Source organism: Abrus precatorius, unplaced genomic scaffold (genome assembly GCF_003935025.1).
Source record: "Abrus precatorius isolate BTA unplaced genomic scaffold, Abrus_2018 Scaffold10, whole genome shotgun sequence".
Taxonomy (NCBI): Eukaryota; Viridiplantae; Streptophyta; class Magnoliopsida; order Fabales; family Fabaceae; genus Abrus; species Abrus precatorius.
Window position 1 is genome coordinate 2,759,471 of NW_020874292.1, and position 63,668 is coordinate 2,823,138.

Below are 63,668 nucleotides of genomic sequence, written 5' to 3' on the forward strand. Positions count from 1 at the left end.
TCTTTGATATTTCACTTGTTTATAACAATAATATGTATTATGAACCCAATTTATGCATATTCTGTCAAATGGATAATGTCAATGATTTGACATATGTGTATATAGAGATTCTAATTTATTGTCATGTGTAGAAGTCATTGTTGTTTCTTTACTTTACAAATCAAATTGAAATTTATAATTGGTATTATAGTCTTAGGTTTTCCTTATGAATTGCCAAAAAGATGAGAGCAATTTAAATTCTCATAATTATATGCAAGCAAAGGTTCAATTTTAACTAGTTTCTTTCCATTTCAATTCACTTTCTTTGTTTTCAGTTCTTGCTGATTTTTCTATCTAATGTGGTACATGGTTATTACTATTTATTACTTTTATATAAAAGTAATGGAAAGTAAGGTAAAAAGCCCAAGACATTACAAAAGAAAGAGAAGAAGCAACCGTTGATTAATTGGATTAGCAAAGAAAATAATTTTAATCCTTTGGAGAGGGGATTAATATCCAAAGTTCCTTTGCAATGTTATGGTGAGCATCATGATTACGAAGATATGGTATCTCCTTTCTTTAAAATTAGATATTTAAGTATATGCTATTTTATAGATGTAGTTAAATTTAATCATTTGTGGAGCATAAAAGAAATGATACTTTTTTTATTATTATTGGTGTCACTAGTCATTTGCACCTGTTTTCTAAACTATTTTTATTAAACTATTTTATGCTAAATGAAAGATTTTATTTTGGTGTAAGATTTGAAATTTTGAATTATTGTGTATGTATAAAATAAAAATGTGAACATGAATCTATAAGAAATTTTCTCAAGTTGAAGGCTTGGTAAAACATTTACAGTGTGTTGGAATAGATGCTACAATTCTTTACTCAAAGAAGTATGAACCAAGGTTATATATATATATATATATAGAGAGAGAGAGAGAGAGAGAGAGAGAAGAGTATTGTTGACACATAATGCAAAATTGTTAAAACACAATTATCTAACAAAAAAATCAAATATATAAAGTGAAGAGTCTTTTGAAAGAAAAAGGAGAAAATAAAAAAAAGTTTCTTCCATCTTAGTTCAAATTTTGCATGGATAGAAAAATGGTCTAGATTTAAAATTTCTTATTGTATAAGAATAAACAACCGTGGCCTCCTTATTGTTTGAGACCTTAACCCAATTTGCATTGAGTGACCTTACCGTGGCCTTACCCAAGTCGACCTTAAGTAGTTTGGATTGAAAACTTCATTTCATTTTTAGAATAAAATAATTTACAAAATTAATATATAACTAACAAAATTTTTCTTGAAGTTAAATTTATATAAAAACCAATAATTGCATTCATAAACTTAGCTCGAACTTAAATATAATAATGAATTTGAGTTATTTATACAGTTAATACGTTTTATTTATGAAGTGTAACAATTAAACAATAGAAAAAGAAAATGCTTGAGTTGCATGACCAAGATAAGATATTCTATAAATGTGCGTAAATGAACTCTTTTAATTTTGTCGTTCGCAGTTATTATACGTACTTTTACTTCTTAAACTGTAACTTTGGTTTTAGGTAATCTAAGTTTTAATATAGTTATACAAAATTTATTTATATAACGGGTTCCGATGATGCAACATTGTTTGGTATAGCATTTTAGTTTCTTGCGAGCAGATAACTATTAATAGCATTTAACATTTTGTCTTGTCACTCACCTAAAAATACTTAATATTTAGTAGAGAATATTAAAGGAAAAAGACCCTGAAGATATTGGTTAATATTTTCTAATATTAAAGTTAAAAATATAATACAATAAATACGAATATAAATATGTCAAATGTGCATTATTATTGGATACGTATCCATGAAAGTATTATTTCATATTTTAACATGGAAAATAATAAAATAAGATAGAAATAATTATCATTTAAAAATATTAATAACACAAATTACTATCCCAAAATAGAAATAAATATTATAGTAAGTTGTGTATAGTAACGAACAAGGTTGAGTAACCATAGGACTTCAAGAGCGAGCTGGTCCTAACAATAAACCGTATACGCCTCGGAAAGTGAAGTAAGCAGCACAGTGGAACGTGGTGTGCCCACAAACTGCAGACCCCGACCGTAGTCTCAGCTTTATTTGGTCAACTAAAATAACAGAAACTTTTCTTTAAAATTATGTTATCCCTCTGTTTTTTTAATTTATAAAAATAAATAATTTTTAATTTTAATTTATCGTAAAATTATATAATTTTTTGTTAAAAAAGATTAAAATAAAGTAGAACCGAATATGCATGCAGAGTAAAGTTACTATAAAGCCCCACCTTTAAAACCTTTGATTCTGAAAACAGGCTCGCGGGTCGAGACTAGTCTCACCAACCTGTCACAGACACTCTGCCTCATGTTCCCTCTTCTGAAGCGCGAGCACACGTTGGCTCCTATCACAAGCCATGGCCCCTCGCATTTATTACATTTACTGTTTTGCCACTTGCTCTTCTATATCTCACTCACCCGCATTCAACACCGTCACTCAAGTTTTTCAACGACCCCTTTTCTACGCCACTCTGCCCATTTTCTTTTTTCCTTGAAGAATGTATGCTTCTATTTTCTATTAGCAGGTTCGCCTCCCTGTAACCGTTTTTTTTCTCCTTCAAACTTTGTCGTTTCGCTTTGTTTGTTTTCTCTCTGTAATATTTTATGTCATGGAAATTTGAACTCTAGATTCTCTCCTTCCCTTCCCTCCCCTACGTTTCTTTTCTTTTCTAGTTTTACTTTTTTTTTCTCTTATAAATTATAATAATGCTGAGGGAATGGGAATGCTACCACATTGGTCTGTGCTCTTCTCTTGTTGAAGGTACTGCATTTTTCTTCTCTTGTTTATGTGAGAAACGAATATCCTTTTTATAGTCATTAAATTAAATGATTCATGTTCATGTAATTTGTTTCCAGAGTGAGTAGAAATTTGCAGGTCAAATACATTATACACTTGTTGACTATATGCTACACATATTTTTTTTTTCCTGAAAAATTTCTATCATTGTGACCCCATTCATTGCCTTTGTTTTCTTTTCTTGAAATGGTGTATAGGAAGTGTAAAGAACAGCGATTTTTGTGGCTTGCTTTGTTGGTTTGTTTTATGCTCCCACCGCTTTATGTTGTGCAAACTGTGTTTGTCTCTCTCTGTGTGTTATGGCATTTCCTTTCTGTGTGTTGATGTTATCTTTGTCTTGTTGGTAGGTGGTTGTACTGTTGCTTGCGGATTCTGACTTTGTAAGTGAGGTAATGATGGATGGGCGGCGGCATTCAGTTGATATTCCAATTTCTAAAACACTTGTGGCATTGAGGAGAGTCAGGTCATTGAGGGATCCATCAACTAATTCTATGAGTAAACTTTCTCATTTGATTGATAATGTGCACTGGGAAAACGGTTCCGGTAATGGGATTTCCTTGCGGTTTTCAGATGCTACTCGTGCGTGTGATTCTGATGATAATGTTACTTTCAGATCAAGGAATTTAGGTTTTAAGGAACAAAGGGAGCAGGGTGATGCTGATTTTGTATTGAATTGTGGTCATTTGAACTCAAGGCTGAAGCCTAGTGGGGTACCATGTCAGGATGGCCAACATGATGATGAACTAGTTTACTGTAATCCTAATCAGCAAAGCATTTCTGGAAATAAGTCCCCTAGTGAAAGCTGTGGTAGCAACCATGGGGGTAAAGGGTTGGATTTGCCTTGTACCATGCCTCCCAGTAATCATTTCAGGGATGGGCATTCATGCTATGTTGCTACTGCTAGATCATCTCAATTAGGGAGAATAGATTACTCTAAGTCAGCCAAAAAATCTCTACGCAAGAATCAAGTAAAACCATCAGAGGTAGTGGGTGGAATTGCCAGCCATTTAGGCAGTCCATGCCTTTCTGTTCGCGATGCTTTCTCGCCCCATAGTGCCTTAGTAGGTATTAATCAAGATGTTTTTGAAAATATTGATAGTGGATGTGGAATAAGCTGTTGTTGGTCAAAATCACCAAGGTTTAGAGAGTCAAATCTTAATTGTGAGATTGAAGACCGTCCCTTGATATTGCACGGTGTTGATGAGACAGATATTCATGGACATAGAAGCATGAGACACAATGGTGGTGGAATTAGTCCAAATTTGGAAACTCCTAGAAGTTTATCTATGAAATTCAGACCTAAATCATTTAGTGATTTGGTGGGGCAAAATGTGGTTGTAAGGTCCCTTTTGGGTGCCATCTCCAGAGGAAGGATAACGTCATTTTATCTCTTCCATGGTCCACGTGGTACTGGCAAGACATCTGCCTCCAGGATATTTGCTGCTGCACTAAATTGCCTCTCTTTTGAGGAGCGAAGGCCATGTGGCCTATGTAGAGAATGCGTTTTATTCTTTTCTGGAAGAAGTAAAGATGTTAAAGAAGTGGATTCTGTGAGAATCAATCGTACAGACCAGGTTAAATCCCTTGTTAAGAATGCATGTATCCCTCCAGTTTCCTCACGTTTTAAGGTCTTTATTATTGATGAGTGCCAGTTATTGAATGGGGAGACATGGGCAAGCCTTTCAAATAGTCTACAGAACCTTTCTCAACATGTGGTTTTTGTGATGATTACTCCTGATTTGGACAAGCTTCCTAGAAGTGCAGTTTCTCGGGCTCAGAGGTATCACTTTCCAAAGATTAAAGACGCTGACATTGTGTGCAGATTAGAAAAAATTTGTGCCGAAGAAGGTCTTGATTTTGAACAGGCTGCTTTGGACTTCATTGCTGCAAAATCTTGTGGTTCTGTTAGGGATGCAGAAATGATGCTAGATCAGCTCAGTTTGCTTGGAAAAAAGATCGATATTTCCTTAGTGTACGAGCTTGTAAGTGTAATGCTTTTGTTCCATTATTGTATTTCCTCAAAACTTCATTTTTTTAACTTGGTTTTTAAGTCTTGCCCTTTGTTGTTCTGCAGACCGGGATTGTTTCTGATGATGAGTTGCTCGACTTGCTGGATCTAGCATTGTCATCTGACACTTCAAATACAGTTATAAGAGCTCGGCAGCTTATGAGATCAAGGATAGATCCTTTGCAGCTTATATCACAGCTGGCAAATCTTGTTATGGACATCCTTGCAGGGAAATGTGAAAATGGTGGTTCTGAAGTCAGAAATAGATTTTCTGGTAGATATACCTGTAAGCGCTTAGAGCATAATTCGTCACACTCTATTTAGCTTTAGGCAAATACATTCTGTTTAATATTTTTGCACTTCATACTTGTGTTTCACTGTCTAAACTCTGTTCTGCTCATATCCTATTTCTGTATGACTGTATCTGACTGATTATTTTCTCTATCACAGCGGAAGCAGACCTGCAGAAACTCAACAATGCATTGAGAATACTTTCTGAAACTGAGAAGCAGTTAAGAATCTCAAAGAATCAAACAACGTGGTTCACTGTAGCCCTCTTACAGCTAAGCTCTGTAGATTATCCATCTGTGGATGCCAACGATACCAAATTAAGTTTGAGAGTTCCATGCAATGGAGGTGAGCATGATTTTGTTTTCCTTGCTTATTACATTTGTTTTAATTTCTCTTCTGTCTTCTCTCTTGGTGGGTGGGGTTGGCGGAATGGAGTGGTTTTGTCATATAGAAATGTATATTATAAACTTTTCCTTATTCCTTGAATTGATACAGAATTTGATATCCGCAATATATCATCTACAGGGCAGAGCTTGGAGCATCTTGCTACTGGTCAGTGTGATAACAAGTCATACAGATTACGAGTGCAGGAGGATCGCCGGGGAACATTGAATTCCATTTGGTATAAAGCTACAGAATTGTGTCAATCTAGTCGGCTCAAGACTTTTCTCAGGAAGAAGGGGAAGTTGTCTTCACTTCATGTTGATCGCAATACAGCTTGTAATTACTTTGTTTTTCGTCCTGCTACTCATTTTCCATTCATTTAAGAATTTCATGCATCATAGTATATCTGCTATTATGTTTGGTGTTTTTGTTACACTCAGAAATTTGCCTGGTATTTGGTAATTATCAAAATTGATAATTATCTAAATTATCTAGAGGATATGTAATTTGCCGAATGGAATTTTCTCATCTTAATTTTCTACCCCAAGAAAAGTTTTAATAGCAATAATATTTATATTTATGATTGAGCAAGTATGTGATATCAAATTCTGCTGCTTTTCCATAATCTTGGTCGGCTATTTATATCTTTGACCTAGTGTATTATGTGAATATTCTGCACTCTTTATTTAGTTCTTAATCCTGCGTTTGGGAAAGAAACGTTTATTGTCATATTTCATAAATATCGGTAGATACTGAATAATACTCTAATTTTCAGGCCTTGCTATTGCCGAGTTGGAGTTCCACCATCGCCACCATGTATCTAAAGCTGAGAAGTCATGGAAATTGATCGCAAGATCCTTGCAGTTCATATTGGGCTGTAACATTGAGTTGAGGATCACTTACATACCATGTGCTTCTGATTCTAAGTATGCCAAACTGAAGAGGGCATCTTTCAGCATCTTCAGTTGTTCACGCAAAATTCGACGACGGAAATCATCATCTTTTAATGAACAAGGAAGTGAATCAGATTATGCTGATTGCACCTCTCAAAATCCCATGATGAAGGATAAAACAACTTCCTCTGATTGTGGAGTGGATGTTGTAACGACTTTGCGAAGTTGTGAAGGGAATTTGCTTAGCTCAGGAGAAAGGTTTTTAAATAGGTCATTTCAAGAGCCTCTGGAGACATCATGTGCTATAGTCGATTCCTCTAAGGAAGAGGAATGCAATTGTGCTCATCTAGATTCATCAATCCCCAGTTCAGATAATCACTCTTACTGTTTTCCTCAAACTATTTGGCTTCAAAAGAAGTTTCGTTCATCAAATTCATTCAAGATGACTTTTCAGGGTATTCAACAACAGAAAGATTTTGTTTTATCTACCCCTAAGTGTACATGATCTGGGACATCTAACAAACCTTGCATTTTTACCAGTAGCTCTAAGAACTGCACCAAAGCCTCTGAGAAAAAGTAGGTTGACATGTTATGCATTTTGGTGTTACTGTTTGCATTATTAAAATTGTTGAGACTGCAGTTATACAGTAATAACCTAAGCATAGTTGGATAGAATGAACTAAATTTTACATTGATATGTGGAGATTTATTATTCCAAATGTTGAAAATTCGTCAAGCTATTGATGTGCATTTTATTTTGACATGTTCACTATAAATAATTGTCAAGGACTTGTCGATAAATGCTCGGCTTTGCATGTGAATGCCAACAATATCATATGTATACGGATGACCTGCTCGTATTTTATGGGAAACAAGAATTCTCTAACAGGGATGATACCCTCCATAATTTGTGGTCAATCTTCATCGCATGATAATCAATAATCGGCACCCTTGTGATCATATACCCATTTTCTGACTGAAAGTTATGTATCTATCAAATTTTGAAGTCTTCCTTTGTCTTCGGATGCAATAAAAACTGAGGAAAAGAAAAATAAGTAACAAAAAAAAATGGTAAATAAAAAATAGATGAGAAAGAAATGAGATGGAAAGTATTGTTTGAATGGATAGATATAAGAGAAACAATAAATTTTTTTTACTCGTTTCGATGAATGAAAAAGAGAGTAAAAAACAGTTTATTATAAAAAAAATTAATTTTAACAAAAATTTAAATTTTAAGATTATATTTTTCCATATGTAATTTTTAAAAATTTTATGTTATTTTAAAAATTATTTTTAATAAAATATTAACAAAATTAAATAATCAATGTTACCCTTCTACTCAAATCTCATCATTTTATGAGAAAAAAAATATTAAATTATGTATACCACATAATGAACTATTCTTTATTCATGTAAGACAAAAGATCTACTATACAAATGCAATACTGTGTTTTAGCAAAATTTGGAGGCTTTTGGATTTTGAAAGAATAGGTTCATCATCAAAGAGTAAAGAATGACGCTATGCTAGGGTTTGCAATGAGGGTCATTTTACACTCTTAAGTAGCACTGTGCCAATACAAGAACATTGATACGAAGATCTTTTGCTAGGAAATTGGTACATTGAGAGCTAACAGAAGAAGGAGAGAAAGAAAGAGTTAAATGATGTTCCATTGAAGAAGGTCTTGTGATGTAAAGCATAAAAAAGGTTAAGTGGCATAATAAGATGGAGGGGGACACTACAAACAACTTTAAGAAGTTTGAAGTACTCTCAAAAGATGACAATAACAAATTTTGATAAAGATTGAGGAAAAAAAATCAAGTGATACGTAACCTTGCTAGAAGAAATTCTATTTTATATAGTGATAAAATAATAGAATCATAAGATTTAGATCTAATATTAAATACTGACCACATAAATACAATTACAGAGGACTTCAAATTTTTTTTATTAAGAAGGCAATTTTCAAGATCTTTTTGAACCTAGTATTCACCCTAAACTTAAGGTTTACTTAAAGGACTATGAAAATAGATGTGCTCAACTCCTTGAGTGTCAATCTTGATTAAGAAATTATTGGATAAAAGTGTGAGTTTAAAATATATGGATGATAAATTAAAAAAAAAGGATAAAATTGAGAATTTAAAGGTTTTGAACCTAAACAAAATTTCTTTTTAGTTAAACTTAAGAATATGCAAGATTATAAGATTGCTATGTTGAAGGTTCCTTGTTAGTTTTAGATCATTACTTAATAATTCACTGTTAGAGATCACTCTTTAAGCTCAATTATCATAATTTTAAGAAATTTGCAGTTTGGGTTATAATTCTAACCATCCACTAAAACTATACAATAGGAAATTTCTTTGAAAAATAGGTTGTTGCTTAAGGTCAATATTAAAAATTAATAACAATACTTCAATTTTATCTAGAGAAAAATTTGCTAGAAGAATTTAAGGTGTAAGTTGTTTCCTACATTTAAAGTTCTAGGTTAAGAATTTAAGATTGAGTATGATGAGTTATAACTAATTTATTTCTTTTATGAAAAATATGGACATAGAGAAGAAAAATGCTTAAACCCTAATAAACAAACCCAAAATTTTCAAAAAATTTATATTTTAATATAAATGAGAAATTGGTAGATTGGTCTCTTAACTCTTGTTTTTGTTTCAATTTGATTCTCTATTTTTTTTTCATTTTAGTCTCTAAACTTACAAAAGTATTATAATATATATTTTTTATATAAAAAAGGTTAATTCTATTAAAAAAATTATTGTTCATCATTTTCTTCTTTATGAACTCAAGTGAAAATACAATGTCCTATGAAGAATATCTTGGTTGCTTCTTTTTTTTCCTCTTCCTCCTCTTACCTTTCATCTATGTCTTTTTCACAACCCATTTTTGTTCTTCATAATACCACTTCTTTAGTCAACTAATAAATGTACCCTTTTTTGACACAAGAGATAGAAAAACATTGCTAAAATCTCAAATTTAGGTCAGAATATCAATATTGTTAGCTTGAATTCCTATAAGACATCTTAATAAATGATAAACAAAAAGTATTGATTCAGCTTGTAAAAGGCCATACCTTCTTTTTTGATTTCAACAAGAAAATTGATGGTAAATTTGCAAAGAGATGCAAGAAATGAGTTTAAAGGTTCTATAGGTTAAAGGATCCCATATGCCTTTGAAATCATTTAATCCATACATCATTTTAAGTTCAAAGTTAATTCCAAAAGTTATGCAAACAAAAAAAAATTGGGAAGGAGAGTTGAAGGCCAAAACTAAGTTATCTGAGTGAATATTTGATATCCCTTTAATATTTTCAACACAATGGTCTCTCCTTGTGACTTTCAAATTTATCACAATTTGTAGGAGGAAAATGAATTGTGGAGAGGTGGATGAGGGGTTAGAAGAGGAAGAAAATGAAGAAGAGGAAAGACATGAAAATGAGGTAGTCAAAAAATTGGTAAAAAATTATTGTATTTTTATCAAAGTTCACAAGGAGGAGGAAGATAAATATTAATATTTTAATGAGGTTGACATATTTGACAAGAAAAGGTTAAATGACTAATATACTAATTTTTCCTAATATAAATCAAGAAAGTGCTAACAAAAAGGAAGAGAACAATAATATTATAAGTACTTACCTTAATTAATGACTGTTATCCAACAATTTATTCTTTGTTTGTTGGTTGGATACAAATTATTGCATAATGTTATAAATAGTGTAAAAGACAGTCAAAGTGTGATTATAGATCATTATTTTTTGTCCTTCAAGGCATGCATTGATAGTTTTGTATTTTGTAAACTAATTGTTTAAGTTGATGACACATTTTTAATTGAAAAATATCAATGCATTCTATTAATGCTAGTGCTAGTGCATAAGATAGGAATCAAAATATCTTTCTACATACTTGTGGAAGGGAAAACAAAAGAAGCATAACTTGGTTTTTATATAATTTACTGAAGCATATAACATCACAACCTAATATTTGTATAATCTCTTGTAGAGGAAATGGTATTCTAACTATATTGAAGAAGGAACAAGTCGGATGATTAGAACGCCATGCACACTTTGTGTTTTTCATTAAACATATAGCTAGCAATTTTAATCAAAAATTTAGAAATAGAGTTCAAAAAATATACATGGGTGAGTTGTTATTATCTTTAAATTGTGGATTTTAGTTTCATATATTTTTGTATATTAATTTGAATCAGATATAAATTTATTATATTATTTTTAATTCAATAAATAGCATATGAGAATAGGCAATTATAGATGGAGGCAAAGTTTCTCACCTTACATGTATCAATTTCTCCAAGTTGTAGAATGGCAAGAAAAAAGAAATTTGAAGGATAAGTGGATGCAAGCATTTGATAGAAGAATGTGATATGGTCATATGACCTTTAATTTTGCTTAGTGTTAAATTCAGTTTTGAAGGGGACAAACATTGCCAATAGCTATTTTAGTTCTAAAAACATTTTATAGAACAAACATTTTAGTTATGGAGCAGAGAAAGAGAGCGATAAACATGATAAGTGCAAGACATGTATATTGTGAAGCATTGACAACTATTATGATAGAAAATCGTGGCCTTTCAATCTACAATTATGTTCATTGCTATGCAAGAAAGACACAGGAATTTTGTAATCAAATAGACATAGTAATATAAAGAAAAATTCACGTAAAAGGAATTAAGAGGAAGAGAATTAAAACTTTCTCTCAATATTTCATTGACCTTGATTGCATAATACATGGTATAGGAAGAGACCTTTTTTTAGGCTTTATAAACTAATATAATATTATATTTAAGAAACCCATATATGAAGCAAGAGAAAGTGGCCTAACAATTTGTTCCTTTGTGAATGTGCAGCCTTTTCCTTTTGACCATTACAATTTGTGGACTATAATTATCAATCCTTGCAACTTCAATTTCCAATATTTTCAAGTTTGTAGAATTATGCGCAACAATGCAGCTTTGTAGGCATCTATAATTATAATGTTGTTGACTTTAAGAAACTCCAATAAGAATTCATTGCTTTATCATGAAGTAAAATTTGGTCCAATTAAAAATTTGCGGTGTACTTGATTTATTTCTGACATTGTCTCCCTTAAATCAAGTGTGCATATTAATCATTCCAGGTATTTTTTTCAAATTGTAAAATAACTCAGCTTTCAATGGCTTTGTAAAAATATCTGCAACTTGTTCTTTAGTAGGACATTACTCAATCACCACTTCTTTTTTAATTACTAGCTCCTGGATTTTGTCAAAACCGAATGTCTATGTGCTTGGACTGCCTATGAAAATTTGGATTTTTAGAAAATGCAATTGCAGACTTGTTATCACAAAAAATCACTGTGGGAGTGTCTTGTTTCTGATGCATTACTTCAAGCATCCTTCTCATCCACACTCCTTGTGTTGCTTCAGCTGTTGAGAGTGAAATTGTTGCTTGTTTCTTTGAGGACCATGATACTACACCTGTTCCAAGATGAAATGCATATCTTGATGTGCTTTTCCTTGTCTCAATATCTTCTGCCCAGTCACTGTATATGTATCCAATATGTATCCAACTAGCTTTACAGAATTATTAACATAAAAAATTCCTTCAGTTAGAGTACCTTTGATGTATTTGAGAATTCTTTTTGCTCCTTGCAAGTGGCAAACTTGTAGCTAGCAATCCAACTCCAAACACAATGCCTGGTCTAGTGGCAGTCAAATATCTTAGATTTCCAATCAAGCTCTTGTAGTATATTGAATCAATTTATCTTTCATCACTGCCCTTTTTTAGCTTCAATTTTTCTTCAACATGTGTTGAGATTGGCTTTGAATTCTCCATTTTAAATTTCTTCAAAATGTCTGCAACATACTTTTTTTGAGAGATGAAAATTCTATCATCCTACTGAACAACCTCAATGCCAAGAAAATATGATATTAGGCTCAAATTTGTCATCTCAAAACATCTAATCATGGCGTCCCTGAATTCTGGAATCATCTTTGGATTGTTGCTAGTAAATATTAGATCATCAATATAAAGGCACATAATAAGAATATCATTAGGTTCAATAAATTTGATATACAGAGTATGCTCAAACGAGCATCTCTAAAAACTGTTCTGCACAAAGTAAGAATCAATTGTTTTGTATTATGTCCTGGGTGTTTGTTTTAAACCATACAATGCTTTCTTCAACCTGTAGACTTTATCTTCTTTACCTTCAATCTCATATCTTGCAAGTTACTTAACATACACTTCTTCTTCCAAAGTATCATTTAAGAAAGCAGACTTAACATCCATTTAATAGATTTTCTAATTATTTTGAGCTGATAGAGAGATAAGCATATGAATTGTATCTAATCTCGTTACAGGAGCAAATACCTTAAAATAATCAATACCTGACTTCTGCTTATATCATGTTGCCACTATCCTCGCTTTGAAGCGATCAATTTCTACACTAAGTTTGTACTTATTTTTGTACATCCACTTCACTCCAATTGGCCTTTTATCTGCTGACAAATCTGTTAGTTCCCATGTTTGATTCTTTTCAATGGTATGAATTTCTTCATTCATTACTTTTCTCCAATTCTGATTATCAATAGCTTCTTCAAAAGTCACTGGTTCACAATATGCAAATAAAGCAAAGTTGATAATTTCTTCATCAGATGGGTCATTATCATTACCCACAACATAATCCTCCAATTTGGTTGGTAGTCTTTGTTGCCTTTGTGGTTTGCCTGATGTTTCTGGCTCATTAGGTGTTCGATCTACATGTCCATCCTCCTTTTCATAGTTTCCTAGAATTATGACAGGCTCCCTTTGGGCTTTGGAAGACCAATCTCACATTCCTTCATCATTAAAGGTTACATCTCTACTGATAATTACCTTATTTGTCATTGGGTTATAAAACTTGTAAGCCTTTGAGTTGGTGCTGTAACCAATGAAGATGCACTTCTCTCCTTTGTCGTCAAGCTTCTTTCTAAGTTGATTTGGTACATAGGCATATGTTATATACCCAAAAACTCTAAGATGTCGGATTGAGGGCTTCTTTCCACTCCAAGCTTCTTCTGGTGTTTTATCACAAACACTTTTTGTTGAACACCTATTCAAAATATACACAGCAGTAGAAACTGCTTTTACCCAAAATTCTCTAGACAATTGTTTAGCCATTACCATGCATCTTACCATGTCCATGACGTCCTGTTCTTCCTTTCTGCTACTCTATTTTGCCAAGGAGTATATCTTATTGTCAGTTGATGCTGAATTCCATGTTGGTCTAGGAAATTTGCACAAGCAAAGTACTCTTGGCCTCTGTCAGTCCTTAGGGCTTTAATCCTGCATCCACTTTGCTTTACTACAAATGCCTTAAAGACATCACAAGCTTCTGATTTCTATTTCAAAAAATACACGCAAGCTTTTTTGTTAAGGTTATCAATAAAAATGATAAAATATCTGCTATCGCCATGTGTTGGAATCTTAACCATGCATAAATCTGGATGGATAATTCCAATAACTTCCTTGCTCTCCAAGAGTTTCCAATTGGAAAAGATTCTCTGTGCTTCTTTCCAATTTCAAAAGTCTCACATACACCTTCAAAAATGTTTATAATGGGCAAACCAGATACATACTCTTTTCTAGATAAATAATTCAATCCAGAAAAGTAATAATGCCCAAAACGCATATGCCACAACCAATCATCTTTTTGTATAATGGAACTCAAGCAGGGAATTTTATCATGTTTCACTTTCAAAGGAAATAGGTGATTAGGAGTCATTTTTACCTTATCAATGAATCTCCCATTTTTGTCAATCAATTTACAGTAGCCATCACGAATCTGCATGTTGTAGCCTTTCTTTGATAATTGTCCAATGCTCAACAGATTGTGATGAAGACCAGGAGCATATAAAGCATCAGAAATGAAATTTTAAGAACCATCCTTCAACCTAATAGAAACTTTGCTTTTCCCCCAAAATCAGAATATTAAATTATTTTTGAATTTCACGGTAGATTTTACCGATTCATCTAGTGAGGAAAATAATTCCTTTTTCCCACACGTGTGGTTGCTGCAACCAATATCTAAGTACCAAATATCTCTATTGCTTGTAAAATTATTTGCTGCTAGAAGTAAAGTTTGTGGATTATCAGAACTCTCACCAGTATATTGATATTGGTTTTTTGCTATATTTGCCTGTATTTTGAATATACATTCTGTAGCTCTATGCTCAAACTTTCTATAGTGATAGCAATTGAAATTTGTCCTTTCTTGGTATTTGTTGCCTATTCCTCTTTCAAGGTTAGTAGATTTGAAATTATATTCACCTCTTCCTTAATTATGTGGCCTGAAATTGTTGTCTCTCCATTATTGATTGAAATTATAACAACCTCTTCCTCTGAAGCTGCCATGACCTCTACCTCTAAAATTTATACTTCCACCTTCATAACCTTTACTGTTTTCACTTCGGCTGGATATTGCTACGTTGGTAAAAGTTACTTGGCTTTTCAATGCTTTTTCATTTACTTTTTCATTTTGCTCCAAGATTATGCTCACATGTTTCAATGCTACCTTGTAACTCTGCAACTGTCTGGTTTTTGTGTCATGGGACTCAATTATTGTAGTCACCACATGATCAAACTTCATCAGCATGTTGCATGGAATTTTCTCCACCACCTTACTTTCAAGAATATCTTCTCTATATACCCTCATCTTGTTGACAAGATTTGTTACCCGTGAAAAATATTGTTACATGATTTCTAAACTGGATATTTCGTATCTTTCATATTCTCGACACATGCATTGCAGTTTGGATTTCTAAGATTTTTCTACTCTTTTGTATGATAGCTTCAAAATGTCTCACACTTTTTTGGCTGTTTTGGCAATTGCTATTTTGCCAAAATTTGAATAGTCTACATCTTAGTGAATTTGTGATAGTACCAATTGGTCCTTTCTTTGAGCAGCATCATTAGCTCCTTGTTGTAAGCCTAGTTCAATAAAGCTCCAAATATTGTGATCTTTCAAATGGGTGAACATCAACAATACTCAATAATTATAATCTAGTTTTCCATATAATTTGGGACCAGACCAAACAATATTATAGTTTGTGGCTATTTCTCTCTCTCAAATAAACTCAATTTTTTTTTTTATAAAAGTGAGAACTCTCTTACTTCTCACACACTCAATAGTTTTTAATACTGACTCTCTCACAAACTCACAAAACTAGTGTTAGATCTAACGAGCTCTGATACCAATTTGTAATCAAATAGACATAGTAATACAAAGAAAAATTCACGTAGAAAAAACTAAGATGAAGAGAATTAAAACTTTCTCTCAATATTTCATTGACCTTAATTGCATTATACATGGTACAAGAAGAGACCTTTTTATAGGCTTTATAAACTAATATAATATTATATTTAAGAAACCTATATATAAAGGAAGAGAAAGTGACCTAGCAATTTGGTGCTACGTGAACATGCAGTATTTTCCTTTTGACCATTACAATTTGTGGACTATAATTATCAGTCCCTGAAACTTCAATTTCCAATACTTTCAGGTTTGTAAAATTATATGCAACATTGCGACTTTGTAGGCGCCTATAATTATAATGTTGTTGCCTTCAAGAAACTCCAATAAGAATTCATTACTTTATCATTAAGTAAAATTTGGTCCAATTAAAAATTTGCGATGTACTTAATTTATTTATGACAATTTTGAAGTTGAAAAAGAGCTAGTAATGCTTAAATTATCAAAAATGGGATGATTTGCATTATTAAATTGAACGGAATGTGTTGTAATTGTGAACGCTTTTAAGTTTATAAGTATTCGTATTCTCATGTGATTACATGTTGTCTATTTAATTGTTTGTATATTTCACAATTGTTTATTTAATTGTTTGTATATTTCACAATATATAAGTCCTGATTATAAATTAAAAAATATATTCAAAGTTTATCAAATGGAGTTTCATTCACTAAAAAATAAAAAATATTGGCTTAAACATTAAAGACTTATTTATGTACTAAATTCTTCTAAAAAATAAGATTCATGTTAACAATTATATTTATAAGAAAATAGATATAATAGGAGCAATGATCCATTAAAACAACATCATGAAAGTTAAATTATTATTATATAAATTTAATTTATATAATCCTTTTTTTTTCTCTTTTAATTTATATAATCTTTACTTGAAGGATAATTTGTCCCTTTATATAATCTTATATATTATTTGAAAAAAATATTTATTTTATTAAAAAGTATGAACTATAAAAAAATAATTTGTTAAAATATAATTCAGTAATTATAATAATTAAATTATATTTTAAAACAAAAAAATTAATCATAATAAAAGTATATAACATACGACTTCTATAATCATGCGATAGAAGTCGTTCGTATATTGTATATATAATTTTTATTTAAAAAATTAAAATTAAATATACATATATAATATATGATTATAAATTTTTAAAAATAAAAAAAATTAAATATTATATATATATATACATATATATTAAGAGTATTAATTGTAATATGATTTATAAAATATATATGTTATATATAACTTACTCTAATAACATAAAATTTTTATAAGTTACACTATTTTCATAATTTAACCGTTAAATTGCACTATTTTAGTAAATTATCATTAAAAATTAATATAACACACTAATATTAAAAATTGACATATTATTAAAATAAAATTTTATTTTCAATTAAAAACCACGGTGCAACATGTGCCTAATTTTTATCCTGTTAAGAACATAGGGTAAATTTTAAGTGAGCAACATTGTTCTCTTGTTCGGGTACGAAGACCCTCGATGCCATTTTTTCAAACGAAGAAAACTGAAACCGATTCCCCTTGATTCCATTATTATTCGTTGAACTGAACTGTGAGAAAAACGAAGAGAGCAAGTTCAATGGCGGGTGATAGCAATCGTAGCTTGAGACTGCTATGCCGTTCAAAGCAACTGAACAAAGGATCCGACCCGGGAATCCAATACTGGCTAATCGGATCCCCATTCTTCCCCCCACTCACCGTTGCTTCCTTCCTCCGATGCATTCATACCCTCTCCTCCTCCTCTTCCCCAGAATTACAAAAGGAATCGGAGGACCTTCGGACACTCATCTTGAAAGGCTTTGAAGTTATTGGAGCCGTAGCTTCCGGAGACGATACCAATGCTCGTGCGGCCGTAGAAGCTGCACGTGCATTGAGGAAGTTTCTTTACGGCGAAGGAACAGATCCTCCGGTCATCGGAGCTGTTGCCGGTGAAAATTCTGGTGAGCTTCGTTTTTTTGTGTCCGAGAGTAGAAACGCGACGAGCCTTGAATCTGTTGCGTCGATCGTACAGGAAGAACATCCGGAGAAGTATGTGTGGGAGAATGGTTGCTTACTTCATTGTGAGCTTCCGTTAAAGTTGCCACTGTATTACCCACTAAAAAATCCAACTGGTGCGTTTCCCTTTAATCTCTCTCTCTCTTTTCGGTTCGATAAATTTTTTGCTATTTCATTTTCCAGGAACATAACCTTTGCTGCAATTGAGAAATCCATTTGGATTTAACTTTTGCTATTTTATAGTTGTCAAATATTAATCCAAATTGTCACATTATACTTTGTAGGTTAGACATCACTTTTGGTTTGCATTTGGAAATTTGAGTGTGTTTAGGTGAAAACCTTGATTTAGGGTTTATTCAATAAGCTTATTTTGATAAACTTTACTGGGAAACATAAATTGAATAGATCTTATAAGAAGGCCATAATCCTAAATTCAATAAGCTTTTTATAGGTTAAGGTTTATTTTTGGCAAACTTTTAGAGAAGTCCTTATAAGAGATGCAAATCAGTATAAAAAATGAATATAGTTTCTTTCATAAATTAAAAGCAACTTATCTCCTCAAATTTCAGAGAAGTTAAATAAGAGAACTTCTAAAAAAAATAGAGAAACATAAGTTGATTTTAACTTATGAAAAGGTTTTGTTCATTTAACTACTTAATTTTTAACTTTTATTAGTACTTATTGAAAAGTTTATCCCTCCCCTCACCAGATGGTTTTATGTTTTGCCATTATTTCTCGTTGCCCTTTAATTAAACAAAGTAGGGACTGGGCTTTATGAGAAACATGAAGGCAATACATAGAGGTGCAAATTAGTGACTGAGTTGGGTACTAAATTCAAGTTCACCTCTGTTTTGCATTAATTGAGTAGTGCCTTTGTTGATGCAAGTTGCTGAGCAAAGGACTCAAGTTTTGAGTTACATTGAGAGTTCTAGTTGAAAGTACTTTAATTTGAGTTCAAGATGCTATACGATAACAATATTTATTTATTATGTATGAGAGATACTAAAAAATTTTTACAAAGGATAGTGGACAGTAAACTAAGATAACCTCAGCAAATTTTAAATTCAACATAAACATTGATAGTCAATTGGTGAAATTCATTAACTCGATTTCAATGTAAACAAAGTTTAGTTCATTATAGTATACAGATGTACAGGATAATATCTGGACATTGGTGAATTATCTAAGATGCATTTTTCACTATCACTATGATCTAAATGCGGCAAATTTGGGGCATGTTTGTTCAGCAGATGTTGAGAAAGCATATACACAGGCAACTGAAGCTGTTATTGCCAAGTTAAGAGATCCTCAGGCTGTGTACATGTTAGAAACTTCAAACAAATTCTCTCAGGATATACCTTCACCTGTCATAATTAGAGGTCTACAATTAGACTTCCAGACAGACCTCTACAAGATCAAGCCTTTGGCTGAGGGTGATGATGGCTTTGATGCAAGCTCACTATCATGTTCATATTTTTCCATCAGCAGTAAAGCAGGCCCACCAGTTTTTTCTGCAGAGGTAACATAAAAGATTATGATATTCTTAGTGATCTTTCACCCCTCTTATTTTCTACGGTTTGATCCTTTTCTTATATTATCTGATAGTATTTATGATTTGTTTTTGTCATGTCTTTGTTTTTTCCTTTCTGCTAACTATTTCATGAACAGTCAAATGACTACCATCCTCCATTTTGTGAATTTTCTTCTTCTTAGAATGCAGATACTATCCAAGTTAGTGTTCTCTTTAATAGCTTAGGATCATCATCAGCTTCTATCGTGCCTTTTGCAGAATATATTCCAGGTCAGGATTTGAGGGTCACAATTGATGTCCAATGTTTGCATATTGAAAAATATGGTTTACTTCAGTTTTTGTGGTTTTAGCATTTCTTAATTGAAGTTCAATTATTGCTTTCAGTCCAGGAAGAAACTAAACTACTTGTTGTGGATATTAAGCTAGATGTACTCTGCTATTCTTCCAGGGCACTTCCACTGAAATATGCAGTTTCAAATTTAATCATCCTCGGCTTAGTTGATCAGTTAAATATATTGGAGAACTTGATGTTACCTAACCTTTTGGCACAACATGCTCGGGTGAGGCAATGCATTGATCTGTGTAGTGACATAAGCTTTCCATGGTTCTACTTTTCCACCATGATTCTAATTCACAAGAAAACCGTACTTCCATAGTTAATCGATGTTATTGTCATTCCACTATCTATCATTGCAATTTGAAATTGCTTTTGGGAACTTGTCCTGTCAACAGAACACTCTCAAATGTGTAAATTATTTCGTTGTTTAACGTATCCCACAGATGAAAGTGACAATTTCAATTTAATATGAGCTTTACTGCACCAGGATAACTACATAGAATGGTGTTCATCTAAACTTTCAAATATATGAAGATCTATTTAATAATTTACGAGTATCTCTATATTAAATAGTTAAAAGAACCAGACCTATTTCAGCCTTCTTTGATAGGTACTAAGAAATTATGAGCATGGGGATGACAAAATAGGTAATTAATATATATGATGTGAGATACTAATGTTAACAATTTGGATGAACTTATCTGGCTACATAGTCTCTTGTAATGAAATTATGGTATGGAAAATATGTATTGTGTTTTACAAATTACCCTAATGATTATTATTAGTGATCAACTGGGTGAAATTCATGAAAGATATTGATTTTATTTCTGTGAATAATATATCATTGTAATTTTCTGTTTTTATTTTTACTCTTTTATTATTTAATTTCTTTATATTGTTCTTTCAGGGTAAAATTTGCTTTTCATGTGTATTTAATACTTATTGTTCTTTTGGTTGACTGGCAATTTATTTGTTTGTCAGCTAAAATCTTATCACTTTAGTCCTCCTGGGATTCTGCATCCAATAACTGTTTTCTATGAACTGAGTTTTGGGGAGACAGAAATGAAGCAAGGTATGCCATTTATCTTTGGCATGGATAGAATTTTCCTTTTACATTGTAGTTGTTATTAGAAAATATAGAATAAAGCTATACTGTGTTCTGTTGTTAAATTTCAGAGAGGAACATATCTGTTGAATCTTTTGGCTTTTTCAATAAACTTAATCAATTAAGAGAATGCTAAAGTGTAACATTTAATGTCACCAATGCACCCCCACTGTGAATTCCAATAAAATCCTATTTTTGAATTCCTTAATAATACCTTTAGGGCACTTGTTAGTAAGATCATCATTTATGATCTCAGCATGTGTCAGTATTTGGATTTATGAATTGTACATGCTTTCTGCAGTTGAAGTTAGAAGATCCTTGCACTCAAGGTTGGGACTACCTTATGATCGTCCCCTTCTAAGAATATCTAATGCCTTGGATTTTTCAAAATTGATGAACAATAGTATTGTCTCTCTACGGAAAGGTAATTTATACATCTGAATGGGAAGCTCTTTAGTCTCTATTCCTGCTGAGAATTATGATTGCATCTTCCTCTTTCTGTGTTGTATTTTCCAATACCAACTCCTTTACATATATCATATGCTCTAAGGTTTTTAATATTTGTCAATAATATTAGGTTCGTCTTTGCTCAGAGATGTACACATTGGGATTCCAAGCAGTGGTGGTAAGTAGCTATTATGGTCTTAGTCTCTCATTGTAGATGTGATTCTTTTTTGTCTCATTTGAAATGGGTTATGGTTCATGCAGTTTCTGGGGGAACTGTTTCCCTTCTTCAAGGTTCCTATGAATACTTCCATTATCTCCAGGATGGTTTTAATGATTCGGTAATTGCAATCCTTCTGCTTGAAAATGCTTGTAACATGTTCATGAAATTATGTCATCTTGATCTTTTTGGCCTCTATTGAAGTTACACATCCAAGTGATGGATATGTAAATTTGAACACAAAACAAGCCTCAGTTGTTATTGCTGAGTAGTTTAAGATTATCTGATTAGTGCAATCTTGTTTAGGCTGTTGCAAATTACAGTTTGGATACATGAAAAAGTCATTTAAAGTTATTAAAATGATAAACCGAATGTTGTTCATGTTATGCAATCTCTTAAATATATTTCATCATATTTGTTTTTAAAAATGATAATAAAAAAAATGAAATCAGAATAGTCTATTAATAGTGTGGTTTTTGTGTATAATGCTGTATGAATAACAAAAATATTATATATGAAAGGAAATGAGATGAAATGAAAGTGAAGGTCATCAAATTCTGATGTGTAGCTGCCCGAGGAATGCAACTTGTGGAAACATAGACTTGGCTTTCTTCATCTTTCCATGAGTTGCCAAATACTTTCAGCTATTTCAAAATTAGAAATATTATATAGCTTTACTACTGTTCCCTGAATGAGATTTGTAATAGGATTACCTTTTTTTCATGCGACTTAAAAAGTGAAGTGTTTTGATGCCCTGGAGTTCAGCTGCAGTACTGGCTTTTGATATCTCTATTAAAATAGAAGGGCACTTTAGTGGGCATTTTGCAGGAGTTGGGTCTAGGCCACTTTGATCAAGCTACTGTTTGAGCTTTTACAAATGCATTCTCAGTTATTTAACATTGACTTCAATGATTCTGTTTTCATTAAAAACTGGTTTGAGGGCATCAAATGCAGGCCAGACACTTTTTATTAGCTTTCACTTGAAGCCTCTTTATACCTTGTAGTTACTATTACTTCTGGGATGAGTTGTTAGTTAATCTTTTGGATATTTTTTTGGGAGCTAGATTTTTTCTTTTTGACCTTCTGTCACTCAAGGAGTCCCGACCTTGTTACCATTTCATTGTGCTTTTAAACTACTTTTCATCCGTTAGGTACTTGTGTTTTTCCCTCAGTGATCATATTTTAATGCTTTTTTAAGACTTTATGACATGCAACGGCAATATTAACAAGTACACGTCTCCTATTGTTACTTCCTGAAAGCATAGCAACATGGTGGAGAAATACTTGCATGTACTATGTAAAGCTGTTGGCACTTACAATTACAAAACTTGAGTTGTGATGTTGAAGAAAATTTGCCTTTCCTATCTAAAAGCTAGGTTTTAGCTTGGCATAAAACTATTCAGGCTGTGTTTGGGTGGACTAGTTATTGTGTGTGACATCTTTTCTGGTCAATAAATTTCTTAAAACAAAATATCATTATATTTACATACCTACATATGCCATTAGAACAAATGTCTCAATTTTCTTGTTGGATCAAAAACTAAATCACTTGCATTGATTTTCTAGGGATGGGGTTGTGCATACCGCTCTCTCCAGACCATCATTTCATGGTTCAGACTTCAAAATTACACGTCTATAGAGGTTCCTTCTCATAGGTATTTATAGTTTACTCTCCTTTAATGATTGTTATTCTTTTTTTTTTTTGGGGGGGGGGGGAGTTATCATTCCTTCTTTTACTTCCTAATTGTCTTTCATATTATAAATTTGTTCTGCATTTTTATTTTTCTCGTGTAATGGATTATTAAATTGGTTGTTTAAAGAGTTGTTGATTTTTCATAAATGGAAAATTTGACCAATCAATTAGTTCGGGTGACATTTCTTCACTCATATCAAAATTTTGCTTGCTATATTCATGCATATGAATATGATGTAGCCTGACAAACTACAACTTTGTCAGGGAAATACAACAGACACTTGTTGACATTGGTGATAAAGATCCTTCATTTATTGGGTCACGAGAGTGGATTGGTGCCATTGAATTGAGCTTTGTTTTGGACAAACTTCTGGGTGTAAGTTCACTTATCTTTAGTATTTCTTAATGTTGAACCATAGATTTGTGATCAAACTGTATATTATAGCTTCAACTGGTTTTTTGGGCCCAACTGGACATCGTGTTTTATGGTTTTCTAGCTAGAATCAAGATATGTTGAGCTTCCCACCCCAAAAATATGCTAGAATTTAAATACTTGATGCATTAATGAATAAAGTGCATCAAATATATATTTGCTTATGAGCCTAATAGAGTTCTTAATGTCTTGATTGGGTGGTTTACTTGCTTAAACAGGTTACTTGCAAAGTCATCAATGTTCGATCTGGAGCTGAGCTTCCAGAAAAATGTCGAGAGTTGGCATTGCACTTTGAGAACCAAAGTACACCTGTTATGATTGGTCAGTAAAATGATGTATTGTTTTACTGCTGTCTGCTATTTATCTGTGGCATCTCCCTGTATATAGGCTTGTTCAAAGAACCAAACCAGACTGAACTAAATGAACCAAACCTTAAATAATCAAAGCTTTTAAAACAGTTCAAGAACCTGAACTAGGTTTTAAAACAGGTCATTTAACCAATTCAGTTACCTCCAATTTGGTTAACCATTATAACCAAATTGCTGAATCTCCTCTGTTAAAATTAACCAGAAATCAAACTTCATTCTGACATCACTGAGAAGCTGGTGTGTTCAACAAAGTCGTAGCTCAGCAAGCTGGAACCCTCGTCCCCAATTCCAGTGGCAGGGATGCTCTTCCCCTCCCTTGTCATTGCTGAAGTCAGGATTCTCCTTTGAAATGAAAAAGGAGTAGTTCATGCAAATTGTTTGACTTTGTCAGCGGTAGCCTTGACCTCTTTGGATTGGCAACATTTTGGCCCTGGCAGAGACAATTGATGGGAGGTTGCTACAGGCTGGCTCAACCCTACTCCTTGTTGATGAGGTGGAGAATGGTGCAAGGGAACTTGATGAGTACTTCTTCAGCGGCAGCAGGAGTGATCTTGTCAGGGTCTTTGATGAGCTCACTGACATCAATTGAGGAATAGAGGGAGGAGGAATTATGGTTGGAGAGGAATGATGAGCATGTGTCTTGTTTCTAATCAATTACCTCTTGGTACAGGGAATTTCTCTGGTTTGGCATTTCCAATGGCAGTTCACTGAACCAAAACCAGTTTTCGGTTATGTAATACAACTGTTTTTATTCGTGTCAACCAAGCAATATACCTAGTACAGGGTGGCTTGAAAGTTGAAATTCACTTTGATGAGTTATGTTTGTCTTTATTGCTCTTGAGGATTTTTCGGTAAGGAAGCTGGGACTAACGATAGCTCTCATAACACTTCGGTTTCTAAATGCAGGTGGTGGTGTACTTGCATATACACTCTTGGGAGTGGACTACAATGAAGCAAGTGGAGATTGCGCATTTTTAATTCTTGATCCACACTATACAGGTACGGATGATCTAAAGAAAATAGTCAGCGGGGGATGGTGTGGGTGGAAAAAGGCTGTTGATAACAAAGGAAAGAATTTCTTCTTGCACGATAAGTTTTATAATCTACTACTGCCGCAGAGGCCCAACATGGTTTGAGACCGAAATTCTAATGAAGGGAACTAACTCCCAATTAATACCCAATTTCTTGCAATGGAAGAATAATTTTTCACTACGTAACGTGTGGTTGGGACTGGAGGTAATTCATTGCCTCACTTTTCGATTATTGATGTTCTGTAATTGGCATTCTGCGATTATAACTAAGCTTTATCGGCCCTCTCTCTCTCTGGGCCTGAATCTTCTGTCGAGTCACTTGGGCAAACGGTGTTTCGAACGTGGGAAACGTAGGATAACTCCATTTTCATTAAATACATTTTCAAATTTCAAGCCATTCGATACAGATGGTAAGCAAGATCTGAAGCTGTCCAATCTTTCTCTGGGAGCCAAGTTCAATCCATCTTAGAAGCTTAACTTAAAATTCGTAGCCTTATCCAGCTTGAAAACCATATTTATTGTTTGATAAAAGAAATGTAGATTTATTGGTTTAACTCTCATTTAGGCTATAGCGAGGTGAAAATTGCAGAGCGAGCATCAAGCAATTTTTGAGATGTTAATGGAAAACATCTTTTAAAATGCAGTCGATACAGAAAATCTACGGTATTTCGCTACGGATTAGGAGCGTGGTTCTGCCTGTGAATATTAACAATTATGAAACAGTAAAAAAAAACGGTTTTTTTAGTTTTTGTTTACTGTCACATGTTAAGATGTCAAAAATAAATTTTTACTGAAAATGAAAATATTTATTATTTCAAAATTATAAAAAGCATTCGATTTATGCTTTTTATAGTAATTTAAAGCATTTAGCAAGGTATATTTAATGTTTCTTAATATGTCTTTGGGCATGTGCTAGAAAAATGGATAATAAATTGCTTTGTGTTTTAAAGTGATATTATATTTAATCCCTAAAATAAGGCAAATTAATCTCTCACACAAAAGGTATATTGAAGGAAAATTTATTTAACCTTCTAAAGTTAATATTTTGAAATCATTTTGTAAAATGAATTTAAAAATCAGTGATTGGATGCCATGAACAAACGGTCTTGACATTGTAGAGATTTACCACGCGATCCAGTTGCATTGATTAACCGAAATTCTTTCAAACAAGCTTTTCCTTTAAAACTAGCTTTTTAAAACAGATTTTTTGTGGTAAGTTCAGTCACGTTTCAGTCTCAATTTTGAGGAAATATCAACTTTTAAGCTCTTCAAAGTAGATATCAAATATTTAAACATACAACGTCGTGCGAATTGAAATAGAATAAAATGTCGGTGAAAAGTGAATATGAAGCTTTTGTCTTTTGTTTATTATTGGGAATGGATGGAACCTTTCACAACTTAATTGCGGCTTCTCTAATTCTTTATTCACAAGTCATGTACTGAAAATAAAGGAAAGCCAAAATTTAGGGGGAGATTACAAATTATGATCATTTTGAGTTTCTCATTAGTCATAATGACAAGGGCATAATTTGGTGGCTGTCTGGCACTTGAAACTTCTCATACAAGTTAACTAAAGTTGTTTTATTATTATTATTGCTGCTGCTGCTGCTGAGAGTCTTATGCCTGTTAGTAATATTTTAAATTTTTATTTATGTAGTTGTATCATGGGTATTGAGGTACAGTAAACAGTATTATAGCGGCATGAATAATGAGAGAAAAAGGTGGCAGGTACATGAAAAAAGGAGAGACATTTGCATAAGGAAAATGATTATCAGATATTTTTTTTAATACCAAATTAGTGCGGAAAAAGAGCAATAGAAAGAAAAATAATAAAAAGATAAAATACAAATTGTGACAAAAAAAAAGACGAAAAAATGAATATACAGAAAAATAAATATAAAAATGACTTTTGAATTTGTGTGTAAAAACATATGTTAAAGAAGTTAAAAATAGAAATATAAAAATATTTAATGCAAACTTTTTATAATAATTTAAAATATTTAATACTTTTTAATATGTAAATGAACATAAGTTAGAAAAATTGACATAAAAATATAATATAAAAGTTATTTACGCATATTAAAAATAAATTTTTTAACTGACTTAAACTACTAAAAAAGTATTTTGTAAATTATAATTTGTGGCTAAAGGGACCCATCCCCTTTATTAGTAGTGAGTATATGGAAAGTATAAAGGGCCATTGCCTGACTGGGAAGGTATATATACTGAGAGTGAATAGTTTGACTAACATGCCGTCGTTAATAAATTAATATTTAGGAATCTAATTTTTTGAACAAAGTAAAAAAAAATAATTTAACAGTATGTAATTTAATTTCTTAATTACATTTTTATTTTTATATTTTAATATGTATTATTTTGATTTTTTATTTTGATTTTTGTTCATAATTTTTTTTTATTTTTAATTATTTAAATTAAATCTTTTCCTCTCAAAATTTTATTTAATAATTAATAAAATCATACCAAACGTATAATATATTATTGGTTATATACAGATTTGAGAAGAAAGAATATATAAAATAATTAAATAAAAATAAAAATAGCTTTTATCTTATTTTATATATTTTATTTTAGTATTCTTATTAATTCATTATATATATTTTTTATTATTATATAAAATTTTGGAATGTAAGATTTAATTTTAAAAAATAAATATAAACAATTAAAACTTAAAAAAAAATACTAAAGTGTCATAGAAGTTAAAATATAGAGACTAAATATTTGATTTAATTTAATTTTGGAGATAGAATTTAACATTTTATGATAATGAAATTTTATTAAAAAATTATTTTTTAAAATTTTAAAATTTTAATATAATAAATATTTTTTTAAATAAAAATTTATATTTTAAATGTTTAAATTCAATCCTAAAGACTTTAAATTACATTTTTCTAAAAATGTTAATTTCCCATTCTAAAAATAAAAATAAAATAGCAATAATAAAATTTTATAAAAATATTTAATATGTTTTTTAATTTGATACTATAAATATTTTTTTGATAAAGACTTAATGCTTAATTTTAGTCTTAAGATGTGAGGATAATAAAAATTTAGAAAAAATAGTAACCTTAACACTTAAAGCTAAAGATTGATAAATTTTATTAAAAATATATATTTTTAATAATTTTGTCATTTTTAAATACTTAAACTCAACTTTAAAAATTGAAGGTAATTTAATTTTTTTTAAAATATTAATTTTAACACCTAAAATTAAGAATATATAATTTAAAATAGTAAATTTTATTGAAAAATATTTATTACAGTACTTATATTATAGTATTTTTAGATGTCTAAATTAATTTTAAAGATAAAAATAAATTTTTTAAAAATAAGAATAAATAAAAGGTGGTCCTGACGGGGCTTCAGATTGTGATAGGTGGTGAGCCAGGTGGCAATTAAAGACAGGGCATATAACGGAGACACGTGGATAGAGGAAACAATAACAGTGACGTGTTGGTAACATCCTTATATAAAGCCTGAGTTGTGGGGTTCTTAGCTGGGCCCGTTTTCTTCCTTATTCTCATCCATTTCGTTTCCCTTCTTCTCACTTTCTCTTTCATTTTCAGTTTCACTAACTGACTCTGCAGTTAGCACATCCAAGAAACCCGACCCTCAACCCGATTCCGATCCGATTAGGGTTTTCGGATCCTCTCGCTTCTCTCGGGCACCTCCGGTTCCGATATCCTGTCTTGGCTCGAGATCCGAGCCAAGAACGGGACAATTCAATAAAGATTTCCATTTTTATCACTCTCTTCAGGTTCATATTTTTTTCTTCTTCTCTCTTTCTTTTTGGTTCTCTTTTCCTGTCTGTGTTTTAATTTCGAGAATGAAGGACAATGTAATAGTGATGTTACGAAGTAGAGCAGAACAGTGCACGCGCGTGCTACTGTTGAGTGATGCAGAGCATGCTTGGAAAATCAAGTAAATAATGTTTGTAGTTGAGTTTGTGGATTGTGATGTAGTTTATTACTATTATTTATTGCAGTTTCTCTTCAACCAAACGTGGTTTTTAAATAATGAACTGCGTGGTGTGTGTATCTCCTACGTGTTGAATAAGGGATTTCTTTTTAATTTGTTGGAAAGTTGCGCTGATTTTGAAGCACATGTGAGGTGTTTCTTCTTCTTTTGATATTTGTAGTTGATGGAGTGATGAGATTAATCGGTGAAGGTGTTTTATGTTGTAGGGTTGGCTTTCTTTTTCTTTTCTTTTTTTAATTCAAATTTTGGGCTTAAATGGCATCAAGCGAGGGTTTTCTGACCGATGGACAGAGGGAAATTCTGAAGCAAGCGAGTCAGAATGTGGAGAATTTGTCTTCGTCGCCGAAATCTCCATCCACCTTGCTTGCTGAACATCATCATCATCATCATGTGGGAGGTCCTTCTGGGGGTAGTAAGGCACAAACTGCCGGGCATGCTGTTAGGCATGTACGCCGATCGCACTCGGGAAAGTTTGTGCGGGTGAAGAAGGGTGAGTTCATGACCTTTTTTAAAAAATAATTTAACCATCACTATCCTGTGGAGCACTCAACTATTCAAATCAGCCTTTAGTTTCTGACCTAGGTTGTTGAATTTTGATTGGGATGCATATCATGTTGTAGGTCTTATCCTGTTTTTGATTAACTGGTTTAAAGGCAATTTGTCTGTGTACTGTATTGTAAGCAAGTTGATCTTTCAGTGGGTCAGGTTGATTAGTTTAGTTTATCTTCTTTGATTAACAATTATGATGTTAATCGGGTGTGTAGTGTTTACTTGTAGTGTCAATATCTGACGTCATGATTTGCTTTGTTTCATAATTGTCTAAATGTGATAATTTGATGTGCTGTATCTCTTGAATGTAGATGGTGCGGGTGGTAAGGGAACTTGGGGAAAATTGCTTGATACAGATGGTGAATCCCGTATAGACAGAAATGATCCAAACTATGACAGTGGCGAGGTAAAAGCTCTTTCGTGGTTTAGCAGGTAGTTCTGACAACAAAAATTATGTAAGGTTGAGTGGTTGAATATTTGACGTGGTGCTTGCAGTAGCTGTCTTTTCCTTTTGTGTTTGTCATTTCTTTCCTTTTTGTTTAATTTCTTGTAAATTCTAATTATATGTTGCATTGTTGCCTGCTTATTTTCTTTACTTTTTTTGGTGGCTATTGCAAATTGGATACATTAATAAGCACGTAATCTATTTCTGTTTGCATATTACTATTTATAGGAACCTTATCAACTGGTTGGATCTACCATTACTGACCCTTTAGATGAATTCAAGAAAGCCATGGTGTCCATCATAGAGGAATATTTCAGTACTGGGGATGTGGACTTGGCTGCATCTGAAATCAGAGAACTTGGGTCAAATGAATATCATTCGTATGTCATTAAGCGTCTAGTGTCCATGGCCATGGATAGGCATGATAGAGAGAAAGAAATGGCTTCGGTCCTGCTTTCAGCTTTGTATGCTGATGTCATCAGCTCTGCACAAATGAGGGATGGGTTTTTCATGCTTATTGAATCTGCTGATGACCTTGCAGTGGACATACTGGATGCAGTTGACATTCTTGCTCTATTTCTGGCACGTGCTGTTGTTGATGACATCCTTCCTCCAGCATTTCTTGCCAGGGCCAAGAAGGCTCTCCCAGAATCTTCCAAGGGAGTTCAAGTAATCCATATTGCTGAGAAAAGTTATCTCTCAGCTCCGCACCATGCAGAACTTGTGGAGAGGCGATGGGGTGGTAGCACTCACATCACTGTTGAAGATGTGAAGAAGAGGATTGCTGATTTACTAAGAGAATACGTGGATAGTGGTGACATATTTGAAGCCTCTAGGTGCATACGTGAATTGGGAGTTTCGTTCTTCCATCATGAGGTTGTGAAGAGGGCTTTGGTACTTGCCATGGAGATCCGTTCGGCAGAACCTCAAATGTTGAAGCTATTAAAAGAAACAGCAGAAGAAGGACTCATTAGTTCCAGCCAAATGGTGAAAGGGTTTTCTCGTTTAGAAGAAGTCCTAGATGATCTTGCCCTTGATATTCCATCAGCCAAAACCTTGTTTCAGTCATTGGTACCCAAGGCAATATCAGAAGGATGGCTTGATGCTTCTTTTTTTAAACCCTCTGGTGAAGATGGGGATATTCTAGTTGAAGATGAAAAGGTGAGGAAGTACAAAAAAGAGGTTGTAATTATCATTCATGAATATTTTCTCTCAGATGACATTCCTGAACTCATTCGAAGTCTTGAAGATCTTGGTGCACCTGAGTACAACCCAGTATTTTTGAAGAAGCTAATAACTCTTGCTATGGACAGAAAGAACAGGGAAAAGGAAATGGCATCCGTACTGCTATCTGCTCTTCATATAGAAATCTTCTCAACTCAAGATATAGTTAATGGTTTTGTCATGCTTCTGGAAAGTGCAGAAGATACAGCACTGGATATATTGGATGCTTCGAATGAGCTTGCTCTTTTTGTATCCAGAGCTGTGATTGATGACGTATTGGCTCCTCTGAATTTAGAGGAAATTGGTAGGAGGTTGCCCCCAAAATGCAGTGGGAGTGAAACTGTGTGGATGGCTCGGTCACTCATTGTTGCTCGTCATGCCGGTGAGAGGCTATTGAGATGTTGGGGTGGTGGGACTGGATGGGCTGTTGAAGATGCTAAGGACAAGATTATGAGGCTCTTGGAGGAGTATGAGAGTGGAGGTGTTGTGAGTGAAGCATGCCGGTGTATTCGTGACCTAGGAATGCCTTTCTTTAATCATGAGGTTGTGAAGAAAGCTCTGGTTATGGCCATGGAGAAGAAGAATGATAGGATGTTGGATCTGCTGCAGGAATGCTTTAGTGAGGGTCTGATCACCATCAATCAGATGACCAAAGGGTTCACCCGAATCAAGGATGGCCTTGATGATCTTGCTCTGGACATTCCAAATGCCAAGGAAAAATTCAGCTTCTATTTGGAGCATGCCCTGAGGAAGGACTGGCTCCTCCCATCATTGGATTCCACTGTCACAGATGTCTAACTGCCCCAGGCTGGAGCTTCTTGAGGACATATATTTTCATTGTTTCCCTTGTATATGTTGTTTTCCTTTAGCTCCTGCTGAATGTGGATATGTATGGGATGGTTGGACTTCTGGTGACCCTTTGAATATGTTTTTCTTTTCCTCATTTTTTTCTTTTCTTTCAGAATTATATTGCCGACGAAGATTCCTGGGAATCTCTGTAGGGTTGTGTAAAGTTGGCCGTATATTTTGTTGGCAGCTTTTTAGAACGATATAGCATCAAGAGTTATGAGAGGAATCGTATCTTAATATACTATAAAAGAGAGTTGATAGATAGTGGGATTATAAAGGTGGCAACATATGATGTAAATAGTTTCCCTCCAAAAATCCATCCTCTTTCATTAACCAATCACGTAATTTTATTTTCATTTTTTATTTCTAAATCCTTCTTTTATTACTTTATCTTTACTTCCCTGTATTGATTTAATTTTAAAAAATCTTAAAAAGTCTATTTAAAATTCAGTTATTATTTCCAATTTCTATTTATAATTGTCAAATTTCCAATACCAATCTGTATTCCTATATTCTGCCAACTGTTCGGTTTTCTTCTCTTCATTTTGATCCAATTTCTTTTGCAAAAATAGCGAAGCATCTCACTGCTGCATGCTGCATTTAATTGTGTTTCCGGATAAATGACTCACTCATTTCAGGTCAAGCAAAACCAATTGCCAGGTTTTATCATAAGCACTTTTCTGCTACCAAAATGGTCATTTTATTTTCACTTAACCTTTTTGGACACCTTTCTCACTCCAAATCTTTTCCATGTTTCCTTTTTTTCAAGCAAACTGTCGATAACTTCAAATTGGGACATTGACAATATGCCACCCGTTGTGCTCATTCCAAATTGGTAAGCACTTTTATTTTGGGTCCAAAAGATTATTTTATGTCGATTTCTAAACAAAATTTTCAATCTTGAGGTGGTTTATGGCTTCAAAATCAGGTGTCTTTGACCAATAATATGTAGTACCTCTACTATTCCCTTTTCTCACCATTTTAGATGCATGGATAAATTTATTGTTCAATAAGTTCTGTAAGTTAATAGAATTACATCTCATTAAGTTCCTTCCAATAAATTCTATTGACATTCAAAGTTCTCAACCTCCAGGATAATACGAATATATTATAGAGAGATGCAGAATAAGCCTTCTTTTAATAATTCTGTAACTTCTGATTTTGTGTTACACGTTTCAATTCACAACTTCTCTTTATTGGCTTTGTCAACTTCAACCACTTCACAGATCTCCTGTTCAAAGTTTGAGCAAGGTTGAAAATCATCACTCTTATAGGGAGCTGAAGAGCTATCTTGAAATTGTTGAGCCCATCTATGGAAAACAATAGGATGAACTGGTGTGTTTTGTTTTTCAGTTGCTGTTTCTCATGATACTCTTTTTGAATTTGGTGTTACTATGTGTTTTTCATGTAAGCATATCTTTTTTACATTGAAAGCGTGAAATCTGCAACTGCATCTTTAAGAAGGATTTTTCTGTTGTCCGTGCACTGAAACATACAATGAAATAATTTTATCTCGTGTTTTCTAATTGTTATAGTAAACATGCTTTGTTGACTTCACACTTTCTTTTGCATAACAGTTATGCTGTTTGGATTTTACCATCATATACTAATGTTATTTGGCACTTAATCCAGGGGTTGGGGAAACATTTTAAGATGATGTCAGAAATAATTTCTCATATTAGGAGGTTCCTTGATGACCTTGATCGCTTGGAGGTCTGCTCTGCATATGAGTATTTCAATCTTGGATCCTATTGTTTCTTTCCTTACATTCACGTACTTCTTTTATCACTTTCAGGTTGAAACACCTATGATGAACATGATTGCTGGTGGAGCTGCTGATCCGCTCATTTGTAACCGATCACAATGAACTTAACATTAGGTTATTCAAGAGAATTACTCCGTAACACTATCTCAAAGGATTGGTTGTTGGTGGGTTGGATCATGTTTATGAAATTGGTAAATAATTTAGGAATGAGGGCATTAATTTGATTCATGATCTTAAGATTAATATCTTCGATATGGCTTGTAAAGACTACAACAACTTAATGGATGTAATAAAGCAAATGTTGAGTGGTAAGAATTTAGTAGGCCTTACTGATTCTCATATAGATTTTGTTTCATGTATCTTATCATCTAGTCAGCTACTTGGTCTCGTTGTGTGGAAACCATTAAATAGGTATGGTTAAGGAACTCACAAGTGGCAGCTACGAATGGTTACGGATCCTTTTGATCTTTGAATTAACTTCACCGTTTCAGGTGGATGATGTACACTTTCTGGTTACTAATGGTCATTATAGTTCTACTCCATGATTGAATGATAGGTTTTTTTATTTTTAATTGTTATTGGTCCCTATCTTTTTCTATTAATGTTATTGAAAATTTGGTATAGATGTCTTTCATACGATGTTTCATAAACTCATTCCTTTGTTTTTTCCTGAATTTTCTATGCTCGATACTAAAGTTGGCTTTTACCATTGATAATTGTGAAAAAAGTATTTATTCTTTTATCTTCTATAGTTGATTTTTTTATATATTTTTAATTTTTTTGTGTCATAATTTACATTATCTTTTTTTCTGTTGACCTTCATATAGATGTGTACTCTTCATACCCATGATTTTCATATAGATCTTATGCCATCATCATAATTATTTTCTACTTGATGAACTTTGCATATCTTTTCTTTTCTCATACTATCATAACTGAGATTGATGGGTTTGTGCTTCTGTTATAAATAGGAAACATATGGTACAATTTGTTTTTTTATTTTTGAATGAGCTCTTAAAAGAATTGGGCAATATGACCAAATATAAGGGAGGATGGAGAAGAGGAAAAGCTGGATCAATTATATATCAACTGATATTAAGCAGTGTGCTTTCTATTAAGCTCAGTATTTATGTTCATTTTAATGGAAAACTTAAACTTGACACATACGTTGGTAATTATTTTCCTTTTTCTTTGATTATTTGTTTAGATGAAGTAGCAGGTAAAGCAATAGGAAAGAGAGGCACAATTTGTTTTGGTAAAGAAAATATCTCATATATTGGTGATATCGATTAAATTAGTGGTGTGTGTTCATTGAAAATGTATTTCCTTTACATTCTATTTTACCATTGCCACATTATTAATTAGTTTTAAGCAATCTTTTAGATGAATTACCTAATCGTAATTGTTGTTTGCTGTCATATGCTTCTTTGGGATTGATTTTTATTTTTAGCATGATTATACTTTTAAAGGTGATATATAAACATGTTTTTTGGTTTTATTTGTGTGAATTGAAAGCATACAATATAGATTTAAGTCAATAATAAACACATCATACCTTATTGTTTGTTGTATTGTAACCTTGAGGCATATAGAGTATAATGATCACATGTTGGAAGAATAAAGATTGTAACTTGAAGACATTAAAGAAGAATCTATGACAGTAATTAATTTATTCATGCGTTTTGTGTTCCTTTTCTTTTTTTCCCCTTAAATTTGACTGTATAAGTAGATATTTTATCCTAATGCATGGAATTTTTAACCTTGATGCATTTAATACATACCCAAGCACATTTGCTGCATGCGGCAGGGGTTTTTTCAATTGTGTGTGTGTGTGTGTATATATATATATATATATATCTTACATCATTGGTGTTAGATTATAAATTATTTACTCATTCAAGCAAAGGTGTAATATATCAACCATAATAACTGAGATGGGTCAAATTAAAAATTCAAGTAGGCATGTGTAAATAAATTGTGGGATAAGGCTTGGATGCTGATGGATCAGCATGTGTAAATAAATTCCTTGTTTGTATATATTATTGAATTCAAAATTGTAATCGTGTTACAATTGGTGTATTTCCAAAATTATGCTGGATAAGGTTCTAATCCAATTATATGTTTTGAGCTTTCGATTTTTCAAACAAATTGAAGCATTAAAATAGTCAAGTATTTTCTTTTTCAAAATATATTATTTTTTAGAATTTAAAAACTATTCCATTTATGACTTTTCCTTAATTGATTGGAAAATATTGAATATACAATATATTACAATTTCTTATGATTTTTCCACATTTTTCCTCAGTTTTTTTAGTCTGCATTGTTTTATAAGTTGAAATTTGTTTGGACCGACAACCTTAAAGGATCGCAGGGTTAAATCTAAGCATATATCTCAACAATTAACATTCCTCAATTTCATGTTTGTTAATATTTGATTATCATAATGAATACCTTTATGTAAATTAAGTTATTTAAATGATGTTATCTGGATGCTTCCTAATCATATATAATACAAAGAAATACATTGTGATAGATTTTTTTTTTTGTGGAACACAAAAAGATGATAACATGAAATTATCCAAAAGCTAGAAAGTATTTATATGTGAAGTATTATATCTTAAGTACAATATCATCAATATTTGCTAGTATGTTATATAACTTGTAAATGCTAGTAACAAATGATTGAGTTTGAGTCATTTTGATATTTGAAAGGCATTTTATTGACATCTATCTTTTCTCTCTCTCTCTTATAAAAACAATTTTGTTCCATAACGATTCAAATTCAAAGAATAATATATAAAAATAAAAAATTTAATAAAAGCTTCTCATAATATTTTAAGAATGAAAAGAGTTATTATATGAATATTTTATTTTTTTCATCATTCATTTCATGACTGTAAACTATTAATATTCTCTAATTTTCACACACACAAAGAATAAAAAGAGTTATTATATAAATATCTTGTTTTATTATCGTTCACTTTATGATTGTAAGCCATTAGTATTTTCTAATTTTTTCACATACACATAATATATAACCTGTTAGATTTAAATTAAATAAAAGGCTCAGATTAAGTGTAAGAATTTTTAAACTTACACCGATGTAAGAAGATTTATATATATATATATAGCCGATCTACTTCAACTGTTTCCCTAACAAAACGGTGAATCTTCTTGATGTTCACATCTTTGACTCTCTATTTCTTAATATTTGCTTTCATGGCTTAGACATGAAAGAGGAATTTATTTCCGCAGCTTTAATCTATAAGATTCAGTATAAGGTCATGAACTCTTGTACTTTTAAAGTCCTTCTTAAACCACATAAATAAAATCAGATCGACTACTGTAAGCATCAATCCTAAAAGAGAATGAGTTTCTTCTATCAAAATCAGAGTATCTAATTTCTAACTTATTCTTCCCTTAATGAGTCTTATGATATTGTCTCATAAATTCATTATTAATAAGGAATACCTTAGGAAAGATTTTTACTCTGAGGATTGGAAACCTCAAAGAGAGTGATTTTTCAAGAATTATAAGGGTAAGAATAGATCTTATATACAAGAGAAGTTTTATAAAATTCTCGAAAAAGTTAAACAAAATATTCTATTTTTTGATTGGTTTCATACTTATACCATTTAAAATAATATTGATTATCCCTGGCAAGAGGATGTTATTAGTATTTCCTCTGCTAATGTTATTTCTTGATAGATTAAAGATGAACAAATAGTCCAGAGCGACCTGCCTCTTTCAACTCAATATCAGTTGCCAAACCTGAAAGACAAAGGCGGTAATCCTGTTACTGCTACTCCTTTCAAAACTAAAAATCCTGATGAGTCTATTACTCCCAGTGATATCTAAGGACTTATAGAACAAGCCAATTATACCAACAAGTATCTTCAGGTTTTAGGAGAAAAGATCTTTGTTAATACTGTTAAAACTAAAGAGGAAGAAATAGCTTCTTCCTCTCATACTCAATTAGAAAAACCTCTTTTCAAACCTTTCAAGATTAATGTCAAAGCCAAATAGAAAATCTTAGAGCTTAGGTAAAAAGAGAAAAACAAAGCCATTGAGGACAATCAGAATGAGCTAATTAGTAAAATCACTAGTATACTCACTATTGTTCCTGATACACCACAAACCTCCGAAGAGTCTAGTGTCAAAATTAAGACTAGGTCTCTTACCAAAACTGTCAATGTTATTTCTAAAGTTGATTCGGAACAATGTTCTGAAACATATTCTGTTTTAGCAGTTAATCCAGTTTATACTAACAGTAAAAACTAGAAAAATTCTTCTAAGTTTTATAATAATAGAGCTACTGCTCCTGATTTAATTTTAGAAGATAGTCATAATCATCCAATTCAAAGCTTTAATGCTAATGAAATTTATATTTGGAATATTGACGGGATTTCTGAATATAATATCATTTCTAAACTCCAACATATGTTTGTTGTTGCTATGGGCTACTTCACTAGTAATAATTATGATGAAGAAACAATTATTTATATTTTGTAGCCGATTTTATGGGTCAGTTCAAAAGTTGGTGGGATAATTATTTCACTGAAACTAATAGAGAGCATATCCTTTCTGCAGTAAAAATCAATGATACAGGTAAAACCATTGTCAACAACAATGAACAACTTCCTGATGCGGTGTATACCTATTATACTGCATTGCTCAACATTTCCTTGGAGATCCTTCTTTATGGAAAGAAAGATCTGGAGAATTATTATCCAATCTCAAGTGTAGAAGCCTAGGAGAATATCAAATCTACAAAGATACCTTCATGTCTAGGGTCTATACTAGAGAAGATTATAATCAACCCTTTTGGAAGGAAAAATTCATTGATGGACTACCCAAATCTTTTAGAGATCTTATTAAAAGTAAGTTTCGCAATTATTCTGTCAATAGTGATATTCCTTATGACAATTTTAGTTATGGCCAGCTTAGTGCTATTATTATTAAAAATGTCATGAAAGTTTGTCAAGAAGATAAACTTCATAAACAACTTGCCAAGGAAAGAGCCTTGAACAAAAAAAAGTTAGGATCCTTTATTGAGCAATTTGGTCTTCCTTTTTGCCCTGTCAAAAAGAAAAAAAAGACTCATAAAAAAAAGACTGATGAGTCTCACAAAAAACCTCATAAAAGGAAGTACAATAGAAAACTTCCTAAAAAATATGGGGAAGATGTCATTCCTAGCCATAGTCCTAGAAAACCCAGAACAGTTGTAACTTGTTACAATTGTGGTAAACCTGACCATATCAGTAAATATTGTAGGCTCAAGAAAAAAATTAGAAATCTCAATCTTGATCCTTCGATTGAAGATCAGATTAATAATCTTATTGAATCCTCTAAAGAAGATTCTGCTAAAGATAACAATGAAGATATTAATCAGATCCAACAGGATGATCAAATTTCTTCCTTTGATAGTGATGAAATCCCTGAAATCAATGTTTTAACGAAAAAATAAGATTTTCTTTTTGAAGCAATTGATTCTATTTCTGATTTCCAAGAAAGAAAAGAATTTCTTAATAAATTTAAAGATATTTTGGAAACAAAACAGAAATCAAAAGAAATTTTTAATACAAATAAATTTGATATTACAAGTATTTTCAAAAGACTAGAAAATGGTTATAATATTAAACCAACTACTATTCAAGATCTTCAGATTGAGATTAATAACCTCAAAAAGGAAATTCGTGAAATTAAAGATCAACAACAAATTCATCAAATTATTCTTGCACAACTTAAAGATGATGATGATTCTAAAGTTGTTGAAGAATTTTTTTTTGAAAAGAATGATTTTGAGAAAAAAGATTTTGGTGAGCCAGAAGAAATTTTTATGAATTTGATCAACAAGGTCAAAATTCAAAAATTGTAGATTAACATCAGAATCATTATTGATTATTTTATTCTTGATACTTTAACACTTTTTAATACTGGTACTAATTCAAACTGTATTTTAGAAGGATTAATTCCTGCTAAATATTTTGAGAAAACTTCTGAAAAACTCAGTACTACAAGCAGTTCCAAGCTTAAGATTAATTATAAATTATCTAAAGTTATTATTGAAAACTAAGGGTTCAAAGTCGAAACAAACTTTCTTCTTGTTAAAAATTTGAAGAACAAAGTTATTCTGGAAACTCCTTTCATTAAAGTTCTTTTCCCACTTCAAATTTCAAAAGAAGGAATTTCTACTTATCATTTAGGTAAGCAGATAACCTTTAAATTTTCCAGTAAACCTTTTACTAAAAATATTAATATTATCCAGAATAAAATTAACCAAATTAATTTTCTGAAAGAAGAAGTTTCTTTTGCTAATATTGATAAGCAATTGAAGAATTCATCACTTTAGAAGAAGATTCAATCTCTTTTAAAACATATCCAATCTTCCATTTGCTCTGACCTCCCAAATGCGTTTTGGAATAGGAAGAAACACATTGTGAGTCTTCCATATGAGTCAAACTTTAAAGAAAGTCAAATTCCTACTAAAGCAAGACTCATTCAGATGAATGAAGAACTCCTTCAATATTGTCAAAAAGAAATTAAAGAGCGAGACTCATTCAGATGAATGAGGAACTCCTTCAATATTGTCAAAAAGAAATTAAAGATCTCCTAGACTAAAACCTTATTAGAAAAAGTAAGAGTCTATGGTCTTACTCTGCCTTTTATGTTAACAAACAGACAAAACTAGAAAGAGGTACCCTAGATTAGTCATAAACTACGAACCTCTTAACCAAGCTCTTCAGTGGATTAAGTGTCTTATTCTCAACAAAAAAGATATGCTCAACAGACTCAACTCTGCTAAGATCTTTTCAAAATTTGATATGAAATCTGAATTTTGGCAAATCCAAATTTGTAAAGAAAACAAATACAAAATTGCCTTCACTGTTCCCTTTGGGCAATATTAATGGAATGTAATGCCCTTTGGTCTAAAAAATGCTCCTTCTGAATTTCAGAAAATCATAAATGAAATTTTCAATCCTTATTCCAAATTTATCATTGTCTACATTGATGATGTCTTAATATTTTCCCATTCTATTGACCAACATCTTATGTTCTTTGTTTCTTTTGAATACAGCATCGTCGAATCAGTCTTACCGCCTTTCATAACAACATGGGTCTTACTACTGCAGCCCTATTCAAAAGAACTAAGAACTCTTGTGCTTTCAACAAAAACACATCCTGAAAATTAAAGAGCTATATATATATATATATATATACACTATAACATTTCATCAAGTACATCAAAGTTAATAGTCTAAAATTAAAAAATTCTCAAAAAAGTTGTAATTGTAAGGAATAAATTAAAACTACTTTTGAATTTATCAATGACCAATTACAAGACTCATAATAATTATATTAAAAAAGTGATTAATAATCTCCAATAATAACCATCAAACTATATAAATGCAGGTGCATAAAAAAAAAATTCAATGAATGATAATTGAACACTTTAAGCAAAATATACATAACAACAATATGGTACTTGTAAATCATGGTAGTCAATTTTTTCTAAGAAACATTTTTACAAACATCTAATGGGCATGAATGCAAGTGTCTTTTTTTTTTTTTTTTTTAAATTATGAGAATTTAAGCAACAAATTATAACACAATTTTGTAAAACTTTGTGAATAAAACATCTCATAATATTACAAATATGAATAGGAAATTTATCTAGTTTTTTGTTGTATTTGCTTCATCTTTAATTTTAGAGGTTGCGCCATTTTTGCAAATCGCATGATTAAGATGGATTTAAGTATGACGCTTTTGTTTCTTCTTTTAATGTTTGGGAGTCAATCAAATAGAAAAAAAAAAAAGAAATCACTCTATCTCTCCTTGTGTTACTACTACATTGTTAAATACAGTGAAGCATTTCTTATTTGAGGCATTGTGCTAAACTTCGTGAGGGAATAATGATGAGGCTCACCACTCACTTTCAAATGTGCTACTAAGTGTGCTAGCTTTGTTAATTGGCTGAGATTGAACTGAGAACTGATGCTAAAATCAAAATTGGGATTGTGTTGGGGATTGACAAAAGGGTGCCTTGAGGTGGTTTAAAAAATCAACTTCACCTCTACCATTGTCAATATTTTTAAATGGAGCACCTTGTATGTTAGTGAGCTCATCATTTGAAAAATCCTCTAATTTGAGAGATAACTATGTAGGTGTGATGTTTTGCTTTGTCATTCCTTCTTCATAAACTCTATACTTCCCAGTGGAGTTGCCAATTGTTTCAGGATGAAATTTGATGTATTAGATCCGTAACCTTAAGAAGTACTAGAGAAAAAAAGAGCACAATGAACAAAATAAAAGAAATGTTATTAAGTGAGAAATGCTATGTTGTTTCATCCTTTTCAATACACAGTGATCGTATTTATAACTATTTAAATGAATACAAATAAATCATATGTTTTTAAAGAAACCTCCATGATTTTATCTTTTCTCTTTGTTGTTTTAGATTTTTTAATGTGGTTGTAGGATAGATGTCGTGGTTCCAATTTCTAAGTAATTCCCATTTATTTTGTAACAGATAACTAGACTAGGATACTTGACACTTTGTTTCGTTGATAATACACATCCTCTTGTAACATCTCAATATTGTTGTTTTGTTCAACATTTTGCCTTTTGGCAAGCGAACTCGTGTCGCTTTTGTCTTTTTTTCACTAACTTGGATATTTGTTGATTTTTGCAGCTCTAGGTCTTTTCCCATTCATCTTATGCGTCACTTTGTCAAACTTTCCATGTGGGCCTCTTTGTTGGATCACTACACTGTTATTGAGTTAAACTTTATCCTAAATATTTAAAGACTTATTTTACTATATTTCTCATTCAATTCTTTATGTTATTCTTCTGTTTAACTCTACATTCAATTTTCTTATGATTACCAATCATTCATACAAATACTATTAATACCCAATGGTCATGCAATATTAATATTCTTTTCTCTAAATCAACATCCCTAATGGTCATGCAAGACATTAATTTAAGAAAGCTTTAGGAGCCTACGAACTTGTTAATTTAATAACGATTAGAAGAGAAAAATTGGTTTGGTCCACCTAATCCTTTGTCTCGTTTTACTCTATAGATCTATTAATTAACCGAGGTACGATCGCATGACGATATAATTAATTAGGATTAAGAAAGAAACGCAATAGGATAAAATCTAATCACAAAACGGAAATCAAATTTAGATTTAAACATCCAAATTTCATAAATTCATGAACAATAGTTCTCATAGCCCTAACTATGGACTTAGTTACTCATGCTAAAGAAAAGAACTAAAACAATCATAATCAAAGCCATAATAAAAAGAAATAGCAAACTAGAGTATGAGATGTATTCCTGGTATTCAAGTACGATCGCTTGAAGCTCTAAGTCTCGCCAAGCATGTGTCAAGGATCCCGTGCACGAGAGACGAGATCAGATGTATTCTAGAGCCAAAGCCAAGATGTAAAAATGGTGTTCTTATGATGCCTGAGATCTCCTTTTAATGAGGTTTGAAAATCTTAAAGACTCTTGATAATTGGGCTTCTTGCAGATGAGCATGGTCGTGCAAGGCTTTAAGCACGACTGTGCATTGGCTCAAAGCACCCTTGTGCTTGTTGAAAGGGTCTGGACATACTGACTGCTGCGAAACTCTAATCTTTCATTAATTTGGGCCCAAAATGCATCCAACATCCACTTGCGGCCTCTTTATACCAAATTGCACAATTAATATATAAATTAATATAAAATCCAAATAAAATAAAGGTTAAATATGAATATGTGGGTTGTAAAATAAGGTCTAATTACAAACTTATCAAGCCATGAGTCTTTTGTAGAGACCTAAAGACCCTTTCTTGGACCGATCATCAGTATAAGATTTTGATTTTTTATTTATTTGTTACATTATCCTTTTTATTATGTTTCATTAAAAATATCTTAATATATAATAAATAGTTTAAAATATCTAGATGTTTGGATTTATTTATCATTTGCCGAGGAGTGATAAAATAATAATTTTAAAAGAATTTAGTATTTAAGTTTAATTTGGATAAAATTTTCATAAATATTAATAGAATAAAATAAATAAATTTATTCTCATAAATTAAAATTAACTTATTTTTTATATTTAAAAAATTATTAAATTTTTCTAATTTTTTAAAAAATAATTTTTTTTAATTTATTCATTTTTTTTTAATTTTGTTATAAAGACTTATTATGAATTTATTTAAACTGAATTTTAATATCTTCATGTATTACCCAGGTTATTATGTTTATTTATTTAAATATAATATAAATACTTAATTTCGTTTAGAAGCTTACAAATTTTTACTCGTATATTGATACATTGATGTAATTTTACAAATTTAAATAAATTAAATTTTTAAAAGATTTAAATGTATTAAATAGTAAGATGTTGTTTAAATGTATATATTGTAAATAGATATTTTTATAAATTCACACATATATTAATCATGCTCCATGCAATGTAATTAATTAAAGATAATGCAAATAAAAAATAATAGATAAAATAAAATATAAATTAATGCAAGTTAAAAAAAAAAAGCATAGGAGTGGGAAAAAAGCATAGCTATATTTTTAGTGATATGAATAATATTTTTACACTAGTTAAACTAAAACGGAAGGCGAAACCTAACACACAAAAAATGGCGGAGAGGTTGGGAGCAGCAGAAGAGACTGTTCCCCACACAACAACGAAGCTCGTCGTTTTGGCTGATCTCAACGTCGACCCTCCCGAAGCCGAAGCAGACGAAGACGATTCTTCACTGGTCCCTCCTCCACCAATCACCAGGTTCTCTTTCTTCCACATTCTCACATCATTTCTATTTTTTCACGTTTTGCTTCTTCTGATTTCCGATTATTCACTTCTATATAACCAATTGAACTCTAGAACTTCAAAACTCATCAAACCCTGTTAGGTTTGGTTTATTGTTCTCAGCTAGTGCATTTTAAACCAGAGACGCAGTTAAGAACATTCAATTGTTAACCGTTTAATCTCTTTCTCGTTAGACAGTGAATAAGTTGGAATTGTATTTCTTGTGTTTCGAAAATGTAGACAGTTATCTGTTTTTGGCTGCATTAAAGTGTGTTACGATGTCTGTTTGTTCCGTGTGGGTTCTTTTGTCGGTGTATCTCGAAAGACTAGGAGGATGGAGAAGTATAGAGTGCGCAGTGTGAAGTACAAGCGACAAAATTGCTAGAAAATTGGAAGGATTAATACGGTGATATTTTAGATTTTTGAGAGACTAATTTGATGATAATTTTTTGTTTTTGAATAATTATAGTGGTGATACGTGTAACTTTGGAGAACCAACCCGAGGTTGAGGGTTTACTCAACATTTTCTTATCTAATAATAAAAATTGAAAAAAGGAGTACATTTTTGCCAATGTGTTATAATATGACATTTTATTAATTTTGAAAATTTTTCTGGGGTATTGTAGTCTGACAAGTTTTTTTCAGAAATTTTCCATTTTGTTTTATAGAAGAAAATTGAATTTTTTTTATTATAATTCATTCAATTGTTATTGCAAAATGAATTATTTATACCAATACTTAGTATTTTTTCGTTGCTTCTTGTCATTTATTGAAATTTTCAATTAATATAGGTTGACGAATGATGAAAACGGTCAAGATAAGAGTTTGTTGTCCAAAGACGCTGACAGCATTGAAGGTGAAAGTAAAAAGTTGAACAAACTCGGCAAATGCCGCTCCAGACCTAGCAAGACGGATTCTTCTCTTGATTGTGCAGCTGATGCAGATGGTGATCAACATGTTCAAGGGACTCCTTCATCTCGGGAGGAAAAAGTTAGCAGTATGAAGACTGTGAGTTTATTTTAAAGTCATTAAATATTTTTCCATTTTATTCAAATTATCCCACTTCTCAACGATAATTAGCTTTTTGTTTTGTGCTTGGGAAAAAATAGATTTTTATTGTGATTTTCTGTGGGCCTGTATCTGAAGAAGTGAAGATGGTTTTTTATTTGGTCACTATGCATTGATACTTCAAAATTGACGATGTACTCGTATTGTATCCTTGCTAGATACCTAAAAACTTAAGCAAACAACAAAAATTTTAAGATGAGTTAACAACAATTTTTAAATTACAGTGTAACCATAGTATATCCAATTCCTGTACATGTATGGTTAAGGATTTCAGTTAATCAGTTAGCTAACTATCCTTCCTTCCAGAAAATATGCTTTTTGCTGGTAACTCAGAATATAAGACCTTAAAAATGTATTTCATGATTTTATTTTCTTCTTGTTGAAGTATTTAGGCAACCAATAATTGGCCATCAGAAATAATTTTCAACTGTTCTTTTCAGTGAACACTAGTAGGAGATGGATCATGTCTAAAGATGCAGATGGAGATTTTTTTTTCTTATCTCTTTAATGAGATTTTGAGATCTAAAAAAAATACTAGATGAATGGTGGAAAAATACTTTGATTCCTGAAAAAGATGATTGAGCATAAACTACGGGATGAAACTAAGATTGTAGAAAATCAATTTGATTTTATGCCAAGAAAGTCTACAACATAAGAACTTCTGGATATTGATAAGTTTATATCAAGACTCCTCTATGAGTCCTTACATGTTTAGATGTGTTTACAAGTGACATAGAAAACATTATCTTTAAGTGCATGCTCTTTGTGAATGACATAGTATTGGTTGGTGATTCAAAAGAAGAAGTTAATACTAAACTTAAGTTATGGAGGAAGACATTAGAATCTAAGAGTTTTTGTTTGAGCTGAAGCAAGACAAAATATATGCATTGTGATAGAGTACTGACCAGAAAGTGGGATTAAATGGTGTAAGGCCCAGGATTTAGAAAATGTATGCTCATAAGAAAAAGAAAACTAGTGAGGTGAGAGAGGGAGGAGAATGCTAAGTTGGCAAGTTGCTCACGGGAGTAAGGAATATAGGCAATTTGGGAGAATAGTGATGAGTTAGTTATGCATTTTCTTTTTATGTTTGGAAAGAGAAATTCTATTTTCTCTTGGGAGCTTTTGCTCTAGTTGCTGTAAGAGCTCAGGCTCATTTCTTTGACTCCAAATTGGTGAAGCAATCAACACCTTTAATTTCCCTTCTGCATGAATGCGGGACAAGGCATCAACCGCCTTATTCTTTGGTCTCCGCTTATAAACTACTTCAAAATGGTAACCTTCAAAACCTAGTATTGTTGATCACAACTTGTCACTCTCTGTTGTACTAACTTTTTTAGGCTCTTTTGATCAGTAAAAACGGTGAAGCTTCTACCAATGAGGTAATGTCTCCAATGTGTACTGCTAACACTAAGACCATTAGTTCCTTCTCATGTATTGATTTTGATAAACTGTTGTCACCAAGAGCCTTACTAAAGTTAGCAATTGGTCTTCTCCCTTGCATTAACACAGCTCCAATTCCTCTCCCAAAAGCATCACATTCAATTTGAAAAGGTTGAGTGAAGTTTGGCAGCGCCAACACAGAAGAAGAGGTAAGAGCCTCTTTTAGTTCTTCAAAAGCTTCAAGTGCCTCCGAACTCCAATGAAATCCCTCCTTCTTAGTTAGTTCTGTTAATGGCTTAGCTAATTTTCCATATCCCTGAATAAATTTCCTATGATATCCGGTCAACCCCAAAACACCTGCTCACACCTTTGACATTATGTGGAATTGGCCATTCCTGCACACTTCTCACCTTTGTAGGATCCAGTGTAACTCCTAATCTTGAGATCACATGACCCAAATACTCTACTTGCTGCCTCCCAAAAGTGCATTTCTTTTGGTTGGCTACCCAGTGATTACTCTCCAACACCTGCAACACCTGTTGATGATGTGATAAATGTGTCTGCAGGTCTTTACTGTACACAAGGATGTCATAAAAAAATACCAGCACAAATCTCCTTAAAAATAACTTAAAAATCTGGTTCATTATAGATTGGAATGTAGCTGGAGCATTCATCAACTGAAAGGCATAACTAAGTATTCATAATGTCTTTCATGAGTCCTATTTGCTGTTTTATGAATGCCTTCCAATTTCACTCTAATTTGATGATATCTAGACTTCAAATCCAATTTTGAAAAGTAGCAAGCCCCATTAACTTATCTAATAGCTCATCCGCTACAGGAATAGGATACTTATCAGTTATCTGGAATAGTCACCTTATTCACGGCTCGATAATCAACACACATGCACCATGAGGAATCCTTCTTTTTTTACCAAAATTATTGGACTAGAAAAAAAACTTGAGCTATGTCGAATCACCCCTAGCTGTAATAACTATGCAACCTGTTTTTCTATCTCATTCTGATGCAAATGAGAATGACGATAAGGCCTTACACTCACAGGTCCAGCTCCAGATTGCAACTCAATCACATGCTCGACTTCCCTCCTTGGTGGTAACCCCATCACCTCTTTGAATACCTCAGGAAATTCATTAAGAACATTAGCAAGTTCTTGCTGTTGGATATAATTTAGAGCATTTTCATCATCTGTCAAAATTTCAGTTTCAGCTTGGTACCAGTCCTACACTCCTTTTCAGTTTTCACTGACTTCTTTCAATAAAGTATAAAATGATGCTAGGTCATAACTGTAATTACTTCCTCTACGTGGTTTATCACCACTATTAACCAGTCCCTGAAATTGGATTGGTGTACCCATAGTAGTCAATAGCGGTTGCTATCGTGAAGGTGTGCAGCAAAGCGGTAGGATGTTGCTATCCCATTGGCATAGTGTTTCATTGTAGTGGTCGTTGCACCGTGAGTCACGGACAAAATTAGAGAAAACCATGGCCATCATGGCTGCTATTTCATCCTAGGTTAAATCCCTAATTTATCCTCCATTTTTGAATGTTGGGCAACTTTTAATGAGGGCAATCTTGAGATTTTGCCTCCCTTTTACATTTAGATATCTTCTCCCTCGTCAAACTATCCCTAAGCTCTCTCAATTCTCCTCTTGTTCATTTTCGTTCTCTGTGACATCCTCTTGTTTCCAATGTCCTTCATCTTTGGCGAAACTTCTGACGCGACAGAGTCATTATCCAATCATCTTCATCTTTGGCAAAGCTTTTGACGTGACCCAAACGTTTTCTGATCATCTTCAACTCTAGTGAAGCTTCCGACGTAAATTAGACATTTTCTGGTCATCTTCATCTCCAACGAACCTAAATGTTTTTCAGTGACTAACCATTCTCTGTTTTATATTTTCCTTTGCTTTTTTTATTTTACTTCTCTATTTTCTATTGTGTGTGTAGTTTTATTTATATTAAGTATATTTAAAACTTTAGAATAGTTGTCATCGTGCTATAGTGTTTTTTGGGGTTGGCCGCTCCATGCCACTATCTGGGATTGACTACTATGGGTGTACCATGATGCATGAACGACAAAATCATCTCACCCCAATCCATTTCCACTTTTCCCAAATCCTTCAATGAAGATACCCCCGATATCAAATCCAACCCTCCCTAATCCAACACACATGCATCAATAATGATCTCAATACCACCAATTTGAACTCTAACATCAAAGCACTTAGCCGGTACAACCTTATGCCCATCATCACCACGGTGAATACTTAGATCTCAAGTAGGAGTTCTAGAGCAGCAATCACTTGTGGTGAGATAAAATTATGTGAAGCACTGCTGTCTGGTAAAATTATGTGAAGCACTGCTGTCTACCATAATTAAAACAGTAATTCCCTTAAGCCTACCTTCCATTTTTATAGTCCTCACTCCTTGTAATAAATCACGTGATCCCGCAAAGACCCATAGCCTTGCATTCAAGTGCTTCATCATCTTCAACCTCATCTACTTCAATTGCTATCATCTCACCTTCTTCATTAATTATCTCATCATATCCAAGGACCAGCAATCTAAATTGCTTCTCAGGGCATCGATGCAGGGGATGATACTTCTCTCAACTCCTAAAACACAATCCCTTGGCCTTCCTATCCATCAGCTCTGGTAAGAGAGGTGTTTAAAACCTGTGCTATGTTCACCACATCCCTTCCGAACATCTTTTCCATCTCCTGTAGAAAAATGTGGGTGTTGAACGGTCTCTATTTTGAGACCCAGGTGTATGTCCAGCACCCACATGAACTCAATTTGACTCAGGCTAACCTGTACCCACAGTATGGGAGCAGTCTATAAGGCCTGAGATATTGTTCCTCTGGTAAACACCCTGATGAAATAAACTCAAATTCAGCAATTTCTCCTCAACACTCCCTGTTTGCTGTAAATCTGAGAGCTTTTCGAATGGATTATCGTATTGTCAACCTCCATATCATTCTATCAAGGCTTGTTTTAATTTAGGCCAGGTTAGATGATCTTCTGTCTCCTTCAGCAAATTAAACCAATGAATGGTAGGTCCTTCCATACTCAGCTTAGCAAGATTCACCTTCACCTCTCCTCATCCAAAATATTCTGAACCTCTAAATATGTCTCAGCATGTGTTATGTTACCCATCCCATTGGGTCTTCACCATCAAACAGGGGAAGTTTGACTTTCCTTGCTGATGTTCCCCCTTCTCTGCTCTGTGAGCCACCTCTCACTCCGCCTGAACCAGATTTTCAATCATCGAGGGAATGACGCTCAAGCAACTTGCTCATCTCTAACAACAAAATTGTTAGAATTCGGCCATAGATAGCTTCATGGAATCCTCTAGAGCAACAACCATGGCTTGTAAGATATTGACCTTATTTGTCTTCAGCATCATTTCTATCTTCAGCTGGACCAATTGAAAAGCAGTGAACCTGAGCTCTTTTAGCAACCAGAGTAGAAGCTCCTAAGAGAAAATATAATTTCTCTTTCCAAACATAAAAAGCAAATGCATAACTAACTAACTAACTACTAAGTTTAGCAAAAAATAAGATGAAGATCATGCGTTAGAAGATAAAATTAGAGATGATTTGATACCACAAGTTTCTAGGTTTAAGAACTTAGGATCCAGTATATAGAATGTCGGGAAACTAATGAAGATGTTATTCATAGAATACAAGCTGGGTGATTAAAGTGGAGAAAAACATTAAGAGTTATTTGTGAGTGTAGTCAAATAACAACCATGGCAACACTGCCACAACTATGGCAGATTTACAGTGGTAGTGCCATGGCAGCCATTATGCGCCTGGGGGCTATGATGGAAAATGTTAGTTTTTGAGAAAAAATGAAATGGGCCTCAAACCTGACCTGGTCCAAAGTGACCCAAGAACGCCAAAGCATACTTATCAATAACCGCTATTGCACTAGTGCAGAGCAGTGGTTGGCTGCGAAATACTTGCTATTGTGGAGGTTGTGCCTTAATTGCAGTTGAACTTTCAGTGTGGGTGCTTGTTTTTTAAGCTTGATGGAGAAAGGGAGTGAAAGTATGATTCTGCCCCTGCTATAGTGTTTGACCTTTTTTAAGGGCAAAATGAACTTCCTGTCCCACTTAATATTTTTTTCCTTCTCTTCTCGAGCAAGCGTCCTTTTACACAGTACTATGCCTATTCTCTCTCTCGTGCTCTGTTTTTCTTCCTTCTCTCTAAAGCCAACTTCTCCTTCACCATTTTCACCATTGAAGACATCCTTTATAGCTGTTTCTGGGGACTGAGTTGAGGGGCCTGTTTTTCGGCATCTATTTTCTGTTTTGCTTCTTTGTGCTCTATTTTTTTTTACTTCAAACAATGCTCTTTGGTGATCTGTTTTACTTCTTCAAACAGTGTTGTTTCTCACTCAGTTTGCATCTTCTCCAAAGGCTGTGATCACTTTTCCATCATTTTCCAGGCATGGTATTATTGTTTTTTACACACAACTAAAAAAATTAGGACTTGTAGTGTTTTTCTATACATTGTAGTGTTTTCTCTCTCTCTCTCTCTCTATATATATATATATATATATATAGATACATAGATATATTATTTTTAGTATGACTGCCATGTTTCTGCCATAAGCCGCCATGGCATCTGCCATAATTTTATGACAGTTTATTAACTGTCCATCATGACCTGCTATCCACCATTGATAACATTGGTGACAGCAAAATACTTATCAAGCTAATGGGGAAGTTTTGTCATTCCGCAATACAATTAATTATCCTATATGGTAATGAATGTTGGGTCTTAAAAGAATAATACTAGGAAAAAATGAAGTGGCAAAAATGAGAATGTTAAGGTGGATGAATGGTTGCACAAGAAAAGACATGATAAGAAATGATAGTATACATGCAATATTGAAGTAACATTTATAGTGAAAAAGATAACTGAAAACCGTGGTTTGATAACGTACATATAAGACCTATGGAGGCACCATTGAAGTAAGTGGATGTGATGATATTAGTATGTTAAAAAGTAGAGGGAGACCTAAAAGAATCTTAAAGGAGGCTACTAAAAGATATTTTAATTAATAATTTTTTTGAAAATTTGGTTTTTGATCGAGCTCAATTACGTCCTGAGATTAATGTAGCCGACCTTACCTAGTGGAATAAGACTTGGTTATTGTTGTATACTTTTCTTCTTGATTCATTGAAATATTTCTAGCCAACTTATGTGAGATGTGATGGATATGGGATATCTGTTGAGGATGGAAACATTTTGCTTGCTCCTTTGTCCTTCCTTTCTATTTGCAGAGCAGCAGCATGATTTGCATATCTACTCACTTCAGATGGTTTATGCTTAATTAATGTCTTCTAATTTGTTATTTATTGTTTCGCTTGTTTGTAGCTTATAATGTGGTTTCTTTGATATTTATATGACCATGAATCATGTTCAATGCAAGTATCTACTCACTTCAGATGGTTTATGCTTAATTAATGTCTTCTAATTGGTTATTTATTGTTTCGCTTGTTTGTAGCTTATAATGTGGTTTCTTTGATATTTATATGACCATGAATCATGTTCAATGCAAGCTGTTCACTACTTTCCATGATTGATTTTAGATTGCTTTCTTCTAATCGCCATCTTTCCATCATTGAATCAGCTTTTGTTTTGTTACTGACAAAATTAGTTCTTCTTATAGGGCTTGATGCATGTTGCAAGGAAGATGCCCAAAAATGCTCATGCTCATTTTATACTTGGCTTGATGTACCAAAGATTAAGCCAACCTCAAAAGGTACTAAGTAATGCTTTATAATTTTCCTGTTATGTTTCATACATTGTAGATCTATCATTGTTCATTAAATATTTTTCAGGCTGTATTGGCTTATGAGAAGGCAGAAGAGATCTTACTCAGGTCTGAGGCTGAGATTGATAGGCCAGTGTTACTTTCTTTAGTTCAGATTCACCATGCACAGGTGCAATAATATTAATTTGATATATTAATAATTCTAATCTTTCTGTTCATTGACATGTTGTATAATCGTTCTAGTGCCTGATACTAGAAAGTTCATCAGAAAATAGTTCTGATAAAGAACTTGAGTCTCATGAACTTGAAGAGATTCTTTCTAAACTGAAAGAGTCAGTGCAGTCAGATATCAGACAGGCAGCTGTATGGAACACACTCGGTTTTATTCTTCTTAAAACTGGTCGTGTGCAGGTACCAGTACTTGTTTGCTCTCCTTCCTTATACTTTAATGTTCTTTAGGCATATATGATGTTTTTGGTGTTAGTATTTGATATGACCAACTGATGTGAACTTCAAACACTGTTGTAGAGTGCTATCTCAGTTTTGTCATCATTGTTGGCCATTGCACCAGAGAACTATGATTGCCTAGGAAATCTTGGGATAGCTTATCTTCAAATGTAAGTCTGGACAGTAATTGTCTCTTTATAGTTGTGGTCTGATTATTTTTTATTTAACTTTTTCTCAATAGTGTAGTGCCTTTACAAATGCTAGATTCATCCTCATGCGACATGTGGTTGCAGTTTCTTTTTTGGTGTCCTATTTTTTTGTAGCATTGTGATGAAATGTGAATAAAGCAATTTACAGGGAGTTGAGAAAATTTTCTGATATAACATGTGCTATCTCTTCTTTCATATTGTTCCTGAAATAATTGAAGAAACCCTGAAGGGAAGCAAAAAATAGAAGAAAAGTTTATTTGAATGGATCATGGGCGTACTACATACCGTTAGAGACATTGTTACAATGATAGATGAAGAAAGTCGAAATAAATAATATGAAATATGTTGTAACTTATAAATCTTTTGTTGTGTTTAGCATTATTGAAAGAGCATAAACCATAGTATTGGTCACCTAACTTACCACACAAGGAAGTTGATGATGGCAAATAGAGAAGTTTCAATGTGTACTACAAGATGGGAGTGGAAGCTCAACTTCCTTGGAAGAATGACGAGAAAAAATGTTATTTTTCCTTTAGGGATTAAAAGCTTTATTAAAATTATTTGAGAAATAGTGGTCAAATAATAAAATTTTTATTTAGTGGTCAAGTTTTCCTCAATGGTAAATACTATATTGCCTTGCAGTGGAAATATGGAATTATCTGCAAAATGTTTTCAAGACTTGATTCTAAAAGATCAAAACCATCCTGCAGCTCTGGTCAATTATGCTGCCCTTCTTTTGTGTAAACATGCCTCGGTTGTAGCAGGTACTTTTATTGTTTTATGGCTCTGTGCACTCAATTTTTGTGGGATATTACTTCCGTTTGTCGTTTATTCTCAAGTGGATGAAGAATTTTACATAATGTGGTTCTTATTTTTTGTTATGTGATTCTTCATGAACCCCAGGTGCTGGTGCAAGTGCTGCTGAAGGTGCCACAGCAGATCAGATCATGGCTGCTAATGTTGCTAAGGAATGTTTGCTGGCTGCAATTAAAGCAGATAGCAAATCAGCTCATATTTGGTCAAATCTTGCTTATGCATTTTCTATTTGTGGCGATTATCGAAGTTCCAGCAAGTGCTTGGAGAAGGTGCTCATGGCTTCTTGCTACAGTCATTTATTGCGTATTTATTGAGGTTGTTCATTGGTTTCCTGGTCCTTGTTATTGGTGAAATATTGATCTTTGATTCTCTGCAACAAATTCTTGGCTCTTTTTTATGTGCATTCTTTTTAATAATTAAGATGGCAGGAATTACTCACATTGATTTGTGTGTATTGGATTTAGGCTAATGGTACTATTGAATTCCACCCCCTCACGCCCTAGAAAATTTTGATCTTTGATACTCTGCAACAAATTTCATGGATCTTTTTTATGAGCATTCTTTTTAATAATCAAAAATAAAATGGCAGGATTTACTCATTGGTGTTGTGTGTATTGGATTTTGGCTAATGGTAGTGGCATTTTTAAAGTCAACCCCCCACCCCCAAGAAAATTGTGAAGTCATTTGTTAATTTTTCCCTCGCCTCTGTTGCCAATGCTTTGTAGGCAGCAAAACTGGAACCCAATTGCATGTCTACTCGTTATGCTGTTGCTGTCCACCGAATAAAGGAGGCAGAAAGATCTCAAGATCCTAGTGAACTGCTTTCATGTGCTGGAAATGAGATGGCTTCTATAATAAGAGATGGTGATTCATCTCTGGTTGAGCTTCCAATAGCATGGGCTGGGCTTGCCATGGTTCACAAGGCCCAGCATGAGATAACGGCAGCATATGAAAGTGAACAGCCTGGGCTGATGGAAGTTGAAGAGCGCGCTGTTTGCAGTTTAAAGCAGGTAATTTATTGCTTTGTTTTAGTTATCATTCTTAGATGACCTAGCTTTATCTTTTCTATTTGAGGTTTTATCATGCATATTGTGTTGTTTACACAGCTTTTCCAAAATGTCATAACACTTAGCGTCTTCAAATGTTTCTCTGATGGATATAGTTTCTTAAATGTTTGTGTTGAGATATCAAGTATTCCAGTCCCATGTCGGTCCGCTAGGTAACAAATCAAAGGCTATATAAGCAAAAGGGCTTTAACTTAAAAATTGTCTAAGACATTTTAGTTAAATAAGTCACTTAAGCCACAGCCCACTCACTCTCCCTCACTCTTGGATTGGACTCACATTCCAAAATCCTAATAGTTTGTTTGGCATGTCATTATTTTTTTATAAGGCTATAGCAGAAGATCCACATGATGCTGTGCAGTGGCACCAACTTGGCGTTCATAGTCTTTGTGCACGGCAATTCAAAACGTCACAGAAGTACCTCAAAGCTGCTGTTGCCTGTGACAAGGATTGCAGCTATTCATGGTCTAACCTAGGTATGCTCTCTCTCCCTCTCCCGGCTGTAATAGGAATGTACATTTTCAAATCTTCAAATTCAACATTGTATTCCTTTGGGATTGTCAACTGTAGTCTGGCACTCTAGCTCCCTCCCCTGATCCCCTTCTGATAACAGTAATATTCCCTTTTATGATTGGTTGTTTTGCATGTCCAGGTGTCTCCCTTCAACTATCAGAACAACAATCACAAGGCGAAGAAGTATACAAGCGGGCATTGTCTTTGGCAACAACTCAACAAGCGCATGCTATACTATCCAACTTGGGAATTCTCTATCGCCATCAGAAACAATATCAACGCGCGAAGGCTATGTTTACGAAGTCACTTGAATTACGGCCAGGGTATGCTCCTGCATTCAACAATCTGGGTCTTGTGTTTGTTGCCGAGGGTCTTTGGGAAGAGGCCAAGTATTGTTTTGACAAAGCCCTTCAATCAGATCCATTGCTTGATGCAGCGAAGTCTAATTTGATTAAGGTGGCTGCCATGTCAAAGTTGTGCAAAGGTCTGTCCGCATGCACTCTTAAAGAATGATGTTGTAGTCCCTGAAGGATAGATTAGTTTTTATTTTCTTCTGTTCGACAACCATTTATAATATTAAATTAAAGAGAATGCAATTGTATTACGTGCTTTAAAATGTGCAATTAAGTAAATATATTTTTCAAGCTATACAATTGTATAGGCCCCTTGCGGGGGTGCAAATTCCTGAAAAGAAATAAAAGTATAGTGAAAAACGAACGTAAAACGAACCAAAGGGACCCAATGTTCAATGTTTTTATTTTAATCTTTCACTATGTTTTGAATATTTAAATCAGTCTGATTCACTCCTTGTCATTGAAGTTGTTGCTTTAGTCGAAGTCACTATCATTTTATATAGTGTGTTTGATTTTGCATCTAATTCATTCGAACTTATTCATTTTTGCGTTACTAGTTATGATTTTTACCTTTTAACGTAATTTTACACGTTTTAAGGTGATTTTATTGAGCTTCTAAACACGTATACATTACATAATTCCATCAAAGCTGCTCCTCTCTTCCCAAATCAACATCTGACCACAGCCAAACCCCCAACGCTGTTCATATCCGTATAAATGTCCCACAATCCTCCATCCCTCATCCAAGGATTAACCATTAGCATTAGCTAAGCCAAATCTACAGGAGATTGAATCAAAATAAAAAAACAATGAAAGGGGGTAAGAGGATATGAATTCTAGAAAATCAAACCAACGTCATTGGTGAAATGCGGAAAATCAAGAGGAAGAAATGGTAAAAGAAATAGACAAGAAAAAGCGATCAATTGAAAATATAGAATGTTTTGGATTGCGACTAGACTGGGAGAGATGACGGTTGGTGCTATGGCATCGGTGATCCCCGACAACATTGTGAAGCCATGAAAGTTTGGTGATTTATTGCAATAATTACAAGTTGATAGAGTGGGTCGACAGTGGTTCTATGATGAAATGGGGGTGTCAATGGTGTGCTCTCACTGCACTGCTCTACCGCACAATCGAGGGGTGGTAAGCTTTTAGATAAGTTTTTATAAATGTTTTTACTCTCTCTTACGCTAATAGCAGTAGATGTGGGACTTTCAAGAATGTATTGAAAACGTTTGGAAATCCTCCAGCAATGTGGGACTTCATGGAATGCATAAAAAATAAAATAAAAAAGATATCAATTGTTTAGAACTAGCAATCTAATTCACATGCTTGTTTATAAAATAAATACATTTCAAAAGGCAGATTCTAATATCCTTTTAACTTTGATAATTAAGGACAAAATATCTTTTATAGAAGTTTGCATGTATTGTATATTGTTGATTGAAAAGTTTTATTTTAATCAAATGATTAAAAACGTAACACAAGAAACTTGTAATAAAAGTTAAATTTATTAAAGAATATATTAGTAATTTGATATATATTTTCTTTTTTCTTTTTCTTTGCGTCTTCTATTTTAACTCATACGATATGAATTTGTTCATTCTCTAACTTATAACGATGATTGTGTAATCAAGAACCGCCACATTCCATTTCGCTCTATAATTATAAATTCTGATTCAATCTATCGAGGGTTTGTAAATGGTAGAACTCTTTCTATAAATAAATAAATAAATATATATATATATATATATAACACTAAAAAATACTAAAAAATTAGAAAATATTGAAATTTTGAGAAAAAATTTGTCTAAAGTCCCTTCAATTAAATAGATCTCAAAAAGTTATACACGTAATTTATATAAATCAAAATCATATGCTAAAAGTTATGTTCCTTTAAAGTTTGACTATAAAGAAGAAAAATTGCAAATTTTTTTACATCAATTGTTTTTTAGGGTTTAAGGAGTGTTACTTTCTACATCAGTAAAAAATTGGGAATCAATGTAGAAAGCACTTAAGCTTCTATTACATCGTTGGCGAATATCATATATTTTTCATTTATAAACTCAACAAAGATTAAATTTCAAGTAAATATTGATAAACTCTAACGACAAACACTACATGTTTTTCATTTATAAACTCAATGAAGCCTAAGTAAATATTAACAAACAAACATTATTTTATTGACATCGTTGGAAGAGTTGATGGAGACAAAGACCTTAATGGTTGTAGTGGGAGCTCATGGTCATGGCTATTGAGACGCAGATGGTAGCAATATCGGCAAGTAAAAGTGACAGAGAGGTTGGGAGGAGAGAGATAAAGGAGGAGGAGTGATGGTGAGAGCTAGATGAGTGTTTCAATGTATTTATCGATTTACCCTTTATCATTCACAAAATCACAAAAGAAGTTTATATGAAAATCATTAAAATCCATAATAATCTATATTTTACTTATTTAAAATTACTACTTTCCTAATTTCCTTACTTATTAACGTTAAAAGTCACATTAGAATTCCCTCATTTAAACCTTATGCATGTTCTCTCTCAAGTTGGAAGGAGAGGAAGGAGTAGCTATCGCCAAACAACTTCTTTTCTCCTTAAGGGAGGTCTTCTCCTTTTAATGGGTGTAAATTATAAAACTAAATCTATTTATAATAATAGTAAAGTTAGTTAGCCTAGTGTAAAATTAGCCAATCCAATTAATTTCTATTAATTTTGTTATCTCATTATTCTGCTTTGTCATTGTGTATTTATTCAGGTTATATTCATAATGCAAACTTAGTTTTCCTCTTCAATATCTCTTCTTTTCTTTTAAACTCTTCTTTTTTGATCTGTCTATTACCTTACATGGTATTAGTTTAGCTACCTGATCCTTATGGCTTCCACTTCACAAAGTTTTGTGCCTCAAACATTCTTTACTTCAATATCTTGCAAACTAAATGAAGATAACTTCCTTACATAGATGCAAAATGCTGAGGCTACCATTAAAGGTTTGAAGCTCAAGGAAGATATTCTTGTGTGCTTATATGATTCTAGAAAAATATCTCTCCAAAGAAGATGAAACCAAGAATGTTTTCAATTTTGAGTTCGACAATTTTGAACAACAAGACAATTTATTCAAATCTTGGGTATTGGAATCAATGGATACACAATTCAAAGTGTGTGTCATTAGATGTGAATGGTCCCATCAAATTTGGAACATCCTAAAGACCTACTTTGCATCACAAACAAAAGCACGCATGAAGCAATTATGAATTTAGCTTTGAATTGTCAAAAAAATGGGGTCTATTCATAGGTATCTCGTTCAAGTAAAACAAATAATTAAAACTCTAGCTGTTGGTTCTCTGATCACTACAGAAGAACATATAGATGCCCTCTTTGATGGTCTATCAAAGGATTAAGATAGCTTCATTACCTCTTGCCTCACAAGATTGGAATCTTTTTCAGTTTCTTAGATTGAAGCGTTTATCATGCATCAAGATCAGCTAGAGAGATATAAACAATGTGATCAAACACCTATGAAGGGCCCAAAATCAATCTCAATTCAAGAAAGGTTTCAACAATCAATCTAAGGGCAAAGGTCAAGGTCATGGTTCAATTTGCTGCAAAGGACGTGGTGGAGGCTGATTAAGTTCAACAAATAACTTAGGACATGGCTCCAAGATTCAGTGTCAAGTATGTGGGAAGTTTTGTGATCAAGTCCAAGAACTCAACCTTTCAAGCAATTCTACTAAATCATTAAGTTCTGAATCTGGTGTCTATGCTATGCTTTCTACTGCAAATTCATCCTCTAACCTTGATGATGTATTCAGACATAAGGCCTACCAATCATCTAACACCTGACCTCAACAATCTCATGATAAAGTTTGACTACACTTGACTCTAATAAAAAATCAAACTTGGGAATTAATACCTCTACCTTCAAACAGAAAAGCCATAGAATGCAAATGGATATTTTGAATAAAGAGAAATCTAGATGGTTCATTTACCAAGCATAAAGCTTGTCTTGTGGCTAAAGGTTTTAATCAACAAGAAGGATTGGATTACACCGATAACTATTCAAATTGTCCTAAGCATTGCAGTCACTCAAGGTTGGTCAATAAAGCAAATAGACATTAATAATGTCTCCCTAAATGGGTTTTTAACTAAGGAAGTTTATATAAGGCAATCTGAAGGGTTTCAGTCTAAAGATCCTAATCTAGTATGCAGTTTGTGTAGAGCTCTATATGGACTTAAACAAGCTCCTAGAGCTTGGTTTGAAAAATTGGCATCAACTCTCAAATTTTTTAGTTTCATCTAGCAAAATGTTATAGTTTTTTGTTCATTTAGCATCATTTGTCTTATATCACTTACATTTTAATATATGTCAATGATATCCTTATAACAGGAAACTCACCCACTCTTGTTCAGATTTTTATCAACAAGTTCAATTCTTTGTTTCCTCTAAAAGATTTAGGTCCTCTCTATTATTTTCTTGGGATAGAGGCTAAACATACAATAACTGGATGTATTTTGCTAACTCAGTCCAAATACCTATCCAATTTATCAATAAGGTTAATATGCATAATGCTAAAGCCATTAAGACTCCTCTTGCATCAGGGACTAAACTAGTTGCTAATAGGACCAATGCACTCTTGGATCCCTCATTATACAAGTCAGTCATTGGAGCATTGTAGTATGCAATAATCACTCGACTATATGTGACATTTGCTGTCAACAAACTATGCCAATTCATGCACTATCTTGAGTCTCACTGAAAAGCTACAAAGAGGGTAATAAGATACCTAAATGGAACTATTGATCATGGAATTCTATTTTAACCATCAACCAATCTTGATATTACAGGTTTTTGTGATTCAAATTGGAAATCCAACCCATTTGATATGTGATCACCTCAAGGTTCTGTTTATTCTTAGGCAAGAATATAGTCTGATGGGTTGCTAAAAAATAATATGTTGTGTTCAAATCAAGCACTGAAGCAAAGTTCCGAAGCATGGCTGCACTTGTCGCAAAAATTTTGTGGTTACAATCTCTTCTTTGTGAGCTTAGAATTCCACCCTCTAAACCTCCCCTAATCTGGTGTAACAACCAAAGTGCAGTTCTGTTAACAACCAAACCAATTGTACACTTTAAGTCAAAACATTTTGAGTTGGACCTATGGTTTGTTAGAGAGAAAGCTTCTCAGGAGCATATTGTGGTCAAGTACATACTTTCACAATTTCAAGTTGCAGACTTATTAACTAAGTCTCCATCATGTGATGTCTTCCTTAATCTTATATCAAAACTAAGTGTTTTGCCTCTCTCCACACTTAATTTGAGGGGTTGTAAATAAGGATAGAAATAGGCTAGTGTAACATCCTAAAATTTTAGTCTTAAATTGCTTGTTCTATTTGTACAAACTTGGTATAAAATATAAACTTTTTTGTATATGACAAGCATTGCAATTACGGGTAAATAAAATATATCTTTGTGAATAAAGTTAGTTATAAAATTTACCAATCATACAATATTAATTAAGTAACAGTGGAATCAAAATCATAATCAACTGGAAATAATTTTACAAATATGGGTACAAGTCCACATTTATATATGTTAAATACAATAATTTACAAATTGTTTGTCAAAATACATAGTACTCAAATAATAATTACTTAAAAATAACAATACTAAAATAATAAATATAAAAGTAAGGATGTTATAGGTAGGCTTTGATTAAATAGGCCTGACCTACTTAAAAATTTTGAAGCCTAAGTCTAACCTATTATCTGTCATAGGCTTTTTATTAAGCCTAAGTCTGACATTTGTAAAAGTTTGCTTTAGCCTATTAGCTTTTTTAATGGCGTACTTCGTATTGAGACCTTCAAATAAATAAATTATTTTATTATTTTTAATTGGAGAAGACATTTTATTAATCTAAAAATAAAAAATAAAAAAAATAATAAAAAATAGTTACATATAATATAAACAAGTATGTAACAAAACGATGAATGAGATGAAGTAGCAATAGATCAACATTATGCGTATAATATAAATCAAGCAATAGTAACACAAAAGACTCTAATCAAGCAAAACTCTCTCTTATAAGGTATGTAATAGGCACACTCTTTAACTCCAACAAAAAGGATTAAGGTTTTTAATTTAAAATTCTATTCATTTTAAATTAGAAAGACTTTTTAAATAAGTCATTCTAACAGACCTGATATATATTTTTTTCTTAAACTCAAGTCTGACCTGTTTAATTAATTAAGCCTATAAAAAACCTAAATTAAGTTTATTACTTAAACAGGTCATGTCAAGTTAGGTTTTAAAAAGGTTAGGTCGTAAGCCCTTGTCGGACAATCTGACCTATTTCCATCCTTAATTGTAAAGGATATAATTGAATCTGTTCATAATAATAGCAAAGTTAGTTAGCCTAGTGTAAAATTAGTCAATTCAATTACTTTTTGTTAATTATGTTATCTCCTTGTTATACCTATTTAAGGCTTTGTCATTGTGTATTTGTCCAAGTCAAATTCACAATGCAAACTTAGTTTTCTTCTTTAATATCTCTTCTTTTCTTTTAAACTCTTTTTTTTTATCTGTCTATTACCTATAAAGGTAAATATTCCTTTCCTTCATAGAGCTTTTTGTTAGAAATTTTATTTCTAATAGTTAATATGGGTAATACATATTATTTATAGCATTTATATTAGCTATTTACATTTTGTTAGGCTCAATAAAAGTGATATAATTTTAGTGAGCCTTTAGACTACTAATTAAAAATAATTAATATAAATAAAAGAATATGAGCTCAATAAGTGGAGACTAGATTTGATCCATTAGGGATAGATGAAGACCCTAATAGGTTTAAAATCACAAGGTTGGTCATGGTCCCTAATACGCCAAAACAAGAAATATTTTTCTTTCTTCCCCATTACAAAAGAAATATTAAGTCCTATTAAGGAATCTGGTGATTTGGCTGAGGAAGATCACTGCAACAAAAGGCTATTCCGTTGCAACCTTCGTCAATATCAATGGATCTAGGTATTCTTAAAACCCCCTATCTCTATTCGATAATCTGATATAATGATTCTTCAGTTTTATTTGAAATTCCATATGATTTAAAAAGGAAATTTCTAACAAGTGGTATCAGAGCCTCATTACTGTTAGATTATTGAATTTTAAGATTGATTAATTTCTGTTTTTAGGATTATTTAGTTTTAGTTTATTTTTTGAGTTCATTCGTTTTTAGATTTAAAGTTCAAATGCATAATAATATGTATATGCCTGAATACTTATGCATAATTTATACATATACGAGAACATGTGCCGCATATTTTTTTTTTTATAAATAATGCATGGTGTTCTTTGGAATCATATAATATGTTGCTATGTGAATTGGATTCATCTTCATCTTCTTTATTTTATTCCTTTGGCTGATCCAATTTCCTGCTTGTC

General features: G+C 32.6%; 4 protein-coding genes across 12 annotated transcripts; all 4 read left to right on the forward strand.

Moving 5' to 3' along the window:
- The first annotated feature begins 3,262 nt into the window (after positions 1-3,262).
- Positions 3,263-6,951, forward strand: LOC113867603 (protein STICHEL-like 2). The gene is made up of 5 exons (XM_027503006.1): positions 3,263-4,852; positions 4,945-5,164; positions 5,329-5,514; positions 5,665-5,889; positions 6,329-6,951. The coding sequence occupies exons 1-5, from the start codon at positions 3,263-3,265 to the stop codon at positions 6,949-6,951; spliced, it is 2,844 nt and encodes a 947-aa protein (XP_027358807.1).
- Positions 6,952-14,199: 7,248 nt separating this feature from the next.
- Positions 14,200-56,687, forward strand: LOC113853235 (probable UDP-N-acetylglucosamine--peptide N-acetylglucosaminyltransferase SPINDLY). 3 transcript variants are annotated; one of them, XM_027483744.1, is made up of 14 exons: positions 14,200-14,204; positions 18,354-18,359; positions 24,492-24,504; positions 44,377-44,553; positions 45,369-45,585; positions 52,726-52,818; positions 52,898-52,999; positions 53,074-53,241; positions 53,359-53,447; positions 54,129-54,250; positions 54,390-54,571; positions 55,028-55,312; positions 55,695-55,842; positions 56,019-56,687. In XM_027483744.1, exons 4-14 carry the CDS (start codon positions 44,408-44,410, stop codon positions 56,390-56,392), a joined length of 1,926 nt encoding a protein of 641 aa, XP_027339545.1. In that variant the 5' UTR covers positions 14,200-14,204; positions 18,354-18,359; positions 24,492-24,504; positions 44,377-44,407; the 3' UTR covers positions 56,393-56,687. The 3 variants fall into 3 exon arrangements, with proteins under 3 accessions (XP_027339545.1, XP_027339546.1, XP_027339544.1); XM_027483745.1 differs by having other exon boundaries at positions 55,705-55,842; positions 56,019-56,160; XM_027483743.1 differs by lacking the exons at positions 14,200-14,204; positions 18,354-18,359; positions 24,492-24,504 and having other exon boundaries at positions 44,369-44,553.
- Positions 17,170-25,345, forward strand: LOC113853234 (probable Ufm1-specific protease). Of its 5 annotated transcripts, none has more exons than XM_027483738.1 (12): positions 17,170-17,884; positions 19,016-19,287; positions 19,482-19,569; positions 19,684-19,859; positions 20,618-20,708; positions 21,043-21,165; positions 21,319-21,366; positions 21,450-21,526; positions 22,972-23,060; positions 23,363-23,474; positions 23,750-23,852; positions 24,806-25,281. In XM_027483738.1, the coding sequence occupies exons 1-12, from the start codon at positions 17,353-17,355 to the stop codon at positions 25,033-25,035; spliced, it is 1,941 nt and encodes a 646-aa protein (XP_027339539.1). In that variant the 5' UTR covers positions 17,170-17,352; the 3' UTR covers positions 25,036-25,281. The 5 variants fall into 5 exon arrangements, with proteins under 5 accessions (XP_027339539.1, XP_027339540.1, XP_027339543.1 ...); XM_027483739.1 differs by having other exon boundaries at positions 17,183-17,884; positions 19,019-19,287; XM_027483742.1 differs by having other exon boundaries at positions 17,183-17,884; positions 19,019-19,287; positions 23,750-23,856; positions 24,102-24,984.
- Positions 28,447-32,384, forward strand: LOC113853233. Of its 3 annotated transcripts, none has more exons than XM_027483735.1 (4): positions 28,447-28,705; positions 29,133-29,416; positions 29,787-29,881; positions 30,149-32,384. In XM_027483735.1, the coding sequence occupies exons 2-4, from the start codon at positions 29,182-29,184 to the stop codon at positions 31,940-31,942; spliced, it is 2,124 nt and encodes a 707-aa protein (XP_027339536.1). In that variant the 5' UTR covers positions 28,447-28,705; positions 29,133-29,181; the 3' UTR covers positions 31,943-32,384. The 3 variants fall into 3 exon arrangements, with proteins under 3 accessions (XP_027339536.1, XP_027339538.1, XP_027339537.1); XM_027483736.1 differs by having other exon boundaries at positions 28,520-28,894; positions 30,149-32,353; XM_027483737.1 differs by lacking the exon at positions 29,133-29,416 and having other exon boundaries at positions 28,495-28,705; positions 30,149-32,353.
- Positions 56,688-63,668: the final 6,981 nt, after the last annotated feature.

Excerpts from the sequence above, each read along its gene's own strand:
- LOC113867603 (XM_027503006.1), top strand. The coding sequence starts at position 3,263 with ATGATGGATGGGCGGCGGCATTCAGTTGATATTCCAATTTCTAAAACA. Across the intron at positions 4,853-4,944 it reads TTTCCTTAGTGTACGAGCTT|ACCGGGATTGTTTCTGATGA; the intron begins GTAAGTGTAATG and ends GTTGTTCTGCAG. Across the intron at positions 5,165-5,328 it reads ATTTTCTGGTAGATATACCT|CGGAAGCAGACCTGCAGAAA; the intron begins GTAAGCGCTTAG and ends TCTCTATCACAG.
- LOC113853234 (XM_027483738.1), top strand. The coding sequence starts at position 17,353 with ATGGCGGGTGATAGCAATCGTAGCTTGAGACTGCTATGCCGTTCAAAG. Across the intron at positions 17,885-19,015 it reads CCCACTAAAAAATCCAACTG|CAGATGTTGAGAAAGCATAT; the intron begins GTGCGTTTCCCT and ends ATGTTTGTTCAG. Across the intron at positions 23,061-23,362 it reads ATAGAGGTTCCTTCTCATAG|GGAAATACAACAGACACTTG; the intron begins GTATTTATAGTT and ends CAACTTTGTCAG.
- LOC113853233 (XM_027483735.1), top strand. The coding sequence starts at position 29,182 with ATGGCATCAAGCGAGGGTTTTCTGACCGATGGACAGAGGGAAATTCTG. Across the intron at positions 29,417-29,786 it reads GTTTGTGCGGGTGAAGAAGG|ATGGTGCGGGTGGTAAGGGA; the intron begins GTGAGTTCATGA and ends TCTTGAATGTAG. Across the intron at positions 29,882-30,148 it reads CAAACTATGACAGTGGCGAG|GAACCTTATCAACTGGTTGG; the intron begins GTAAAAGCTCTT and ends TACTATTTATAG.
- LOC113853235 (XM_027483744.1), top strand. The coding sequence starts at position 44,408 with ATGGCGGAGAGGTTGGGAGCAGCAGAAGAGACTGTTCCCCACACAACA. Across the intron at positions 45,586-52,725 it reads AAGTTAGCAGTATGAAGACT|GGCTTGATGCATGTTGCAAG; the intron begins GTGAGTTTATTT and ends TTCTTCTTATAG. Across the intron at positions 53,448-54,128 it reads GGGATAGCTTATCTTCAAAT|TGGAAATATGGAATTATCTG; the intron begins GTAAGTCTGGAC and ends ATTGCCTTGCAG.